The following is a 70215-nucleotide window of genomic DNA, read 5'->3' as shown; positions in this document are numbered from 1 at the left end:
TTCACAGTCCCCAAACAAGGGATAATAGAAAGAATATTGCATAGAAAGCAGAAGACTTTGGTTTGAATCTATGATCTATTATTGACAACAATTAAAAATAACATAAATAGGAAATAGATTCATGGGAGATGAATTCCAATAAGTTCATTGGTAAATTGTCGTGTGAAATTTGTTAATGAGTATCTTTTCTTTTAAGTGAGTATGTATGCACAATTAAATTGTTAGGCATCTCAGAATATAAGAGGAAATGGCGAAGCATTTTTGGAGAAACAGGGGAAGAAAGGAACAAAAGATACAGACTTCAATGAAAGAGATACCTTAGCTATTGAAAAAAATGTAGTGACTGATTAAAAGCAACTATATAGACATGGAGAAATAATGAAAGCAAATAAAGATACTAGGGATAGGGTTAAATGCTAGAGCAAAATATTGTGGAACAGGTGATGAGGATGAGCAGCAGGAGGATGAAAGACCTAAGAAAGAAGAGAGGGAGGGAAGGAGAGACAGACAGACACACACCCAGAAAGAGAGACAGAGATAGATAGACAGAGAGAGAGACAGAAACAGAGAGACAGACAGAGAGACAGAGAGAGAGAGAGAAAAAGAGTCAGAGAGTCAGGAGGAGAGAGAGACAGAGAGACAGACAGAGACAGACAGAGACATAGAGACAGAGAGAGACACACACACAGATGGGGTAAGGAGGCAGAAGGAATGGACTTTGGATAGAAGCCCTCTGTAGGCAGAGGCATTGGGGAGGAGTCAGAACTTCACCATGTTCCTTGAATTCCTGAGCCTACAACTTGAGGAACTGCTAAGAGTAAACTACTTGGATGACACTGTCACTTGTGTCCCAGAAAGCTTTTTTCCTCTGGTTTATCACTTAATGTAACCTGTATAGATTTTGCAATTATTATTTTACTATCTACTCTGATAAATATGTTTGCTTGCTGTTTGTGGTTCTTTTGTGTATTAAATGTTTGGTGGGAGGGGAACAAAATGGGCTAAGAATAAGTTAAATATTTCTCTTCAGGTCTGGATGTCATTCACCCCTCCACCCCTGATAAACCAGGGAATTTGGAACTGCCCCAGATAAATGGGCTCTTAGTCTGCAAACATCTGTTATGTGATAAATATAAGTCCCAGGCCTGTAATCCCTTGAAGCCATATAAGAGAGTGAGGGAGTGATCATCTAGCAATCTTTCTATTCCCTACAAGTTGGAACTCCAGTGTCCCTAAGATTTGGTGTGGGAATATCCTAGATGTATTTATAAATCTGGGTTGCTGATGGGCAGCCTATGTACTATGTTAGATACAACGTCTTTCTTCCAATCACTGGTTAGGCTTATTTTTTTCCAGACTCACTTATGCTTTTTCTCAAATAAATAAATAAATAAAATTGGGTCTGACTAAGGCTGGTCTGGTGCTTTAGGTAGGGAATTGGAAAAAAAGGAGACATTTGGAAATTAATGATTACCAAAAGGTTCATTTAGTCATAGTACAGAAAGAATACTCAGCAAGGACACAGTATTGATTCAGTTGGGCACTGCTTCTCTGCCTTAAGTTTGCCAGCATGGACTGGCATTCCAGGCTGGCTTGAGGGAAGAGGGCAACTTCTACCTTTGTGTAGTCTGGATTTTATGCTTCAGCCACCAGGGATGCTAAATCAAGGATTAATTAAGTCTTGAGGATGGTTTAAGAATGCCTATTAAGGAAAAAAAATAAGCCTAGCCTACATGGCAGGGGTTGCTTGTCTCCCTGGAAAAGTAGATTATGTTTTATAAGAGCTTTTCAGGGAAATCACAGTTCATCACTGGATGACCTTGCGGGTGCCATCAAGATGGACAGGCTGCCCATTCTCACAGGCCACAGTGACTTTGACTGGTTCTTCCTTGTGACATTTGTAGTGACAGTCAGGGGGTACAGAGTTTCCCATCTCCTCACGGGTTTGGACCTTCAAAGCAATTGTTTTGGCCATTCTTGCAAGGAACATTGATGCTTTGGGGGTTGGTGCAGATATCCTGGATCTTGTCAGGTGGGCCATTGTATAAGAGGGAAAGACCACAAGGAATGGAAAGATTGAATTTGAAAGACTGTCCCAGGAGAAGATGAGATGGAACCCAGCTGCCATCAGCGGATGGTATGGAACTTTCCAGCCAAGCTAAAAAGGGCAGCAGTTGGGAAGCTAAAGGTTCTTTTCTCCATGATCTGAAGGGAGAGGGAACTAACCCTTTGCTGTGAAAATTATCCACATCCCTTAATCTGTTTGCCTGAGAAATAGAAGATCCTGCTTGTCATTGGTGATACCTTTTAGAATAAAGACTATTCCCTTAGGGGAAATCCAGAGTTTGTTCTAAGGAAGACTCGGGGAAATCCAGAGTTTGTTCTAAGGAAGACTCCCCAACTCAAACCCCTAAGATCATCTGTATAAGGAAATAGCTAGGGATTTCCTCTTTCCCTCTGACCTCATTACAATTCAACCTTTTTACCCAAATAAATAGACATCTTAAATTTTACTAGAGACTCAATCATATTAAATGTGTTAGGAGGGGAATTTCAAAAGTACATCATCTAAAGAAGAAGGGGACGAGGGGAATTTTATTTATCCTTTCAGCTCCATTCAGACATGACTCCATTGTTAATAGCACTGCTTGAGGGAAGGGGAGGAAGAAGTGGTGCTACCTTATATTTATTCCCCCAAGTATCTGACAATTTTGGTTCCTTCTCAATTTCCCCACTAATGCAATTTTGGCACCCCAGTGTAAAGACAGAATCCATCCTAGGCAACTGAAAGGGGAGTTGACAGTTGGAATCCCTGAACAAGGATAGCTATTTTGTGGGGTTCAAGGATAGAGGAGTTTATATAAGGGAGACAAGATGTGGCAGATAATTCTGTGGGCTTCTGTGCTAATGGTGCTAGGGATTTACTGGACATATTGTATTATTTACAACATCGTGACATCAGTGATGATGAACATGGTGGAATTGATTACAAATACTAGTAGTAGTAGTAGTCTCTGGGTAACCAAGGATGACGATTGTCTTTGAGCATTTTCATCTATGGTGTATAGATGAGTGTGCACAAAGACACTTGTGCGTGAAGGAGATTTAAGTGGAAAAGTCGTTGCATAGAGACAGTCCCACTCTCTCGGCTTTGGAAGCCTGGATCCAATGGCACGAAAAATCGTTACACCTGGAGACTTCCTCAGCTGCATTGGATGGCCGTGTTGTCCTTTGTGCTCCAACACGCCCTAAGCACTCCACAGAGCTTTGCTGCGTTGCCATCTCAGCCGTTGAACCTTCTTATTGGTTTCTTCCATCTGTTCAGCCAAAGCAGTCTTCACATGCTGGGTGAGCAAAGCCTTGGTTCACCAGGGGTCTATGACCCGATGGCTACCCTCACAAGGTTTAGCCGGCTTGTCAAAGCCGTTGCCCGGCTACATTTTTCCTAACTATTGATACCACTTACTAATTCAGTAGTATGGCAGGCAGCGACCCAAATCTATGTGATCCTTGTGGCTACCATCCAAACCCTGTCATACATGAAATCTGTTCTGAGGATGCTTTTTATCAAGAAAGTCAGCACAAATCCTAATTCTAGACAACAAACTTGAGGACTTTGTGAAAAAGATTTGCGATGACTATTTGGCAAACAAGGATAAGGACAATGTTAGTGAGATGGGGACTGCTGACACAAATAAGGGAAAAGTTGAGGATAAAGTAAAATCAGGCAATGACAACGACACACTGATGACACAATGGTTGTAGACAATGTTTCTGGCAGTACTAAAGAAGGTAGCAAACAAGACAAAACAACAGAAGTCACGGGGGCTCACAAAATCATGCTGCTCCGTGATACGGTGATATGGCATGGGTAACCGACAGGTCTGGTGTTTTGCACATGAAGGTTCACAAGTCTTTTACCACCCAAGACTTGAAGTCTTTGAAGAAACGGTTTCCAAAATTTGTCTCCGAACCATACAAATACAAATGATGGTATTGATAAGTTTGCATCTATCTTTGTCCATGTTACTCTCCCTAGTTTGTCTTTGGTTCTCTGGGCTACTGCTCCATTCATTGTGGTGTTCCTACCAAAACTTCTGTTCCCTCCCTGAGAATGTCGGTTGTGTCATTGGTGGCTATGAGGAAGAATAACATGTTGGTAATTGAGGATTCATTTCAGTGAGTTACTAGTACACAATAGTACATAGCTGTTGCACAACCTTTATGGGGACACACACATACACAAACACATTTTTGCACATGTCTATTTGAAAGGTAGTTAGTCTACTCAATAAGTAGAAGAACCAGGCCCATGGATGATCAGATTGACTAACTCTATGGAGAAGAAAAAGGCTGACAAAGGTGGTTGATCTCAGTCAGAGATGAGATGAAGAATGATGGGGGTTATGTGAAGCAGTAGAGAGGAAGAGAAAAGCCATCCAATAAAATTGGTTTCTTTTGCAATTCTATGTCTTTTATCTTATTCATTTCAAAACATTGTTCCCAGAGTATGTTCATAGGTTTTACCATGTAAAAGAAAAAAGGTTGAGACTTTCTCCTAATCTATAGGGAGCCCAGTAGTTTTAGTTGCTGATGGGAAGTAGGACGAAGTCTACTAGTTCTACATTTCAGTTTTGCTTCTGAATTTTTTGCATGTAAGCAAGACACCTTTTTGGGGAGTGAATTGGAAGAGATCTCCTTACATTAATCTCACTTCCTTCCCTCACACTTTTGCTGAATGGAATCTCCAAGATGAATTAAGGGAACCCAAGCTAGTTTCTCAGGTATATAAAATAATTTAAAATGAATTTCAGACAATAACAGCCAAGAATTTAGCCTGAGACATCAGTTCCAGTCAGAGAAAAGCAGGTCAAAGGGCTAACTAAGTTTTGAGAACTTCTCATGTCTTTTGCTGCCTGTCTAAAATATCTCTGATTCAGTCACTTTAAGAGTGTGAGGATTTAGTTTTCATATGCTGTATTAATTTTTATATGAGTCATGGATTAGAGAGTTCTTGTGTATTGCTGTGTCTAGGTTCTGGGTCAAAGACTCCAATCATTCTGCTGCTTTTTACATTTTCTTTGTCCTTAGGGATTCCAAGGAATGTTTTCCTTTGAATCAAATTTGGTTAATCGATGAAGAGGACAATGATTCTCTTCCTGCCTATGTGATCTCCATCATCTGGTTTGGGGAAGGGTGAGAGTTTGAAGAGCCACCTCTTAATTAGCTATTTACCAGGTAGAGATGTCTTGGGATGGTCAAGGTAGGGACTGAATAATGAGCTCCTAAAACTCTATTTATAGATCTCTTAACATTCTCTATATAGATCTGCTTGGAGAAACTTCTAGGGCTTTAGTCAATGGAGGGGGCCACTGACCTACCTATCTCTCTATTAATTATATACTAGCCTAATCAATGAATTAATCTTCTTACTCAAAACCAGTCTGTTGAATACTTTTAATCACAACAAGAGTTAACTCATTTGTCTGCAGAGAATGGATTTTGTAGTATGCAACATTTGCAGTCTAATCAATAGCAGGGAAATATCTGGAATTTTCATGATAACTAAGATCAGCAGATGATAGTAGAGAGCAGCACTGGCGATATTTGCTAGAAAACAGGCAGAAGTTCAGCAGAGAGAAGAGAGCACCAGAGGACCCATCTCACTTGATGCCATCACCAAAGGTCACCCACATCTCCATGAGTTCCATTGGCCACAGGTTTCCTGGGTGAGTCTCCTCGTCTGTGTGCCCTGGTGATATATTCTCTAGAGTCAGAGTGGTTCAGAGAAAAGGGCACTGGGCCTGGATTGAGAAGACCTGGGTCCAAATCCTGCCCCTGTCACTTTCTGCCTGAGTGACTGTGGGGAAATCATTTAAGCTCTTTAGGGTGTAATTTCCTCATCTGTCACAGGATAGGGTAGGACTAAGTAGCTTTCTCATGCACTTTTCAGCTCTAAAAACATAAACTTATAGTCTTATACATGTGAATATTGAATGAATGAATATAAAATTGTTTTTGTACCTTCATTTATTATTGTGCCTCCTATGTGGCAGGCATTGTGCTAGGTTCTAGCAATATATAGTCAAAAATGAAATAGTCCTTGACCTCAGGGATCTTTATTGCAATACAGAAAGGCAACATACATAGGAAAATGGTGGCCAGAAAAGGGAGTTTGGGGCTGGGGACTCATAGGGATTTTGAGTAGAGTCATAGAGCAAATATTATTGCACTCTTTCCAGTAACAACTATTGTTGTTGATTTGATACCTGTGCCCAGAGATAAAAATGGAATTTCTGGTGGAGATAGTCATGAAGAAAGCAGAGAAGATGTTCCTTTGGTCATGTGGATTCCAGGAATGTATTTCTTCTCCCTTTTTCCAATGTATGTGTAGGGAAATTTTGTCATTTATTTTTATTCTTTTAAAACCTAACATGCCCTCTTGTTGGTCTAGTAAACAAAATACACTGATTGGGGAGGAGGTTGGGAGTTATGCTTTCAAGTGAATACTGAATAAAAAAGTACATAGAACCTGTTTTAGTTTCTGATGGTTGATGTGTATGTATTGGGAAGGATCAGGAGGGTGGAGTTAACACATCTATCAACTAAGCCTTCAGACATCTATTCCTATCTGTGTACTGTCTGTTTCAATTAATTAAGCAAACATTTATTGAGCACAGGTAAAGGTGCATCCTATTAATTTTTTTTAGGAAACTTGAAGGTAGAAAGAGGAAAGAGACCTTGAAAAGAAATGGAAAAGCTCTTCCTGGTAGGAAAAAAGCATCATACCCTTTTGGAAAACTGCTTCCTGTTGAGCTCAACTGTGTAGGAAAAGTCTGGCAAAGACAATGAAATTTTGGCTCAGTCACTCCTTTTCCTCAGTCTCCAAGAGAAATTTAGCATTTGTAACTAACTGATCATTATTGGGGGGTGTCCCTCATGGAGAGAACCACTCTCTGAATCAGAAGAAATTGTCAGACAGGACTAGCTAGACTTCTCCTTCCTCCTGCCCACTGATGAAAGCTTCAGAGGCTGAAGCTGTCCCTCAAAGAGTAGCTCTGGCTGTCCCATGCATTGATGTATCCAGTCAGAAGATTGTGACCCCTGAGGAGCCAGTGCAGCAAGCAGTGAATGGTGGGATCAAAAGACAGATTCTCTTTGTCTGCTCTGCTCTCAAGGAGCTTATGATCCAAAGAGGAGAAAGACAACATGCAAGTGAAAGAATTAGAAATTGAGGAGGCAGAGATCACTTTCATGGTAAGCAGAGAGGAGGTGACTAGCTAAGTGGACACCTTTCCTGAGCCTTCCTCAAAGGGAAGAACATCTATGAGACTTGGACCACTTGTTCTCTTCTCTGTGAAGCCTTCCTAGCCTATTATAGTCCTTATCTGAACACTGAACACTTTTTATGGTGATTGTAGCACAAACTGAAAGGTGATGGGGCTCTACCAGCCTTTGGAGCCTGACCTTTAATTTTATAGATGAGGAAACTAAGGGCTAAAAAAGTTTAGATGACTAGGGTCAGAAAGAGAAGTTAGTTGACTCGCCCAAGGTCACCTAGTAATTGGCAATGCTGGCATTTAAACTTAAGTCCTTGTCATCTAAATTTAGTGCCATTTCCACTATGCTGCCTTTCCTGTGGGTTCTTCGTTAGGGTTCTACACTTTACCTCTACACTACAAGTCTTGTGTCACTTGCCATGGTTATAATAAGTGCTTCTTTGATCTTTCCTATTATATAACAAACACTTCGGTAGGAATCTTTTTTTTAATCTTTATCTCCCTCAGCTTGTGGACTTGAGGAAGACCTAAGGCCAAGGTCTAGAATTTTGTTTCCTGTGGAGGCAATAGTCAATAAACATTTCTTAACCTTTTACCATGTGCCAGGCACTGTACTAATAACTGGGGATATAAAAAAAGAGAGAAAGAAACAAAGAAAGAAAGAAGAAGGGAAGAGAGGTAGAAGGGCAGAAGGAAAAAGGAAGAAAGACAGAAGAAAGAAGGAAGAAATGAAGGAAAGAAGGAAGAAAGAGAGAAAGAAAGAAAAATAAAGGAAGGAGGGAAGGGGGCTAGAAAGGAAGAAGGAGAGAAGGGAAGTAAAAAAAAGAAAGAAAGCCCTTGCCCTTAAGAATTTTATAGTCTAATTGGGGAATACAACAAACAATATGAAGCTGAAAAGTGTAGAGGGTTTGAGAAAGAGGCAGAAGGGAAATGTCAATAAGAGAAGTCCCAAAGAAGTGCAACCAAGTGAGAAATGAGATATCCGAGCTTACTTCTCTACTTAAACAATGGTCTGGATTTCATGGTCCTACACTCCAAACATCTTCTGTCTTTTTCTTCTTTCTTTCTTCCTTTTTCCTTCTGCCTTTTTACCTCCCTTCCCTTCTTCCTTTTTCTTTCTTTCTTCCTTCTTTCTTTGTTTCTTTCTCTCTCTCTTTCTTTTTTATATCCCCAGCAGATGATGGAAAGCAAGTGAACCAAGGCAGCTTTGACAGATGGGAAAGAATACTGGAATTTGAGGACCTGGGTTTGAATGGTGGCTCTGCTAATGGCTATCAGTGTGAATTTGTATAAATCTCCTCACCTCTTTGGGGTTTTATTTCCTTATCTAAAAAATGACTGATTTGGACTAGGTGATCACTAAGAAACCCTTTGCTTCTAAGATTGGGTTGATGGAATTCCAAGGTCAATTCTTAACAGCACTTTGGAGCTTCTTAAGATACCATATTGCCTATAGGTGTTCTTCTGAATGGACAGTCTCTGCATCTCTTCCCAATCCTCTTTGACCCACCTGGGAGATCCAACAGTTACAAGGAGAAGACAGGCAGAACTCTAACTGTAGTATGTAATCAAATGGGAAGAAAGATTTCTAGAAAAGTGTTTCACACTCAGTGAGGGAAAAAATGGAAGTGAAGGCAGAAGTCAGTTTTGTAGAAATGAAACAGACTCTTGTCCAAATCACCAAGCTTTTGTTAGAGCAAATTTAAGACCAGTTTCCAAAAGAATTCATCATAAGATGCAGCACTCTTTGACCCCTCTTCTTAGTCAATGGCTGACTGTGAACTGGCTCTCTGGGAAGGAGAAAAGGAAATGGAAGGAGATATGCTGGGAACTGCCTCCCTCTCCTCCATCCTGTCCTCCCAAGCATCAGCAACTGTAACCTTGGGCATGACCAGATTCATTCCTATCAATGCCTTAACTTGGACATATCCTTTTAGCAAATTAGCAAGACCTCAGATCTTACTCAGGGAGAAGGCCCTGGGATTGGTAAATTTTGTAGGGGATGTGGAGTGGCAGCAAAGTGGAGAAGGGGAAAAATATCTGACAAAGAAGTAATTAGAAAAATCAAATAAAGTCTGGGGTAATGAATGCTGAGATAATGGGGTAAAGGGGAAGAAGGAGGCTGTGGCAGGTCAGTAGCTTGAAGGAATTAGAGGGACAGTTGTCTACAGCTTTGCCTAGCTAGTTTTGCCCAGGTACCAATACACTATCCCTTCAATGTTCTCTTTGTCCCTGTTATTCTGTTTTTTTTTTCTTATTCCCCTCAGCCCTAAATTTTTCTTTTCATTAAAAAAATGTTTACCTTCTATCTCAGTATCAGTTCTAAGATAGAAGAGTAGCAAGAGCTAGGCAATAGGGGTTAAGTGTTTTCTTCACTCCTCTCACTTCTTCCCTCTATTCACCCCAGTGCTGCCCTATCCCCAGAAGCATCTCCCCTTACCTAGTTCTGGACTTTTGGCTCTAGCAGAGAACAGATCCAACTGGTCTTGAGGCTAGGATGTCCTAGGATCTTAATTTCTGGTTGTAGGGTAGGACTAGCCAGAAGCAGAAAGTGGTAACGGAAAGAGTGTAGTGATTTGGTATCATTTTCACAGAAAGCACATGATTTCTTCTGAGTTGCTCCATTACCAGTCCCCCACCCCTTGTCCAGCCCATAGCAGGCTAAGAGAAGAATTTTTTAGCCAAGGAGAGACCTGAGAATTTTTGTATATAGAGAAAAAAGAACTATGAAGAGAGAGCAAAGACACAAGGGAGGAGATGACTGATGAAACTATTCACTGGAGGATATAGGAAAAGATAGAGTCTAGGCGAGGGTATAAGTGGAAAGATTTATTTTGGTTAGGAGACCCAATTCTTTCTTTTTGAGGAATAAAGAAGAAAATGAGCAAATGACCACATAAAGAAAACAAGGTAAAATAGGAGTTTTGAACCAGAGTGAGCAAATGTCCAAAGAGGAAATTTTCCCTGGGAGGGAGATTTAAAGGCCTGGTAAGAAGCGATCCTCTTCTTTTAAGGAAAAAAAGAAGGCAGAGAAAGAATCTGTGAGTGGGTCATGAGCAGAGCCTGGTACATGGAACTAAGGCTCAAGATGGTGAGAGCTTAGGGGGCAGGAATCCCCTGGCAGAACAGACTGAGTTCATGGAGCATGGCTTCTGTGGTGGACCCCAAGCACTGGCAGGCAGAGAGGAGGCTTGATTTTAACCCAGAGAATCTTGGTTCCTCAGGGCTGTCTCATAATGCTTCTTTCTACCTGGGGACAAGAGTTTTTCCTCCCTTTGCTCACAATCAGTCTTCGGAGAAGAAAGCCCTTGGGTGAGTAGGTGGGTCAGAAGGATGGTGATGGGAGATATCACCTGTGTCCCTAATGGAGGAACGTGTGGGTAAATCTTACACATATCTGGACACCTTGCCTTTCTCACAGATTTTTGCTCACACCTGAGGCCTAAATCCTGGGTATCTGGTAGGAGACTCAATTGAAAATATTGTGAGTAAAGAAGAGGTTTCTCCTTGTGGCTATGACTGATTGCCCAGCCTGGCCACTGGTCATTCTGAGCTCCAATATATCCAAAGCAACCTCACCCACCCTTTTGCCCTCATAATCCAGATTGAATTGCTTGCTAGCTTTGGGGAGGGTGAGGGAAGATGGGATGGAGATAATTTGGATCATATGACTTTAGAAAACTTATGTAGAAATTTGTTATTCAATTTTTTAAAATAATAAAATTAAATTAAAAAAAGAAAGAAATTAAGGTGGGGCATCTATGAAAATGCATAGAGCAGAGGATTGAGCAACAGGCCTGAAGTCAGGAAGACCCAAATTCACCCTGTTCACCTCAGTGTCTTCATCTGTAAAATGAACTGGAGAAGGAAAAGGCAAAACACCCCAGTATATTACCAAGAAAATCCTCAATAGGGTCATGAAGAGTTTGTCACCACTGAACAACATCAACAAAAACTTTTGAGAAACAGGACCTGCCAGGGCTAGATTCCCCTGGAAAGAGGGAACTATGTCCCCAGGCTTAAAAGCTTTTTACTACCTCTCAGTCCAGTTTCCTCAGTTCTTCAAACAAGCATTGGCCAAACTGGGGAAGGAGAAATCCTGTGAGCCTTTGTTAGAGGTCTATTCCTTCTTGGAAATGCTTCTACCTCTTCCATTCCTAGTACTGCTTTCCTGTCAAATATTTTTTTCCTACTGAGTAACTTTAAATTTCCAGAGGAGCAATGGGAATGTGGAGTGCCATTGACCTTGGAGGACAAGGTGCACCTGCCAAAACCAAGGGGGCCCCCTCTTTTCTTAGCTACATATGGGTCATAAAATGAGGAACTACTTCTTTGGAACCATTGGTGTCCCCAGCTCCCTAATCTTCTAATGAGAATTCAGATTTCAACAACCTGCCTGAAAGAAGAGCTGAGAGTCACCATGCTCATTGCCTACTCATCCATCTCCCTTCCATTCCCTAGAGCCAATGGAAGGCAAGAAGTTCTGTGGAAAGGAAAATGCCTGCATCTTATATGTCTATTCTCTTTTCCCTTATAAATAAGTCCTAGAAAACCCATTCCTATGATATAAAGCAGGAGGGAATTGGGAAATATAAGGATAAAAGGTGGATCCCAGTTTGGGAATCCCTTGGTTACCTGGAAGCAGCAAAAGAAGAGGAATAAAGATAATTAGGGATAATTTTGGGCAGATCTCAGAGGTCAGAGAACCAAGTTAGCTTGACCTCTCATGAAATCAAGAGGCTGAATAACTCAAGCTGGGGATTAGAAATTAATGAAGGGGAAGTGCGGTGGCTCAGTGGATTGAGAGCCAGACCTAGAGTTGGAAGGTCTGACCTCAGACCCTTCCTAGCTGGGTGACCCTCATTGCCTAGCCCTTACTGCTCTTCTGCCTTAGAACCAATACACAGTATTGATTCTAAGACAGAAAGTAAGGGTTAAAAATAAAAAAAATTCATTAGAAATTAATGAAGGTTTAAAGAATGGTGATAAGTAAAAATCCTTGAGGCAAAAATAGTGGCATTTTGGTTCCAAGGAAGGATGTAGGAAGTTAATGTAATCAAGTTCTGAGATTCCGGGCTGAATCGTACATAATTTACACGGTATTTTGCTTTCCCTTCTTTTATATTCTTGGCATGTTTTATTTTGTTTGTATGTATGTCCTGGCCTCCTACTAGACTGTAAGCTTCATAAAGATAGAATCAGTGACTTGTTTTTCTTGGAGTCTTTCCTTGTAACTGGCACAGTGTGATCTGAGCTTCATCAGTATTTGATGAATTGAACTTAGACATTAAGGTTGATGAGGAGATTTAGAATGGCTGTCCCCCATGCCTGGAATGCTCACTCTCCTTCCTCATGTCTGCCTCCTGGCCTCCCTGGATTCCTTCAACTCCCACCTTTGACAGTTAATCTTTCCCAACCCTTCTTAATTCTAATGTCTTACCTTTGTTGATTATTTTCCATTTATCTTGTATATAGCTGGTTTGTACATAGTTGTTAACCTGTTGTCTCCTCCATTAGAATGAATTCCTTGAAGGCAGAGTCTGCCTTTTGCCTTTCTTTGTAACCCCAGCACTTAGCACAGTACCTGGCGCACAGTAGGTACTTAATAAACCCTTTTCCTTGATAATGGGGGTAAGGTGGGGATAGGGTTAGGGAGGAAGAAATCTTCTTTATAGGAGACAGGTCTGGGGATGATATAAGGCTGAAAAGGATGAGGACTGTAGAACTGGAAGGGACCTTAGAGTTATCTATTCCTACCCTTTCATTTTCATAGATAAAGAAGTTGAGGCCCAGAGAGGTGGAGTGACTTTGTGGAAGATCACAAGGTTGCAAGAGGCAGAACTAGGATTTGATCAAGGTTCTCTGACTTCAAAGCAAGTTCTTGCTGGGACACCAGGGAGTTGCAACTTTTTTTTGGTCCCTCTGCCCTATGGCTCTCAGTTAATTTTATTGTATTCCTTATTCAATATGAAAAGAAATGGTAAAGTTTACATGCATATGTTCACAAGAAATAAGAGATTAATATTTATTCATCTTAATGAATGATTTTGATTATTTGAGAGTTGGCCATTGATAATTAAATGGAATTTTTTGGAGAATTGTGGAAAATCACAGACCCTGCATAGATGTACAAATAAATTTTTAAAAAGTTAGTAAATCACAAATGCTATATGTTAGTAATCTATTTTTATCATTTATTACCATATATACATAAACTGATTATAAACAGTTTTGTTACATTCCAGTGCAATAAAGAACTATGGGCTACCTAGCTAGTCTCTTTGGGAACACCTCCTCTTTGTCTTTTTATCATCTAGACTCAAGAAAGGAAATATTATTTAGTTTATAGCAGCATTATTTTGCTCATTTGTTTCAAAAAGTTGTTCAATGCTTATCAGACATCATAGTCAAATAAATTAGTGAGTAACTGGGTTTTTTTTTTCCATTTCAAAGCAAAGGTTTATTCTCCATACAGTTTAAAAAAAAAAGATACTTACCTGTTGTGCTCAGTCTCCCATTTATTTCTTCCTTTGGATTTGATTGAGAATGGGACAGAGAATCCTAATTCACAGAGATTAATTGTAATACATTAAATTAGATTCTTGTGAGCACATTTTGGAATGGTTATATGTTTCCCCAAGAGTGCCCTAAACATTTTTTTTTACTTTGTTGATTGGAAGTCAATTTGGAGCTTCTGTTTATTGGGAAAATCAATGAGCTCATCTTTTCCTGGGCCTTTGCTGCTGATGTTTTTTTCTTCTTCTCCTAGCTCAATATGTGGAATGCCTCATAAACAAACTTCATTCATTTTATTTTGGTCAGTTGGATTTATTCCAACTTTGGATTTATCCCCTTTGACATTTTTCAGATGCACTGATGACTCTTTCCCTTTCTCATCCTAAGCTCACCTCCTCACTATTTGCTCTCTAATTCATTTTTCCCCATCAACATTTCTATTTTTGGAATATTTCAATAGGATAATGGGGTTAAAAAAAACCAAACAGCTATTTCCTTCACTTCTTTGACAAGCTTCTTAATACTATTTGAGGGTATTATGTCAGAGGATGCAAACTTCCTTACTACACCTAGAGATGGGATATTCCAGGCTTGGGACAATAGAGTCAAACCAAGAATAAGAGCTCAGTCTCTCCAGCTATTTATCCCAGAAACAGAGCAATTGCAGCTAACAGGCCTGAGTGGGAAGGAGGTTGTATTTCTTCATCCTAATCTTAGGCCTGGGAAGGCTGCCAGAGAAAAGAGAGAGGGAAATGCCTTGGAAGGGGAGATGACTATCTGGAAAAAAGGAAATTCTGACTGTTTGGAACAAGTCAGCCCTTGGCTACAGAGGCGTCTTGAGGTCAAAGGGAATCATAAGCCAGGGCTTGGGAGCTGAGCTAGGAAAAGCCCCTCAACCTTCCATCAATCAACAAGAATTTAAGTGTTTACTATGTTCCAAGCACGGGGCTATATATTGCAAATACAAAGAAAAAGCAAAACCAATTCCTCTCTTTAAAGAATTTATGAATCAATCACTACAGTCATCTGTCAACATTCAAGAGTTTCACATTCATGGTTTTGATTATATGACAGTTGGCCACTGATAACGAAATGGAATTCTTGGAGATTTGTGGTATGCTGTGGAAAATCACAGACAATGCATAGGTATGTAAAGAAAATTTTAAAAAATTAGATGTCACACTGTATATTACTCATCTTGTTCATCATTTATTGCCATATATACAGAAATTGATTTTAAAGTTAAGTTTTGTTTAGTTTCAGTGCAACAAAGAACTATGGGCTACCAATTCTCTTTGAGAAATCTCTTCTTTGTCACTACCAGCCAGCCTCAGTCACGTGATCTCTTGACAACATTAGCCCTATTTTGTAGGAGAAGGAAATCCTTGAAGAAATTGTAAACAAGATCAACAAGATTCTGGTGGCTTTGAAGACTGTATAATGCACCAGATACTAATCCTTCTCATGTAGAAACTGCAAGTATTTTATGGGTACAGTGTGTAGTTTTATTTATGTGTGTGTATGTGCGTGTTAAATAGATATGATCAGAATGATTAAAAACAAAACTTTGGGGGAGGCCTAGAGTTATTAATGTAATTAATGTAATGTAAGAGTAATTAATTTCCACATTTGTAGGGGTCCTTTGCCCCTAACCTTAGAGAAGGTTGAGGGATAATGTACTTATAGGATAAATACCCTGGAAAACCAGAGGAGGCAACACTTCAGCTGAGCCTTACACAAAGCCACAGATTTTGTGAGGCAAAGGTTAGGGTAGAAGGAAATTCTAGAATGGGGAACAGCTACTGTAAAGATATGGAGAGAGGAGAGAAAATATTACATGTGAAGAACAACAAGTAAGCCAGGATGTCAGTGTTGAAAGACTATAAAGATGGGAAATGGTCAGGTTTTAAAGAATTATAAATGCCCAACAGAAGAATTTATATTTGATCCTAGAAGCCATGATCACTGGAGTTTATTGAGGAGGCCTGAATTTTGAGGAAAATCACTGACAGCTGAGTGGTGTATGAATTGGAGTAGGAAGAACAACTGGGAGACTGATTAGAAGACTGCTGGAATAGTCTAGGTGAGAGGTGAGGAGGATGCCTGTGCACGAGGAGAGAAGAGGGTGTTTTTGAGAGATTTGAGAAAGAAAAGACAAGATTTGGTAACATGGGGAGGGGGTGGGGAGGCAGAGAGACGGAGAGAAAGAGAGAGAATGAAGTTGAGAATTTGAGAATGATACTGGAGTTGTAAACCTGGGTGACTAGAAGAATGCTAGAATCTTGGAGAATAATAGGGAAGTGGGGAAGAGAGGTGAGTTTGGGGACAAAGATAATGATTTTCATAGCCTTTTAGACCAAATCTGGAGAGAGCACTAGATTTAGGTTTTGAAGAACAGGGGTAAGAGATTTGAGGTTAGAAGCAGACTGCTACATAAACAAATCTAAACCTAGCAGGGAAAAATGAGACTTTATGCCTTGGTGGCAGGAGAGGGTAGATTAGGGCAGAAAGTCTTGGCTAGAGCTGCAGCTGCATAGAAAATGAATTATGGGAAAAGACCTGGTGGGCCCAAAGATGCAGAGGGGCTTGCCTCTCCCCTCTAAAGTTGTTCCTATCTCTGTACCCACATCCACAGTTCTTGTTCAGTCTTGGAGGAGATTGGCCTTGAAAAAGAGGGCTGAGACTCTTTTCTGGCTCTTTACCACCCCAATCCCAGAGACTTGGGGAGAATTGCTCCATATTTAGGTTTGGCTCATGTCTATGTGCTCCCTACAAGGGAGTAAAAGGGGATTTAATGTGTACATCAGATATAGGAAAGCTTTTTATTTCCTCTATACAAAAAGGAATGTTTACTATATATTTCCAACACATCTCGGCAGCAAGAATTAGAAAGAGAAATTCCATTTAAAATCACCCTAAATAATATAAAATACTTAGGAATCTATCTGCCACAACAAACACAGGAACTATAAGAACACAACTATAAAACACTTTCCACACAATTAAAACTAGATATAAATAATTGGAAAAACATTAATTGCTCATGGGTAGGATGACCTAACATAATAAAAATGACAATCCTACCCAAATTTATTTATTTATTTAGTGCCATACCCATAGAACTACCAAAAAACTTTTTTACTGAATTAAAAAAAAAACCATAACAAAGTTCATTTGGAAGAACAAAAGAACAAGGATATCCAGGGAAATAATGAAAAAAAACGTGGAGGATGGTAGCCTTGCAAACTATACTATAAAGCAGTGGTCATCAAAACAATGTGGTACTGGCTAAGAGACAAAAAGGAGGATCAGTGGAATAGACTTGGGGTGAGTGACCTCAGCAAGACATGATCAACCCAAAGATCCCAGCTTTTGGGACCAAAATCCACTATTTGACAAAAACTGCTGGGAAAATTGAAAGACATTATGGGAGAGATTAGGTTTGGATCAATATTTCACACCCTACACCAAGATAAACTCAGAATAGGTGAATGACTTGACTATAAAAAAGGAAATTATAAGTAAATGAGGTGAACAAAGAATAGTATACTTGTTAGATCTTTGGGAAAGGAAAGATTTTAAGACCAAGCAAAAGTTAGAAAAAATTACAAAATGTAAAATAAATAACTTTGAATACATTAAAAAGGTTTTGTACAAACAAAACCAATGCAACCAAAATTAGAGGGAAAGCAACCAATTGGGAAACAATCTTCATAACAAAAACCTCTGACAAAGGTCTAATTACTCAAATGTATAAAGAGCTAAATCAACTGTACAAAAAATCAAGCCATTCTCCAATTGAAAAATGGGCAAGGGACATGAATAGGCAATTTTCAGATAAAGAAATTAAAAACTCTTAATAAGCACACGAAAAAGAGTTCTAAATATTGTAAAAATGGAGATTTGAACCCCGGACTCCAATCCCCAGAAGTCCTTGACCACTTCCCAGAATGATTTGTAATCTCACTGAGATCCTCACCTGGGTGAGATAAAACATTTCTATTTAAACTGGTTGTAAAGCCTACTGGTGCTCTTCCTGTTTCCGCTTCCAAGCAGACACATCTCTCATGATGTAAGTGAAATTGAATGGGCCTCTCGGCCCACCTACATATGTGCCTTTCTTACTTGGATCTTCTTAAATTCTTAATCTTAAATAAACCTCATAAAAATATAATACTTCTAGCAAGAAACTAATTTTTGCCTGCCACAGTTTGGCCTAAATTTTAATCTTAACAATCTCTTATAATCAGAGAAATGGAAATCAAAACAGCCTCATACCTAGCAGATTGACTAACATGACAGCAAAGAAAAGTAATAAATGTTGTAGGGGATGAGGCAAAATTGGGACATAAATGCATTGCTGGTGAAGTTGTGAATTGGTCCAACCATTCTAGATAGCAATTTGGAACTATGCCCAAAGGGTGCTAAAAGAGTGTCTGCCCTTTGACCCATCCATAGCACTGCTGGGTTTATACCCCAAAGAGATAATAAGGAGAAAGACTTGTACAAGAATATTTATAACTGTGCTCTTTGTGGTGACAAAAAATTGGCAAATGGGGGGATACCCTTTGATTGGGAAATGGCTGAACAAATGGTGGTATATGTTGGTGATGGAATACTATTGTGCTCAAAGGAATAATAAAGTGGAGGAGTTCCATGGAGACTGGAACAACCTCCAGGAAGTGATGCAGAGTGAAAGGAGCAGAATCAAGAGAGCATTGTATACAGAGAATGATACACTGTGGTACAATTGAATGTAATGGACTTCTCTATGAGTAGCAATGCAGTGATCTAGGACAATTCTGAGGGATTTACACATTCAGAAGAACTGTGGAAGCAGAAACACAGAAGAAAAACAACTGCTTGATCACATGGGTTGAGGGTGATATGATTGAGTATGTAGACTCTAAATGATCACCCTAGTGCCAACATCAACAATGTGGAAATAAGTTTTGATCAAGGACACATGTAAAACCCAGTGGAATTGCATGTTGGCTATGGGAGGTGGTGGGGGGAGAGAATGGAAGGAACATGATTCTTGTAACCAGGGGAAAATGTTCTAAATTAACTAATTAAATAAAAAATTTTAAAAAGGAGTGTTTAAAACAATAAACACCCATATGCACATATTGGCAAAGACTTAAACTCTAAGCAAAACCATAGATATTCTTATTCTTAATACTTAAAAACATCAGATGAAACCTTTTTCAGGACTGTTGAAAAGAGGTTCTACCTTCCCTGGGCTCTGCAGAATCTGAACTCCTTCATGGTGTCTGTCTGAAAAGCTGGTCCAAGGTTTCTCCTTTTCCTGGTTATCTTTCTCTTGGTGGACAGCTTAGGGGGCTGTCACCTTTAGCTGGGGTGATACCAACTGAATGACCCAGTGGCCACTCTGAAAAGTGTTTCACAACTGATTGCTGTCCAGGCACACACACAGACACACACACACACACACACACACAATTAGGGCACTACTCCTCTCTTAAGTCACTTCACAGGAAGTCCCAGGGAGAGATAATATCATGTGTCAAGTCCTTGAGTAAAAAGACAGAGTGTCAGCATATGGACACTAATTAAAAAAAATTTATTCATGTATTTTTTTCAGTTCCACATAAAAACCACTTTTGACAATTATTTTCTAACATTTTAGTATTCAGATTTTCTCCCTCTCTTCCTTCTTCCATTCCCCACAGCAGTAAATAGTCTGATAGAGTCTGATATAGGTTATACCTGCGCATTTATGCAATATAGATTTTCTGGACATTTATTTTAAGGTCTACTGAGATGGGACGAACTCTTCTGGATTTTAGTGGCCAACCCTCTGTAATGAAGCTTTAAAAAACCTAACTCCTTACTTTCCATCTTTAAACCACTATTAGATATAAGTTCCGAGGCAGAAGAGTGGTAAGGGTTAGGCAACTGGGGTTAAGTGACTTGCCCAGGGTCACATAACAAGTAAGTGTCTGAGGCCAGATCTGAATCCAGTAACCCCCCTGCCCCCCAAGTCTCTCGGTCTAACTCTCAAACCATCGAGCAGCCTAGCTGCTCCTCTAATGAAGCTTTGATGTGGCCCCCTACCCTACCTCCCCCATCAAGTAATTGCTGCATCATCTCAAAGTACCAGGTCTTTCAATACTGAACCAGTACTTCTGGCCACCTGGAAAGGGTTGGGGTCAATGTGTTATTGGAGCAAGCTCTGTGGGTATGCTCTGGTCAGAACTGTTGGAGGCAGGTGGAAGGGGTGGTTCTGCTTATATACATGATGCTGTCCTTGACTCTGAACAGTATTCAACTTTTTTCTCAGTTGTGTTGTACAGAACACAGATGTTGACATCGGGACAGCCAGATTCTATTACTGGTTTGACCACTAGTAAGCTAGGAACCTTTGGAAAGTCACATAACTCTTCTCTGGGCCTGCTTGCCTCATTTTAAGCCTTTCTCCAAATGAAGCATGGTGGGTACTGTTTGACTTGGAGCCTGGATAGAATGCTGGGTTTGAAGTAGAACGACCTGGGTTCAAATCATATTTTGGACATCTTGAGCCCATATGGCTATGTGCAAATTGCTTAATCTCTTTAAGCCTCCCTTTTCTCATTATAAAATAGAGATAATAATAAGAAGTTGCCTCATAGCTATATTCTTGGTCTTTCTACTGTGCCATGACATCTCATCATTAGCTCCTTCCCCATACAGGGTTATCAGGACTTTGAGCTGGAGGAAATATGGAATTCTTCTCCATTCCTCTCCCAGGTCTAATATAGTTTACTCTAGGGTGGGGCAGGAGTAGTTCCTGCTCCCATCTCCATGGACTTCTCAACTTAATAAATATTTGTGTATCTGCCCCTCTGATTGAAGATCAAAAGATGGAACCAATGACTTCAAAACTTCCGTTTAAGAAGAGAGTTTAACTCATTTCTTACCTGACTATACTACACTGGGACATTCCTGACTTTCCCACCATACCCCAGGAAGCTCATTATTTTTTTCCCCTTGATATTCTTTTTTTAAAAAGTTTAGCAGTTTAGCAATTTAGAATATTTTCCCATGGTTACATGAATCATGTTCTTTCCCTCCCCTCCACCTCCCGTAGCCAATGAGCAACCAGGAAGCTCATTATTGAGAAAACATCATTCTGCAAGTTCTCATCAGCCTCAGTATTCTACCTCAGCACTACCCTCTGCCCCTCTGATTGAAGAGTGGACCCATTAACTCCAAAACCTTTAGGAGGGAGCTCAGCTCAGAACATCTGATTTTTCACCAGGCTGTACTACTTTGGGAAATCTCTGACTTTTCCACCATATCTGTGACAGATACACCTTGTCCCCATTCTTTCCAGCTTCCTTTTGCATGTTGTCATCTCCCATTAAATTATAAGATCCTTGGGGACAGGAGCTAGCTTAAAATTTTTTTTTAAATTTGTATCTTCAGCACTAAGCACAGTGCCCAACACATAAGAAAACTTATTGTTCATTGATAATTATTGCCAATTTCTTTCCATTGGGGTCCCTGGGCTGTGGGAGTAGGGGGTAGGATAGAAAAATGGTAGTGATAGAGAGGGATAATGGAATGAAAATCCATGGTTTAGTCTTATTGAGCATGGGTGCGGAGAAGCAGCAAAGAAAGGATTAATAGCAGTCTTCTTCTTGGCTTTACTTCCAGTAGTTATTTTTCTTCAGTCTGTCAACATTATTTATCCCCTGGAAAGTCTAAACTAGAAGAGAGGGTCTCTAGGGGCCAGTGCAGAAGGCAACAAGAAAACCAATGGGTCAGCTTTCCAAATGTAGTCTTGGACAGAGGATTCAGGTGCTAAATGGTTCGCTCCAGGTGCACAGGAACCAGCTGATACCCAGGGGGATCCCCAGCTTCGGGGGGATCACAGGCCACAATGAAGGCTCTGTCAAGGGCAGTGTTGCTGTACTTGCAGTTGGGGTATTTCCCAGAGGTGAGGTCACATTGGGTCATAGAAATCGTGCCAGGGCTCTGATGACAGTTCTCCTGTCCATTCTTACAGGCCATACTGGGGGATTCACAGACAGTGGCCACATTTGGGAAAGAGTCATGTAGGAAGGTGTTAAGGCGCTTACAGTGCTGTTTGTAATAGTTAATCCTTCCCATGGCCCTGTTGCACTTGAGAGGGCTAGGCTGTACATGTTGAAGTTGGAACCACTGGGCATGGGTCAGGTTCTCGGGCTTTGTGCTGACCGGGACCTCCCACAGTCCCAGAAAGAGAAGCAATAAAGGGCACGGACTTGCCAGAACTGATGCCATCTCTCCTGGAGAATGAAACATTTAAGGGGCAAAGGGCAAGAAGCTAAACATTCAAGAAATCAGTGGCCCCCACCTCTGGTTGTAGTCATTGTCTCTTTTGCCAGCTGTGTACCCATTCCACTTATCACAATGTGTTCCTCTTCCCACTCATGACTGTGCCTCGTCCCCACTCATTCCACAATATCCCCATCCTCTCTTACCTCTTTTGGTCTAGTCTCCTCACATTCCTACCATGATCCTCCTCTTCTTGCCTCCCCAAAACCCTCTATTTCCCAATTGTCTTCCCTATTTCCTTTTTCTCACTATTCTCCACTATTCTTCACTGTGGGCTCATTGAGAGAGGGAATTGCCTTTTCCCCTTTGATTCCCCAGTACTTCTTATAGTGCCTGGCATAGATTAGGTGCTTGATAAAACTTGATCATTTCTCTCCTTTTTACTCTGTGCTTTCATTCCTATACAACCCAGTATTTCCTTCCTTATTCACATCACTGTGCTCCCATCTGTCCTACCCTCTACATACACATCTTTATCTTCATTCCCCTGCTAACTCCAGGCCTTCTTCCCCCATTATGGTCCCAAGTCCTCTTGCCCTTTATGCCCCTTTCTCTGTTCAGATCACTGTATTCTTCTCTCTTTGCCCCAAATTGTGCCTTCATCCTTATTTCTCTACTGCCCACACTGCTCCTGTCTCTCTTTTCCTCATTGTGCCCCTCTCTTACTTGCATCATCATGCTCCCATCCCCACTGAGTTCTATCATCACCCTATAAAAAGCCCTCCTTTCTCTTTATCCACCATTTCCTCCCCTCTCCCCCTCATCTCTACAGTCTTTCCTCCTTCAACCCTGCCCTACCCGACCCCAGAGAACCACCACCTTTCCTCACCCAGTCTGATCGAGAATAACTTCTGCTTTGAGTTGAATCCAAACAACTGAAGAGAAAACCTTGGAGTAGCTTCTTTTTTGATTGGGCTTCTTACAGAGCTGTGTGGTTGGCCAGGAGCCTCAGGCTTGGTGGAAGTTTGGGGCTGGCATGGGCACCTCACATGCAGGAACAGATTGGAGCCAGTTACTCCCTGGTTTTGGGATAAAAGCCTGTCCCAGTCCCCCTTCCTTCCATGTGACCTGAGCCAGTGGATGCCATTCATGCCAGCCAGTGGATGCCAAAGGAGTTAATATACCTGTGTAAACAAGCCTCATATGACAACACCCTAAAAATATACTCATCAGGTCACATTAAAAAAAGTTTAATGGTATACTCCCTTTCCTGATGTATCAACCAAGTATGAAGACCTGGAAAGGGGCCATGCATGGTTTATTTCTCCCTGCTGGCATTTCTCACCACCAATAAGGATCCTTATGGTGGCACCAAAAGCTCCTTTCTCTCCGCCCTTAGAGAGCTATACAATGCTTACCTCTATAAATTACTGTGTATATAATTTCCTAATTAGGTTGGCCCTGTTTACACCTGAGGATATGAAGGAAAATAGTTGAATCATCCAAGTTTTATTAGGATCCTGTACTATTTGGCCCCTTCAGCTCCAACTCCAATAGCTATTCTAGTGATGATGCAATGCTTCCCATGGACATTATCTGGCTTTCTTCTACTTTTTTCCTGTCCATGTACTGACCACTGCATTCATTCAACAAAAATTAATTATGAACCTACTACCTACCCAGGCACCATACTATCTATGTACTGAAGATACAAAATGAAACAGTCCTTGTTCTTTGAAAGGCTTACATTCAGTTGGGTGACACAGAGATAAATAGCAAGTTATTTTTGCAGAGGCAGAGAAGGCACTAGTGACTGAGGGGTGAGAGATCAGAGTAGGGCTTCTGGAAAAAACAAAACAAAAAACAAAAAACACGGCCCCTGTGTTAAGCCTCAAAGGAAATTAGGAATTCTAACCAGAGAAAGTGAGGAAAGGAGTATATATCTAGGCATGAATGGAAGTGGAAAAGGGGGAATGGCAAGTAGGCTGCTTGGACTAGAGTGTGGACTGCATGAAAAGAGTTATATGCAATGAGTCTAGAAAGACAAGCGGGAGCCAGATAGTGAAAGGTTTTTAATTCCAAGCAGTGAAACTTGTTTTTTATTCTAGTGCAATGGGAGTCACTGTGGTATCTTGAGCAGAGGAATGACATGATCAGACTTTTGCTTTAAGTATAGTGATTTGGAAGATATGTGGGGAATAAATTGGAAATAGGAGTGACTGGAAACAGAAAAACTGATTAGGAAGTTTTTGTAATATTTTGGGCAGGAGGTGATAAAGACATGAAAATCTGGAAAGATTTTTGAGGGAAAAGAGAGTGATTTTTATTTTGAGATATCTGTAAGACAGGAAGTTGAGAATGTCCAGCAGGAAGCTGGGGATGTAGGAAGGGAGCCTCAGGAGAGAAGTTGGGGCTACCTAGAGAAATGCAGAAGTCACATGCTTAGAGAAGATAATTAGACTTATGGGGAATGGATGAGGTCATAAAAAAAGAAAGTTGGTAGAGAGAAAAAAGCTCAGAAAAGAGCCCTGGAGTGTAGCCACAAAAAGTGGCTGCTACAGAACTGATGTTCCACCAAAGAAGGCTGAGGAGAGGCCAGACAGGTAGGAGAATAACCAAGAGAAGTTGGTATAATAGGTATAATATTTTTATATAACCAGTATGCTTTATGACTTTCACATAAGTCGAAGATATTGCATAATAGAAAACCCCATTATTTAATATTTCTTAAACCAACATACCTAGGTACTTTGTGACTTTTCTTAGGCTTCTCAGAGTTACCAGCATCACTATTTTTGTTCTTTAGGACCATTATTAATAACTAAATACCATTAATGAAACAAAGGAAAACACTGCTCTGATGGGTACACAACTTGTTGCAAGTGAGAACTCTGGCCAAAGAATGTTGCAAGAGCAAATATCTGGTACAAAACAATGTAATGACTCACACTAACAGTTCTCAGAGTGAGAATGATCGTGACTGGGCAAACTGCTGCAAGGCTTTATGCTGCTTTGGGAAATGGCATAGATTTGGTGTGTAATTAAACATTTTTATTTTATGTTTTTCTGCCTTTATTTTTTTCAATTGCCAATTGCATATGCCCAATTTGGGTATGTTGAGTTCACCTAAACATAAGGCATGCCCTTCTGTGTTACCTAAATTGAGAGAGAAGAGAGTATACAGGATGAGAGCAGAGCCAAAGGTCTCAGAAGCTGTAGAGAGGCCAAGAAGGATGAGGATTTAGGAAAGGCCAGAGGATTTGGAAATTAAGAGGTCATTGCTAATCTTGGAAAAAACAGATTCAATTGCATTATGATGTTAGAAACTAGACTGAAATGGGTTGAGAAATGAAAGAGGAGGCAATGAATGGGGGGGGGTGTTTTGCTTTTTTTCTTTTCCATTTGTGCAAGGGAGGATATATATATATATATATATATATATATATATATATATATATATATATATATAGGATGACAGCAAAGTGACTTTGCCGATGGTCACATAATTAACTTAGATCTGGAAACTGAACAGCTGATCGATGATCCTATGAACCCAGCTCTACCCCCTCTGGCCAGAACTCCATGCTGCCTCTGTATCAAAGCAGCAAAGTATCATGGGAAATACCAAAGGGCAGTCTGAGGTTAAGGTAGTGTCCACTGTCACCCTAGTATCTCAGAACAGAAGCATTAGTAAGGATTTAGGCTCAGATCTACTACCTGGGTGGCCTTGGGTAAGTCCTTTATTTTCTCCTGACCTCAGTTTCTTCATATAGAAAATCAAGGGCTAATAATAGTGTATAATGATCAACTGTGAATGGCTTAACTATAATCAACAAGGCAAGGAGGACAACTCCAAGGGATTCGTGACAAAAAAGGCCACAGAAGGGCCCAGCAGTCTGAATCCAGATCGAAGCATACTATTCTTCACTTTATTTTTTTTCTCTAGTAAATGATATGTCTTATTTCACAACATGATGAATATGGAAATATGTATTGTATGATAACACACATACCACCTATAATCTCTGCCTCCATGATCACAAAATGTCAGAAAACAACTATTAAACATTCTTTCTACATTTAATCTGAAAAAAAAATAATAAAAATCAAGGAGTCCCTTTTAGTTATAATCAAAGTGTGGGGTCCAATCTCTGATTCTCAGACTGAAGCCTGGGAATCTTCTTCTCAGTATTCAAGTTCCTGGTAGGCTTAATCCTAGTATCAGTCACTGGCTGGGCCAGCATAGGTATAACGCTGATGGCTAGAGAGCCTGGTGCTGAGTGAGAACTCAGCCAGTTCCCGGAGATAGGGACAGAAGGAAGCAGATGGAAGAAATTCCTTCTATTACATGTATTTGGGTGTCTCCCTCTCATTTCTAGGACTTCATGTGTCTACGGTAACTGCCCAGTTTTTGGTGGGATGGAAAGTTAGCTTAGAATCCATTTGCAAAGGTTACAGGGTTTGGGAATATGGGATTAGAGTCAGAATTCTGATCAGTAAGAGAGAGCAAAGATGAGGGTTTTTGCTGGGGGCCCCAAAGAAGCAGGGGGCCACGGCTGTGGATCAGGACAACCATGTTGAAAGACAGAACGAGAACGAGCTGGGGGAGAGACTCGCCACTAGATGGCAGAAGAAGGTTATGGGCCACCGGGCCATGATACTTCCTTCACGTTATTTGCCTTTTCTGGGGCCCTGGCTCTCGGCCACACCTTCCTTTGCTTTCTTAAGAAACCTGAACTCGGAGCAAAAGTGAACCTATGTATAGAGAACCGTGCACGTGACGAGAAGATTCCAAGGCACTGTGCGCCGAAGGATCCTAGATTCAGAGCACACTCTTCCTCAGTAGACTCGCGAGATTGACTCGCGCTATTGACTCGTGATATTGACTAGCCATCACAAAGAAGCGGAGACTGGTGGTAGGATGGAGAGGGAGGAGAGGGAGGGAGCTAAATTGGATTGCCACCGAAAACTGTTTATTTATTCTTGTAATGCAATGCTTCCACATCCTGATTTCCTCCAACCTCCGCCACAGTGTTTACCCGTCAATGGTATTTGAGAGGCCACAAGGAATAGTGAATGGAGGCCTCGAAAGGGAGTGAGGAACACTTATTTGGGCTCAGATCCCACTGCAGACGCTCACTAGCTGTGTGACCATCTGCAAATCGCTGAACCTGTCTGAGCCCCAGTTTCCCTTTCTGCAAAAGGAAGAGAATATCTATAGCGCAAACCTTACAGGGCTTTTTAGGAGGCTAAGAGGAGATGATATAGGCTATGTACTTTCCAAGCTTTAAAGTCTTGTGTGAATGTTGGTTATTATCCCTCCCTTCCCCTTTCCATTCCTCCTGCCTTGGTGAGAAACGAAATTAACTAGATACATTCCTCTGCTGCCTGGAAGGGGAAAAGAAAAGCAAAAACATCACATATGAATATATTCCCGGTCTCTGTCTACACAGGGATAAAGACAAAGACTGGGTCTCTTATTTTTTTGATATGGGGAACTCCTAAATGAGGAAACTCCTTTACCAATACAGTATAGCACCTTCTTTGCAATTAAGCCTTTATTTTTTAAAGAAAAAATATTTTAATTTTCTTTGTTATTTCCCAATTACATGTAACATTTTTAAACAATATATATTTTTTAAATTTCAAGTTTCAAGGGCAACTAGGTAGCTCAGTGGATTGAGAGCCAGGCTCAGAGATAGTAGCTCCTGGGATCAACTATGGCCTCAGATACTTCTTAGCTGTGTGACCTTGGGCAAGTCACATTGCCTAGCCCTCACCACTCTTCTACCTTGGAGTCAATACACAATATTCATTCCAAGACAGAAGGTAAGGGCTTAAATTAAAAAAAAAAAAAATTTTTTTTGAGTTCCAAATTCTCTCCCTCTCTTCATTCTTTCCCCCTCCTTGATAAGGGAGGCAATTTGATTTTGATTATATATGCGGGGTCATCAAAACATTTCTGTATTAGCTATGTCTCTGCAACTTAGTTGTAAAGAATTGCCTGCAAGGCTGAGGAATTAAATAACTTGGTCAGTACAGAGCCAGTATTTGTCTGAGGCAGGACTTGAACCCAAGTGTGAAGTTGACTCTCTATCCATTATAATATACTCTCTCTCTCTGTATGCCTGCCTACACATTAAAATCCAAATGGGAAATTGAATCCATTACCTAGACATATGTAAACCAGATATTCACTCCTGCCTTCCTCACCATCTGGGTTGTACTAGCAAAGGGAGATTTTCCCTGCTTGGCTTATCCGGATCCCAGGCTGAGGTCGTTGTTGTCAGCTCATTTTGCACAAACATTTAGCTCTGAAGAAGTGTGTTCAGTGTGATCTATTTTTTCCCCTTCATTTGTCCCCGGTCGTATTTTTTAAAGGGTATTTTCTGTGAGGAGGGAAAATGTCAAGGATGGGGGACCAAGAGGAGGTAAGGCAGTGGGCCAAGGTGGAAAGGTCCTGGAGGGCTGAAGGAGGCCAGCACCAGTGGGAGAGGAAAAGAGAAAAATGGGCCAGAAAAGAAGCTGCCTCTGGGCATGGGAACTGAGAGAGCTGGCCTGCTCCTGCTCCCATCCCACTGGCAGTGTCGCTGATGGTGGCCCAGGCTCTCCCCAGGAGGCCCGCAGCTGGCAGTTAAAGGAGCTGGGGTGAGTGTTGTGCAAATCCTAACCCATGCCAGGTGGAGCTCTGCCTCTTTTTATGGTAGGCCAAGAGCAGCTGTTTCTTATTGCTTTCATCTGTGGGGGGTAAAGAGGTGGTGTCAGAGACACGGGGAATGGACTGCCATCTCCTCCTCTGAGACGAATCTGAATTAAAAAATTCTTTTTTTTTTCTCCATATCTTGAAATCACCTCGATTCCTGAATGTATCCCTTTACTCTCCTCTATCCAGCCAGCTATATACCTTATTGCAATGAAAAGAAAAAGTAGAGCGGGAGAAGCACTGTGGTACTGTGAAGGCAGGTTTGTAGGAAAACCCTAAGGACATGGATGGTCTATCAGGGAAGGATTAGATTCAATCTTATATATACTGGGTTTTTTTGTTTTTTTTTTGAAAGGTTAACTGACTATGGAGATGGTAAGTGACCTACTTTTATTGCATAGCAAGGTGGTATCAGGAGGGTGGCATGATGAGATTTGCTCTCTTGGGAAAATCACTTTGGTAGCAGAATGAAAAATGGACTGGAATGAGGAGGGACTTGGGATAATTTGAATGTTACAAGGGTAATGGGAGGATAATGTTGTCTTAAACAGGAACAGGGAAATTTGGAAAGGGGGAGGCTTGAAGGGAAAGACAATGAATTCAGTTTGGTACATGGTAAGTTTAAGATGTCTACTGGGCATCTAGTATGAGATGTCTAATAGGCAGCTGGGGATGGGATTGTAGGAGGTCATCTTCTACTTATCCAGCATAGAGATGGAGCTGCTGAGATTGTCAAGTAGAGTAGCATTGAAAAAGAAAAGAAGGGGGCACAGAAGAGAACACTGTGGCGCACCGAAAGTTAAAAGGTGTGCCCTGGATGAGGATCTAGCAAGTGAGACTGAGAAGGAGCAGTCTATAGGTAGGAGAACTGCCTCATTATTTTATTACTCTAAGAGCTCCATCACTGCTATGCATTACTAGAGAAAAGTCAGGAAATAATTAGAAGCAAGAGAACATTATAGACAGCAGCAGAAACAATGTTTGAAGAATAACTTGTACGTGTCCATCTCCAGAGAAAGAATAGATAAATAACAATGCGCAAGAAATATATATATTAATATGTATATAAATATATATATATATATATATACATATTATCTTTGTCAAATGATGCCTTCTCTAGTTCAGGGAGAGGAGGGAGAAAGGCAGGGAGAGAGGCAGGCTTGGGAACTTTAATGTAACAAAGAAACACATTTTAAAGAAAAGGAAAAAGAAATTGAATCAATTTCATACCTCTGGGCACAGCAATCATAAGGGTTTCAAATGTTTAGGATGGGGTCCAGAGACTGTTTCTTGATTGTTCTGTAGTACTTTGAACTGATTTGGCCATTTTGCTTAGTGGGATAGGGCATAGGTCTGGGGAGAAAGTGTGACCTTCATTGGAGGTCTTCAAGCACAGGCTGGGTGACCACATCTCAGGCTTTCTGTAGAGAGTATACCTTTTCAGGCATGGTTGCTGAGGTCCTTTTAAACTCTCAGACAATGATTTCTGCAATGCCCTGAAGTTTATGCTTATGATCTCTCAACAGGCTATGACTCTTCATGAGAAGTCAAACTTGGGAGTTGCCCAATGACAGCTTGAATCACAAGTGTCTGGGAAGCCATTTGACAGATGTTTGCCACTGGCACCAAGGATGTTTGGATGTCTATAATCTGCTTCTGGGAAGATTGTGCAAAGTAAAAGGGCTCTACTAAATGTAGGCCAATAACATCACCTTTAATGGGCAACAGAATCCTTAACAAAATAAGATTTCCAAGTTTCAACTCATAGCCTAGTACTTTATTTTTATTTTTTTTTAAATCCTTATCTTCTGCCTTATTGGTTCCAAGGCAGGAGAGTGGCAAGGGCTAGGCAATGGGTTAAGTGACTTGCTCAGGGTCACGTAGCTAGGAAGTGTCTGAGGCCAAATTTGTACCTAGGACTTCCCATCTCTAGGCCTGGCTCTCAATCCACTGAGCCACCCAGCTGCCCTCATGTTTATTTTTTTTAAGATATTTTATTTTCCAAATTATATGTAATAACATTTTTCTAACTATATTTTCTAAAGTTATAAGATCCAAATTGTCTCCCTTTCTTTTTTTCCCTACTTAGGGAGAGAGTAAGCAATTTGATCTTGGTTATACATGTATTATCATGCAAAAGATATTTCCATATTTTTCATTGTTATTAGAGAATAATCATATAAAACCAAACCCCCAAAATAAAAACACAAACTAATGTGAAAGATAGTATGCTTTGATCTGCATTCTGACTCCAACAGTTCCTTGTCAGAAGTCTTTCAGAATTGTCTTGGATCATTGTATTGCTGAGTAGCTAAGTCTTTGGAAGAAGGGAATTGATTATAGTACCATATTGCTGATACTGAGTACAATGTCATCTTGGTTCTGTTTATTTCACTCTGTTTCAATTCATGTAGGTCTTTCTAAGCCTTTTTCCCCTTGAAATCATCCTGTTCATTGTTATTTTTTTAAATAGCACAATAGTATTCATCACCATCATATACAAACTTTGTTCAGCCATTCCCCTATTGATGGATAGCCCTCCAAGTTCCAATTCTTTGTCACAACAAAAAGAGCTGCTAAATTTTGTGCAAGTAGGTCCTTTCTTCTTTTTATTGGATCTCTTTGGGACATAGCCCTAGTGTGGTATTATAGTGTGGTATGTAATTTTATATCCCTTTGAGCATAGTTCCAAATAGCCCTCCAGACTAGTTGAATCAGTTTACAACTCTACCAACTATGCATGAGTGTCTTAATTTCACCACATCCCCTCCAACATTTATCACTTCTCTTTACTGTCATATTGATCAGTCTGATAGGTATGAGGTGGTACCACAGAGTTATTTTAATTTTTGCATTTCCCTAATCAAGAGTGATTTTTTGGATATGATTATTGATAACTTTGATTTCTTTATCTGAAAACTGATTATTCATATACTTTGACCATTAATCAATTGGGGAATGGCATGTATTCTTACAAATTTGACTTAGTTCTCTACAAATCTGAGAAATGAGACCTTTATCAGAGAAATTTGTTGTAAAATGTTTTCCCAGTTTATTGTTTCCCATCTAATTTTGGTTACATTGGTTTTGTTTGTACAAAACCTTTTAAATTTAATATAGTCAAAATTATTTTACACCTTATAATGTACTCTACTTCTTATCTGGTTATGAATTCTTCCCTTCTCCATAGATCTGAATATATTCTATATTCTAACTATTTACTGATGGTGTTGCTCTTTTTGTCTAAATCATATACCCATATTGATCTTGTCTTGGTATAGGGTGTGAGCTATTGGTCTATACCTAGTTTCTGCATTACTGTTTTCCAGTTTTCCCAGTAGTTTTTGTTAATAAGTCAGTTCTTATCTATCCCTAAAACTGGGTTCTTTAAGTTTATCAAACACTAGATTGCTAAGGTCATTTACTCTTTAGATTGTATATCTAATCTATTCCATTGATTTGCTACTCTATTTCTTAGCCAGTACCAGATTGTTTTGATGATTACTGCTTTATAGTACAGTTTGAGATCTGGTAGTGCTAGGCATGGCTTACTTCTTAAAGGAAAATAATAGCACAGGTAAAGAATAGGGTTTGACACGTAGTGCAAAAAGATCCTGTAATATGCCAAAAGATGTGGAAAAAGTGAAAAGAGTGAGATGGAGTTAAGGAAGGGTTCAAGGAGAAGGTGATCTTTGGGCCAGGTTTAGAGGGAGAGGGAGGGATAAGGATGGATAGATTGGAAGAAGGGAGTCATTTTAAGTAGAATTGTTAGTGAAGTGGAATCTATATTGGGAGATTATTTAAATTCAAGTAAAATTTGGAAATAATGTAAGTGACTTTCAGTGCATATTGGGCAATGTATTGTGGCAAATGCTGGGAGAAATATGAAAATAGGTGATACAATGCACACAAAATACAATGCATACATAGATAATTCTAGTATAGATTCAGACAAGATCAGCATGGAATGGAATATAATAACATTCTTAAGTACTTACTATGGGACAAGGCAGAGAGGTACCAAAAAAAGTTTCTTCAGAAGGTCAGAAAAAGGAAAGACCATTTTTAAAACTTGGGACATCAAGGAGAAAGTGGCATTTGAGGATGAAGAATGGCTACAATCCAATAGGCAGAGTTGGCAGTGGGGAGCTCCAGGTTAAGGGAATGAGTGTGTACTCAGGCTTCTTTGGAGTAGAACTCATAACACCCAAGGCTGAAAAGCAGGGTTGGACTCTGGCTTTGGAGAGCTTTGAAAACCAGGTTAAAGAATTTGAATTTTAGAATCACTGATTAAGAAATTGAAGAGGCCTCAAAAACTGTCTAATCCAAACCCTTCATTTATAGTTCAAGAAATGGAGGTCCAAGAAGTAAAGTGACCTCCTTAAGGTAATGCAGGCAAGAATCAGAGGAAGTATTTGAACCCGAGATCTCTGCTCTGAGTTGAATCTTTACTTTATCTGAGTCAGTGCTTGTTCCTCCTTTTTATATGGCAATCAACAGGGAACCTCTAAAGGGCTTAAGTAGATGTATAATTTGATCAAATCTAGTCATAGGATAAGGATTGGGACTAGACCTATGGTTTCATTGGCACAGGAAACCACAGGTAAAGATATCTCTACACCAGTGCAGATTGGCACCTTTTCTGTACCTATTTTTAGTCTTAGAGGACTGCCTGGAATACAGAGACGTTAAAGGACCTGCAGAGTCAAACAGCTAATATATCAGAAGTGAAACTTGAACTCGAGATTTCCTAGCTAGAATGAGGAAGATTAAACTGAGAGAAGTGTGAAGGACAGCTTAGAAAGGAAGAAAGTAGAATTAGGGGGACCATTGAGGAAGCTATTGGAGTGGAGGTAAGAATAATAGTAATAACTAGCATTTATAGAGTGCTGAAGATTTGCAAAGTGCTTTACACACAAGTTTGAGCATGGCATTCCCCCATTCAATAAACTCCAGGTGCAAAATTACCAAATGCTCAGTTTGGCATTCAAAGCCCCTTTTAACCAAACTCCCACCTACCTTAATCTTCTCACATATATACTTCCCAATAAGGACTTTTCCATCCAGTGACACTGGCCTCCTGGCTGTTCTTTGAATGAGGCACTCCATTTTTCAGTTTTTTTTTTTTATCTTACTCTCTCCCATGCCCAGAATGCTTTGCCTCCTCTACTCTTAAGTAATGACCTTACAAGCTTTAAGTCTCAACTAAGTCCCGATTTCTCTTAATTCCAGCACATTCCTGTTTAGATTGCTCTTTACTTGCATGTTGTCTTCCTCATTTGATTGTAAGCTCCTTGAGAGCAGGCACTACCTTTTCCCTCTTTCTGTATTCCCAGCCCATACCTTAATGTTGTGGTGCTTGCCCTTTGTTTCCGAAGAGAAGCAATGTGCTGACTTGGGAATGAATTAGATTTAAGGGAGGCAGAGAGGCACAAAGGCTTCATTCAGATTCTCTCTTCCAGTTGCCTGGACGTCCAGTAGCAAGACAAAAGTCAGGACAGCTGGAGAGGGCCCGAGATGTAGTGGATGACTCTGGCCTTTTCAATGACTGACCAAGCTCAAGGCATTCCATAGCTCTTGCTTCAGCTACCTTCATCGCCACTGGAATAAAAGGCACTTAGTAAATGTTTATATGAATTTACAAAAACATCTCATTTTATTCTCACAACAACCCTTGGGAGGTGAGTGCTATTATTATCCTCACTTTGTCAGTCATATCTGACTTTCTGTGACTCTTTTTTTGGCAAAAATACTGGGATGGTTTGCCATTTTCTCCTCCAGATCAGTTTTATAGTTGAAGAAACGGAGACAAACAGGATTAAATGACTTACCCAGGGTCACACAGCTAGTAAGAACCCAAAGCTGTTTGCATGCATAATTGTCTTGCTGTTTGGATCTCCAGTGATACTTTACTTATTATTTTTAGGAAGCCTTTTATTGAAGTTTTCCTTAGAGGGGATTGTGGGAGATTCCACTGTCCCACTAAATAATTTGTTATTCTTCTTGAAAGCATTCTGTTACTTAATACCAAATAAAGAGAAAGATTTAATTGAAAAGGAAATAAAGTATTATATGCTAAATCGTATATACTGGAAAGGACAATCTTAGGCCATTATTAAATCATCATACCTAATTGGGAATACTTTCTACATTTTACATATTTGGAACATCTTCTTCCTGAAGAATGGGAACTATGGCAGAATTTGGATATTGTTTGATTCCCTTCCTATTTTGGACCCTACTGCTAGCTGTACACTAACTGATTAACATATGTTTCTATGTTCATTGGCATTGCACCAGCATCCAAGAAAATCTTTCCACTTTAAATTGAATCAGAAACATAGAATGAAGCCAAATTTGAACTCAGGAAGATGAGCCTTCCTGACTCCAGGCCTTGAACGCTATCTGCTGTACCACCTAGTTAGTTGGCTCCACTTTACAAATGAGAAGACCAAGGCAGAAATGATGAAATGATTTGCCTGAGGCCACACATCTAGTAAGTATCTGAGGCTAGATTTGAACTCTTTCTCCTTGATTTCAAGGCCAGAATTCTAGTTAGCCACTGCACCAACTAGTGACTTGAAAGGAGAGCCTGAACTGAGATACTGTCAATGAGAGAAGGAGATGGTTACAAGAGATATTTCAGAGCCAAAATCAAAAGGATTTGGGCAACTGATTGCATATGGCAAGTGAGGAAGAGGGAGGCGTCAGAGAGAATATAGGTTTAGAGCATGGATGACAAGGGAGGTAGCAGGGGCATTGAAAGAAATTAAGGAGTCAGGAAGAAGAGCAGGGGTTTGGGGAAAAAGAGAATGAATTTGATTTTGGACACACTGAGCTTAAGGTTTGGGTGGGACATTCAAATGTCCATTAAGAAGTGGGAAATGTGGCTCTAGGGTTCTAGGAAGGGACATATATTTGGGAAGTCATAGCTAAAAAATAAGTGGATAATGTATAGAAGAGGAGAGTTGGGGGTGGAAATAATGTACTGAAGATAGAACCTTTTGGAACTGTGAAATTCCAGTTAGAGGGACAGAAAAAAGAAAGAGGAAGAGGGCAGTTGGGTGACTTAGTGGATTGAGAGCCAAATCCAGAGATGGGAGGTCCTGAGTTCAAATCTGACCTCAGATACTTCCTAGCTGTGTGACCCTGAGCAACTCACTTAATCCCCACTGCCTGGTCCTTAACACTCTTCTGCCTTGGAACTACTACACACTATTAATTCTAAGAAATTCTGTTCTAAGAAATTAATTCTAAGAAGGTAAGGTTTTTAAAAAAAGAAAAAGGAGGGGGAGCTGTAGATGGGCACAGACAACTAATAAGGCTTGTTTGGGGAGGAGGGGGGTTTGAGTGATGGTCTTTTATTTATTTTTGGAGGAGGGAGAGAAATGGAGAAAGGATATCTCAACCACCAACTATCATGGAGGATTAGGAGACTAGGAAGCTGTAGCCTAGAGAGGATGTAAAAGTATTTAGTCAGGGAATAAGCATCTATGAAATACCTACTATGTGCTAGGCATTGTGCTAAGTGCTGGGGAGGGGAATAAAGGCAAAATAAGGTCCCTGCCCTCGAGGACCTCACAATCTAACTGAGGAGGCAACATGCAAACAACTATATAGACACAAATTATATACAGGATAAGTAAGAGAGGGAAGCTAGGTGGCATAGTGGATAGAGTGCCAGGCCTGCAGTCAGGAAGACCTGAGTTCAAATCTTGCCCCAGATACATTAGTTGGGTGACCCTGAGCAAGTCACTTTAACCCCATTTACTTCAGATCCCTCATCTATAAAACGGGGAAACAGCAAACAACTCCTGTATCTTTGCCAAGAAAACTTCAAATGGGGTCATGAATTTGGACACAACTGAAAATGACTGAACAACAAAAAAATAGGGTCCTGGAAGAGTTGTTTACTCTTGATGTGTATGATGACTGAATGAATGAATAACCACAAATAAGAGAAAATGGGAAAGGCTTTCTGTAAAAGGTGAGATTTTAGATGGGACTTGAAGGAAGCCACAGAAACCAATGGCGGAGATAAGGGGAGTATTCCAGGCATGAGGGAAAGTCAGAGAAAATGCCCACTGCCAAGAGATGGAATACTTTTCCTGAGAAAAAGCCAGGAGACTGGTGGCACTTGATCAAAGAGTGCATGGGAAGAGTGTAAGGTGTAAGAAGACTGGAAAAGCAGGGAGTGGAGAGCAAGATGATGAAGGGCTTTGAATAACACCAGAGGATTTTGTATTGGTGACAGGAGGGCTCCTGGAATTTATTGAGTAAGAGAGTGATGTGTTCAGACCTACCCTTTAGGAGCTGTCAAGAACACCTCACTTAAAGAGAGCTGTTGAGAGCACTTTCAATAAGCCTTGGCAATAGACAGGATGTTAGAGGTGAGAGATAGTGAAAAGTTAAGGATGACAATTAGATTGTGAGGGGCTACTGGAAGGATGGTGTTGCCTTTGACAGTGACAAGTTTGAAAGGGGGGAGGTTTGGGGAGGAAAAACTGTAAATTCAGATTTGTTAACTCATGTTGAGTTTTAAATGTCTAATAGGTAGTTAGAGATGTGAGACTGGAGGTCAGCTGAGAGAGTAAGGCTGGATAAAGTAGATTGAATAATCAGCAGAATAGAGTTCATTGAACCCATGGTAGTTTATGAGATGAAGTAGTATAAGCAAATGACTGTGTGAGACATCAAGAAACAATAAAACAAAGTTAAATGAATGAAAAAAAAAATAGAAGAAAATGTGAAATATCTCATTTGGAAAACAATTGACATGGAGATGAAGTAATATGAAAGAAGGCTCCAGAGAGAACCCTGTAAAAGGTACATGGATAGTGAGTGAGGCCTGGATGAAGATCTAGCAAAGGAGATCCAGAAGGAGCAGTCTGAAATAGGCAGTAAGAAAACCAGGAGAAAACAGAGTCTTGAAAGCCTAGAGAGAAGAAATCATTAAGGGGAAAGAGGGCGATTGTGATCAGTAGTGTCAAAGGCTACATCAAGAAGGATGAGGGCTGAGAAAAAGGCCACTGGATTTGACCTTTAAGAGATTTTGCCTGAAGAGACAGAACAGTTAGGTGGAAGCCTTGTTCTATGACTGGCTTTAATCCAATCATGGTCCCTAATGTGAATTTAAAAATCTCCATCTTGCTTGGTCTAGCACCCAGGATTGTGCACACTCACACTACATGGGCATGTGCTAGTCAATGGCAAATCAGAAATAACTAACTGCCCACCTGGGCTGTCCTAAGCCAAGCTTGAGCCACCACTGGCACTTGTGAGGCACAGGAAGTGACGTAGAAAGCAGCCTCTGGAATTTGCTCACTTCCTGTTGACAGAGCTAGAGGGGAGTTGGTGCTAGTAGCTTGAGCAGGGAGGAGGCCTGCAGACAGCTTCCCTTCAGGTCGGTCATGTGAGCCAAGGACTGATTTCTTCTCTACCTTGGCCCTTTGGGCCTGATCTCCCTCTGGCTTGGCCAGAGGTTGAGTAACCCCTTTCTCTTTTCTCCTCTCTCCTTCTCTCCCTCTCCTTTTTCTTACTCCCAATTGTGATTAAACCACCATAAATTCCATTCTGACTTGAGTGTTTCATTTTAGGAATTTCATAAGTAAATTCCTTGGTGGCCATAGTTTTAATATTATAACAATCTTCAAAGGTGATATTTTCACTACAACAATTGGCGACCACGAAGGGATGCATGGCTACTGACTGTGTAAATGCATCATTACTTAGATTATTTTGATTGGGCCCTGATTCAAGGACCTGTTATAGATTTATTTTTCTTTTTACTTGGAATTTTACACATAAGACTTTGATAGTCTATATTTTCATCCAGTATTTTCTTTTTTTATTTGGATTTTTTCTGATGTCTTTTTAATTTCTCTTACCAATTGGTTCATATATCTCATACCTCAGCCATGCAGCAGTTACTGGTTTTGTTCTTTTTTTTATCTTATCCTCAAATTATTGTAATCTTTAAATAGATCATGTTTTTATGATCCTTTGGGGAAGTCCTTCTTCCCAGAGGATCAAATGGGGGAAATGTAAAATTGAGATTTGAACTCTGGACTCCATTCCCCAGGAGTCCTTGCTAGCTCCCAGAGTGCTTTGTAATCTCACTGAATTCTCAAATGGGCCAAGAGCAAAATGATTATTTAGAGGGTCTCCACCCACGGAGGTCGGTTTCTCTTCCTGGCTCTGCTGGCAAACAGACGCGTCTCATGATGTGAGTGAAATTTGGGTGGGCCTCATGGCCCACCCAGCATGTGCTTCTCTTGTTTGTATTTTCTTTAATCCTCAACCTTTAATAAACCTCAAAAAAAGATAATACTCCTTGCAGAGAGAAACTAATTTCTTCCTGCCTCAGTTTCCCTAAATTTTAACTGTTACACTAAGAGGGGAAAATAATAAGTGAGCTCTAGCTCAAACAAGCACCTGGCTATCGATGTCTGCATTTATCTCAGGTGTTCATATTGGGGCTTAAAGGCAATGGCAAGTTAGCTCCCTCTCCAGAGTTTTGTCCCTACTTGGCTGGGTGAACAAGCCTCTAAGCTGAAGTTCCCTAAGATTGTGGCTGCTGGAGAGGCAGAAGAAGATTGAATAAGAACAATGACTTGGTGACCAGAAGCTTCAGGTTCAGAGTACAGGATCAGGGTACAGGTTCAGAGAACTACTAAAAAGATAGGAAGCCTTCCAAATAGTATTTTCTCCAAAGCATGCTGGTATAAAGGGGGCAAAATAACACCCAGTGGTGCCTATGATAAATCAAAATTGTAGAACCTTAGCAGTTGGCCTCCTCATCTATCTCCTGTCTAGCCACTCTCCTCAGCATGGGGGTGACCTCTGATAGCTAAAAGCTCTGGCCCCAAGACTATATAGAAGAAGTGAAACTGCCAGATTATTTCCTGAGGAAGGTGCAGAGAGGGTAGAGAGAGAGATTTCAGGTGCCCAAGGATTAATGCTGATTTATATACCCCATGGTTCTCCTACCCATATGCATTTTGAAGTAGCAAAAGGGGAGGGTGGGAAGGTAGATCAGGAGCCCATTAACAGATTTCTTAGAAGTTCTGATCCAGACTCTGATATCAGGCAAATGGTTTTAATTTGGTAGGAAGAGATTGAGTGCCATGATCTCAGGGGCCATATGGAAGAGAGTCTTTAAAGACATGTTTCTGATCCTAGAGTTCTAAATAGGAAATTCACATAACACTGTTCCAGGCAAGCCCCAGAGAGTAGGAGAGAAGGGGTTTCTGAGTCATTTTTTGTGCCTACCAAATTAGATCCACAAAGCATTCTGTTCTCTAGAAACCAAACACCCTTTTCTGATCCACCTTTCTTGGGGAACAGGGCCCACAGGGTGGCTCAGAGGAAAGATGAAAGATGGTGCAGAGAATGAATCACTAAGTGTTGACTGCTGGCCCCACATTTGATCAGGATGCATGAGTTCAGGATACTCTATTTGACCTTCTTCCTCAATCATCCAACCCCCTTTTGAATCCTTTCCTTAACCAGATTTCCAATTATTAACCTTCCAAGTCAATGGTCCACCTCCAGACTCCGAGTGGTTTCATTCCTTCATTCTACCTCCCTACTGTTCCCAACTGACCTGAGCTGAAGCTGTCCTTAGCCACCTCTTCCCTGGAGGAAGATAGGATCTGGCTGCTCTTCTTCTGTCTTCTCTTTTCATATTACTTTACCTGTTTTGATCAGAAGTTTGGGCCAGAGGACCAAAAAAAAAAAAAAAAACCCAAAAAACCCAAAGAAGATTCCTAGTCCAAAAAACCAGTGGATTCTTTTCTATCCAAACCCACCACTTAAGGACTGGGTAAGGAGAGGGGTCCTGGGCTGATCTAGTCTGAGTAAGGAGAATGGCCTGAATAAAGAGAGGAAAGCAGGAAAGAGAAGACTTTGGTGCTGAGACTTTGGGGAGGAGAATGTAGGTATTTCAGGGGAAGGGGATACGATTTCTTTCTTTTCCCTCCAAATCCCCCTTTCTTTTTTCCCCCCTACAGGAAAGACACTTCTGGTCAGGATTCTGGTCCTTCCAGCCACTCCTGGTACCAGCTGTGACCTTCCTCTCCTTCACATCCTCTTCAGTCAAAAGTTTCCATGCTTTGCACACGGACTATCCTGAGGCTACATTCTCTACAGGTTTTCATGGCTACTTCAGTGTGTCTTGACTGTCCTATGTTAAAGGAAGGAGAAAGGTGAGGCACCGCCTGAGGGTCCACTATGTGCTTCACACCACTGGACAAGAGTTTCCACCACCCGAAAGGATTCTGACAGCTTTTGTGAAGACTTCTGTGAGTATTGCACCATCAGCCAAGATGCCTTTCCTCTTACCACCTGTAAAAGCATAAAAAACGGGGATCTACCCACCACCTGCCAATACAATGAAACCACTTCCATGCAAAGACTCTACCCACTTTGTTCCAGAAAATACAATGCTGACCTCATATATATCATTGGCCTCCTCTAAAGGTAGAACTGGGAGGGACCCAAGTGTTAGGGGAAACCTAGGCTCAGATCCCTGGCAAAACAATGGTCAGGCTGTTGTTCCCTGCTTGTGGAGTATAAGTCTTCCCCCTGCCCTCTGCACCCCTCCTATGACAACAAAGCAGGCCAAGCCAGTTTCCAGGAAACCAGATCATTCCTCAGAGTTTCCAAGGGCCCCAGACCACTCCCCACTGTCTGTATATAAAGATTATAACAGTTACCCCATAGACCATCAGGAAATTGACCATTACTCTTTGGGCAAGTCCAAGCCTGTGCCCCCAGCCGATCTTCTAACCCAGAGATATAGCCCCTCACCCTCTTTAAGAGTACAGAATCTTCCCTTCCCTTCCCCCCTTTTCTTATGAAGCTAACTCCATCCAGTTGGCAGAGGCTGGCTGTTCACTTGGCCGGATCCTGAAAACTGGCAAGAGGCCCAGAGCCATGGCCAGCACCATGACAACAGCTGGCCGGCCTCTCTTCCCCCCCAGCCCCCACCTTCTATCCCCACTACTTCTTTCTCTGCTCAGCTTCCTCCAAAGAGTATCTTTGTTTGCTAGACACTGGCAATCCAGTCTCTGAAGCACCCAGCCCCCTCAAACTCATCCTGGGGTCACAGATCCCCTTCCCATTCCATCTTTCTTACCTCTTTAACCACACAAACCACAATTCCCAGGCTCTTCCTTTCTTTCTAGTTATTAGGCTTCCTTTTATATATAATCTGCTCTTTTCTTTCTCTGGATCCCTTAACCGACTCTCTATTTGTGAGTTTGGGTAGGATAGAGTAAGAGGAAGTCTTTTAAACCATGGACCAGCCTGCTTTATTTATCTGGATATATATTGAAATCTTGGGAAGGGGTACGAGAGAATTGAGAGGGATGGGAGTGTTGGGGTAGCTACAGATCTGGGAGCCTTCAGAACTTCAAATTCAACAAACTCCTTTCCTTCCTCTCTAGGTCCTTCATTTCCCCCTCTGCTCGGTCTCCTCTTCTTTCCTCTCCCTTGGGATTCTTTCTTTTCCCCTCAGAAGGTCCCTCAAACAACCTCTCTTCTACATTGACTCCAGTAGATCTGTGGTTAATGGGACAGGGAGCAGAAGAGTAAGGAAGGCAATGTTAGCTGTATGATCATGAGTAAATGGCTTAATTTCTATGAGCCTCAATTCTCTCATCTGAAAAATGACCGTAATTCCTCTAGCATCCACCAAAAAAATGGTTTTCAATGAGAGAGAATATATGTAAAGCACTTTGTAGATATTGAAGTGCTATGTAGGTGCCAGTTACTTGATTTGTATATAAAATTAGTCTGGTAGTGGTGTAGTAGTAGAGAGTTGGGATAAACTATTAAAAGGCTATTATAAAGTACAGGCAGAGACTATTAAGGGCCTATCCTAAGATAATAAATGGAAGACAGCCAGGTAGCTCAGGGGATAGAGAGCCAAGCCTGGAATAGGGAGGATGTAGGTTTAAATGTGGCCTCAGATACTTCCTAGCTGTGTGACCCTGGGCAAGTCACTTAACCTCAGTTGCCTGGCCCTTAATATTCTGCCTTAGAACCAATACTTAGTATTGATTTTAAGTTAAAAGGTAAGAGTTTTTTTAAAGAAGATGTTTGTGGGAATGATAAAGGGAATTTGGGAGAGATGTCAGTAATAGAAATGGCAGGAGTTAATTTATGGATGTGAAGGAAGAGGGCAAAAATAATTGTTGGAGGCTAGATGAATGCCAGGGCCTGATAATTTGATTATCTCTTATCCCCTCTAGAGCTGTCTCTCCAAATTACAATTAGTAGAGGCATGTGAAATCTAATCCAATCAATCAATGAATATTAATATTTGAATATATGCTAGGCACACTGATAAAAACAACTCGCATTCATATAGTGTTTTATTTTACATAGTTTCATTTGATGTTCATAGCCATCCTGTGAATTATTGGAGATACAGAGGATTGGACCTGTGATTTTGTTGGAATAGGGAGCCTCCAGATGAGGAATCTTCTTCTGCTGATTTAGGTTGTCACATTCTCTGACTCTTAAAAGAGTCCTAGAGTTTTTTAGAGCACTGAAAAGTTGTGACTGGAGTCACAGCCAATATATGTTGGAGGAAGAACTTGTTATCAGATCTCTGTGTGACTCCTCCTTTGCCAGCTTTCCATCCACTACTCCATGGCTATAGTTAAGATTTAGACTTTATTATGTTATTAGTACCATTTTATTAAGAGAAAAATGAGGCCCTTGGAGATTGCTACCTGTCCAAAGTCATAACAGAACTTGAGGGTGGGACTAGAACCCAAGACTTTTTGTTCTAAGTGTAATGAGGGCCATCCTCTTGGGAATGCAGGAAGTTTCCTCTCTTTAATCTTGCTGATCTCATATACTGACTCAACCCTTGGGTGTGTTGGAGATGGCTCACCCTTGTATAGGATTCAAAGATGAAGTGTGTAGGCACTGAAATAACAAAGCAATCCCCTCACTGACTGATTAGTCAGGAGTCTATGAAAAGCTTTGACTCTCTCATATGGCAGGTACTGTTCTCTTTTAACACGTTAGGTGGTCTAGAGGTCCAGAAGTCCTGAGATGAGGGGGTTGAAGAAAGCTTCTAGATAGAAGACAGTTTCTTGCAAAATCTTTGTGAAGAAAGTACTTGTCTCATACCTGGTTTATGTTGTACATCAAGTACCTTTCTGCTCCCCCCTTTTAGAAGACCACAGACAAGAAGCTAAGCTCTAAATCATTTGTCCCCAGTGGATGTCCATCAATTGAGGAATGGCTAAACAAGTTGTTCTATATGGTTGTAATAGAATACTATGTACCATAATAAATGACAAACCTGATGAGTTCAGAAAAACTTGGAAAGACTTAGATGAACTTATGCAAAGTGAAGTGAACAGAACCAGGAGAACACAGCATACAACAGAAATATTGTACAATGATCAACTGTGAAGGACTAAACTATTATCAGCCAAACAAGGTTTCAAAATAACCCCAAGGGACTCAATGAAAAACGCTGTCTGCAACCAAAGAAGGCACTGTTGGAGTCTGATTGTAGAGCAAAGCATGCCATGTTTCACTTTATTTCCTTCATGAGTTTTTTCTTGTATGTACAGTATGTATCTTCTTTCACAGCATGAAAAATATGGAAATAAATATTACATGACATCCTGAGTATAACCTGTATCAGACTATTTATTTACTGGCTAGGGGAGGCTGAAGGGGAGGGAGGAAGTCTGAATCACAAAATGTCAGATGACATATGTTTTTTTTTTCTACATGTATTTGAAAAAAATTTTTTTAAAAGTTAAAATTTTTTTTTGTCTTTATCAGGATGGGCATTTATTGAGCTAAAGAGAATGGGAAAAGGAAGCATAGCTCCCTCTCATTAGAAGCCAGGCTCTCTTCACTGTTTCTTTCAGTAACGGTGGGATCTTCTGTTTCAAATGCAGAGTACTCCCTAATTGGGGGTAAGGCATCACAATGTAATCTCTGTGAAAAAAATTTGGCTTCTGAGTGAATTTGGGGGTAAAGAATTGGTGTTTCATTGCATTAATATTTTAATGCATGGAACAACAGTGCATGGAACAACAGTGTAAAAAAGGGTTTAAATCTCAGCTCCATTAAATCTCAGCTCTATCGATTATCAGCTGTGTGGCTTATATTTAATCTTACTATGATGTACTTATGAAGGTGATGGTGCCCCATCTCCCATCACCACCACAAGCAAAGAACCCAGGAGTCAATGAATGATCATTGGGGATGTGTGGGTGAAGTACCAAAGTTCACTACAGATTAAAGTCTCTTTGGTTATCTTAGAGTAAGTATAGCATATATTTTATTGGGGTTTGGGAATGGGTAAGAAACAGTTACTTTGGTCTGAGAAATAGAAACAGCTATTCTGGCTGGGGAAGGACAAATTGAAGATGGAGTTCTGATTAAATCATGGCAAACAACCATGAGGCCTGAGACAGACTTAACCCCTTCCCCTTCCCTGTGAAGTTTTGGGAGGACTATTTAAATTAGAATTATTCATAAACAGGTATAGAACATTTCACATCCCATCCAACTGTTTACTCAGGGCAACTTGACATCTGTTTGTTCCTCCAGTTTTCCCCATTTGAACCAGTAGCTCAACCTTAGATCTCTCATCCCTAATCTCCCCCCTTCCTATACTTCCAGGAATTTAACCTTGTTAAACTTGAGTAAAAAGTAGAAATTGGAGATGGAGGAAGTGCGGTAGATGGCAGATGGCCAGATGGCCTGGATGGATGGCTTTATAGTTGACTGCACTAGGATTCAGTCATCGTGATTAGTGACCAAGGGTACACTGCCCAATCGACCTACTGTTGGGTCCTAGTGGTCAGAACATGTCATGCTTCACCTTCATAGTCAACCTTCCAGCCAGCCATCCAGGATCTCTTACCATCTGCCTGCTACCTCACTCTCTCCCATCTCCAATTTTTACTTTTTGTTTAAATCAATAGCATTATTGCTTCTGGAAAGGCCACATCACTGTTCTATATATCATCTCATCATCCTTTTGGCTCCCCAAAACCAAATATGTGTTATCTTTACTTATTAGACTATAGGCTAATTGAGACATCTCTTAGAGGAGATGAGGGGGTAGGTGTATCATGAGAAAAATGGAAGCAATGATTGCACTCAAAGCTGGCTTTTCTTCCATACCCTTTTACCTGAGTTCCAAAGACTTTATAAATAAGAGATTTCAGCCAGAGACAGACTGGGTTGAGTAGGAATAGGGGATAAATATAATGGAAGCTGCTCCCTATCTTATTCTCCTGTGAGGGGGAATTGGAAGGGAAGTCTAGATTCTATCTTTATAGGGAACCTTCCCTCATTCCACCCCTCCTCCCCACCCCCAGGATGGATGAAGCAGCCTGCCTCCTGGCACTGCCAGCAGAAGGCAGTTGAGTTTGTTTTGGCTGCTGCACACACAGATGTTTATTGTCTCCCTGGTTGTGATGGAGTAAGAGCTAAGGTGAAGAAGATAATGATGGAGAGGGGGAAGTAGGAAGGCTTACTCTCTCCTTATTCCCCATTTCCTGTACAAGGCAAGTTAGGCCTCTATTTTTTCTTCTGGTCATAGGTGCCAGCACCTTTGTAACCACCCACGTAGCCAGTGTTTTCATGTGTGTCCTCCCGCCCTGTTTTGCCCTTCCCTTTGCCACTTTCATCAAAGCGTTCCTTGTGGGAACCTGTATATTTGCTGGTGTCTGTCAAACGATCCACACCGCCCACGGCCACTGTTTTCTGTAAAATCATAGATACCCAAAGGCAGAATTAGACCTCTTTCTACTCAATTCTATCTCCTCCCCTCCCCCCAACATACACAAACACATACACACATGTTGTCCCAGATCCATCATCCTCTTTTTTACTTCTCTCCTCTCTCTCTCCTTCCCTCCCTCTCTCTCACCCTCTCTCTCACTCCCTTCCTCCCTCTTCTTTCTTCTCCCTCTCCCTTCCTCTCTCTCCCTCTCCCTCCCTCTCTCTCCCTCTCTCCTCCTCCCTCCCTCCCTATCTCTCAACATCATCATCATCATCATCATTTTCTGTATCACTGTGTAAGGGGATGACCACTAGGCTATAATCCCTTAGCTGAAGTTAGAGAAGGGTAGATAAGAAGACCTCTACCCAGGCATAAGTTGAAGGAGTTCTGGGAGTTCTCTAGTACAAAGAATCTTCTGTATAGGCTACTTATCCAAGGAGCTATTAACATGCCCCCCCCCCTCCTTTCAAGGTCCCTTTGGAAATGTACATGATGCTCTTACAGGGGAGGGACCCACTGAAGCATAGGGTGAGAAGAGTTAAGGCTAGACAGCATGGAAAGACGAGGTAGGGAAACCAAGATAAGACAGGGAAGTTAGCGTATGGGTTAGAATGTGCCATTTGTTTTGGGATGGTGAGGGGACTGGAGATGACATAACACGATCAGTTAAAGAAACTGGAGGTGTTAAGCCTGAAGAAAAGATTGTGGGGATAGGTGTGAGATGAGATAAATAAAGACAGCTGTCTTCAAGTAGCTGAGGGATGATCCTGCAGAAGATAATTTTTTTTTTAATTTTAGGAGAAATTAGTGGAGAGAGAAAGTCAAGAGGTAGAATTTGGCTTCACTTGATTCTGTGGGAGTGTGTCATAGGCATGAGTATATAGTATGTGCCAGGTGTGACAAGACACACCCGAAGGCCTCAGAAAAAACCTGGCATTTTGGGTTTCATTTGTAAAGCTTATGTATGTCAGTAAACTTTAGTTAATTAAAAAAAAGTTTAGTTAGGTTTTCGTTTCTATAGTTTGATGAATTAAATCAATGTTCTTCGAATAAATGAGGGTTTAATAATTGTTGGCTTTAAAAAGATGCACGATTCCCTGGGTGCGTATTATTAAAAAACGAGCTGCACAGGCCAAGGAAGCAATTCCCTCTCATTGGGGATATAGAAGCAGAGATGTGAATGATGACTGGTGGAGGTTTTTGTAGAGGAATGTTCTGGAATGGCTTCCACACTAGTGATCTCTGATGGCCCATCCCATTCTCAGATTCAAATTGAAGTGATGAGTCCTGCGTTCAGGACAAGCCCTTGTCTGGGAAGAGAGGTGACGTGCAGAGGGCTGAAGGGAATGCCCTCACCTGGAAGTTCCCTCTAGCAAAGATGTCACAAGTCCCCCCAGGCCCTATCCCGATTTGCAAGAAGAGACGGTGTTAGTTACTGACAATGGCCAACATCAGAATGTCTGCCTTTGAGGAGCTTACCTTCTATGGGACTAGCTTCAGTGCCCTAATAAGTTAATCAAGAGGCTTTAATCTGATAAACCGAGGACTTTTCTGTTTTAACAGTCGGTTTGTCACGCGTTCAGGCTTGTGCCTGGACGATGAACACCTTGCTTCATGGGTGTTTTAGCGCTACTCTTGCTCCAGGTTTTGTAGAGGGCTGATCGAAGGAGCAGGAGCCAAGGGTAGTAGAGGCAGGTCTGACAGATGGTAGGGATCAGAGGTCTGAAGGAGGCTATGGGTCATGCTTGGGAAGTGAAATGAGTTAGAAGAGAAAGCTTACTCGTAAGCCTTTATTAGTAGGTCCTTCACTTGGGTGCAAAAACTCAATTGCATGAATAAGGATAGAATGGAGGGCGTCTGGCTATAAAGAATTTCACATGAACAAGTCATAGACGTGGCTGAACAAATTATGGGATATGAGTGTGATGGAATATGATTGTGCCAAAAGAAGAGAGGAAGAGGATGGCTTAGGAAAAGCCTGAGAAGACTTGTATGCACTGACAGAGAGTCAAGCGAACAGAACAATTTATACAAGGATAGTGATGTTGCGAAGACGAATGGGAAGCTTTGAAAGACTTGGGAACTCTGATCAACACAGAGGCTCGTCACAATTCCAGAGGACTCAATGAAAAATGCTGTCCACATCCAGATAGGGAGGTAATTGGCTCCAGGGTGAGGACTGAAGTATGTGGATACACAAACACACACATACACATATCTGTTACATATGCACAGACACATATGTGTATATGTGACATGGCTACTGTTGGAATGTGTTTTGCTTAACTATACATATTTGCAATAGGTTTTATTTCTGCTTTAAAAAAACCTCTCAATGGAAGGTAGGAAGAAAAGATGGGAGAAAATTTGGAGCTGAAACTAAAAGTGAATTTTAAAAGGACGTAGGGATGCTAGAAGAATACAGACTCAAGTGGACTATAGGGTGGTAACAAAGCAGCCAAAGAGGGGTGTGCCCTGAAGTACATGATCTGGAGAACAGTGTCCAGATTGAGGGAGAGTGACAGCCTCTGTCCTTTGCCTTGGAACATTCCAACAAAATTGGAACATTCCACACAGTTATGGACACCAGAAAGTAAAGGTCTAGAGACTGTGCCCCGCCAGGGACGAATGAAGGAACTGAAGAGGTTTAGCCTGGAGAAGAAGAGGAGGAGGATTATTGTGTAGAAGCAGGATAAGATTTATTCTATTTGGCCTGGGAAGGCAGGGCTAGGAAGTATGGGTAGGAGCCACAAAGAAAGAAGCAGATCTGAGTCAAGTGAAACTTCTTAAAAACAACTAGAGCTATCTGAGCTGGAATGAGTTCTTCAGGAAGGGCTGGGGCTGAGAGGGGGAGGGCATGAGGGGTGGCTGGGTTTCTGTGGTCTCTTCTGCTCTGAGATTCTAGGATTCTAGGCTAGGGGTTGAGAGGATTGAGGTCCAGATCAAAGTCACTTACAGTCACTCCTGAAGCCACTGGAACTTTGTTTACCATGAGGGCAAACATACTCTGCAATGCCTCTTCTGGGCTTTTATCCTTGAATTTCTTTTGGCCCATTTCCTTCAGAGCCATCTGGCATTCAGTCCAATTGATGGATCGGGCATTCTTTTTCCTGGGACAGATAAGGGCTCAGTTGTGTTGGTACATAAACACTCCTATTATTCCCCCCTCCCTTGAAGCTCCGTCCCCCCTGCCTCAGAATCAGTTTTCCTAGATCTATCAGCCTAAACTAAAACTTCTCTCCTTGCTCTAACATCCCAGAGTCTCTGGTCTAATTGTGTAACATCTGCAAGTGAATATGGAGCTCAGGCTTCATGGGGATCATTTAAGAGTCCTGGATTAGAAGGGGGTGGGAGTGGGATCTGAATTCAAAGCCTCGATGCTTTATTATTCATTCATTCAATAAGTATTTAAGTATTTATTAAGTACATGCCAGTTACTGTACTAGACCTTAGGCACACAAAAAGTGATTATACTGTAGCTCAGGCTTTATGGGGATAATCGAATCATCCAGGTTTAAGGAAGGAGGAAATCTGAATTCAAAGCCTCATTGCCTCATTCATTCATTCATTCAACAAACATTTAAATATTAAGCACATGCCAGACACTGTGCTAGGCCTTAGGGACACAAAAACTTAAAAAAAAGTTTCTTCTCTATCTCCCCATTCCAGTATACCCCAGTGTCTGTCCTATCTTATTGCTCCTTTGACTAGATGTAGCTATTTCCTTCCCCTTCTCTCCTTTCCTCTGCCCCTCCCGCTTCTTTCATAGTCTAGATTTCATTGGGCTCCTCACTTCACTTTGCTGAATACAATATCCACATCAGTGGAGGTGATTATCTTGCCATCCATGATGCCACAATCCTTACACATCTTGGAAAAGTTCTTGTTGTGGATTTCATTGCCACTGGAGGAAGATTCTCCATAGGCAGCAAAATGGTGAAAAGTTTTCTCTGCTTCTGATGCCATCGGGGAGGGGACAGATAGGGAAAATGGAGGGGAAGGACAAAGGGAAGGGGAAGGGGAAGGGGAGGGGAAGGAGGGGGAGGGGGAAGCCTAGAGAGAGACATTAATGGGATGAGTATCAAAGCAGAGGTAGTAGAGAGTCCAAAAGCCTCTCTTCACTGTTCCTCTTCCCTTTTTCTTTATCCCAACCCCAACTTAACCACTTCCCAGAATCAGACACTTAACCAACCCTCCTCCCTCTTTTGACTTCCCACCTAAGAGGGACCAAATGATGCCTGGTCCTGCCTTGGTGTTTAGCTCTTTGATGTATGCATGCTGGGGAGGGAGAAAAATATGTGCTTTTGTGAAGACGGTATGGACTATGGGCACCTGGGGAGAGGAGATGGTTTTCTGTGATCTCATCACTGTTTCTATGACATCACTGTGGTGACACCCCAGAATTCAGTCTTTGGGATGGCTGGGTGGCTACTGGTCACTTTCTTGCTACCCAGGATCACCCCTGATCCCCACACCTTGTCCCTCCGCCTCGCCACTGACCTTCCCAGTAACCAAACTGACCACATTCTGCCAAGCTGGGCTGCTTACTCCTCTGGACCCTGACCTGAGCGTCCACATGCCCTTCCCTATGGCCAGTTATTGAGACTAGGGAAAGGAGAGATAAGGACGGGTCTACTTCAGGGCAATGTTGCCCTTCTTGTAAATTGTACAGCCAAGCAAAGAGAACCTCAGAGTCTGGAGAGGGCAACTTTGATTAGGGAAGGAGGTGTCAGAGTTGGATTGACTGGCTCATCAAGTTGAATCAGAACTGGAATTGGGGATAGAGTAAAATTCTCTGGGCTTAATTCTCACGAGCTCTTCCTTAAGTCAGTGGACTTCCTTAACGATTTCCCTCTGGCCTTGTTTCTGAACAGAAATCTTATAAATGGCAGGATTGGGATAATATATTCTGCCCAGCTTCCTTTGTTAGTGTCTTTTAAATTCTACCCTTCCTCCCCATTCCTCCTGCCACTGATCTGGTTTGAACCTTATAACTCAACCATACTTAGATTATTGCTATAGCTTCCTTCCTAGTTTTCCAACTCCAGTCTCACTTCTAATTGAGCCTATATTCTTACCAAATTCATCTGCCTAAAACACAGATGACAAAGCTGAAACGTTAGCTCTAGGCCAGTAAGACCCAGAGTTCATATCCTGCTTTTGACATATTCTGGCTGGGCCACTCTAGGTAAATAAATCACTTGTCCCTCAGCCCTCTATGCCAGAGGTTTCTAATACCAGCCAGGAACCAGATTAAAATGTAACTGGGAAATATTGGACAAAATAAATAAAAATAGAATATTAGAATTATAGAATATTATATGGAAATATAGAATATTAGAATAGAACAATAGAATATAGGTAATATTTATAGGTGGTTTCCTGAAAAAGTCAATATGCAGCCTGCAGGGATCCTTATATACACTTTAGTTGCCCCTGTTTATGTTTGAATTTGACACCATTGATTTAGGCAGATGTCTATGATTATAAATTGCAGAAATGGACCCATCCGCAGGGTTTTTCATCTAAAGAAATTCCTTGTATTAATGAAGTCATGTCCAGTCCCTATTCCCAAGGTTTTGTCAATTCCCTCTTTAAAATCCTTCAATGGTTCTCCCCACACTTATGAGATAAATTCCAGTTTCCTTATCCTGGCATTCAAGGACCTTAAATTGAAGACTCAAATATTTTAAGAAGATCAATAGATAAAAGATTGTCTTTGGAGCCAATATTGGCTATGTGATTGGAGCAAGTCACAACATTCTAGGTATCTCAACGTTCTAGGCAACCCTAAAACTGGAAGTTAGAATCTTTCAAAGCTGAACTTTCATCATTGGAAGAGGTTTCCACATTAGGAATTCCCTAAATGGGTGAAATTGGAGCATTTTGATGGTATAGTGTCTGAAAACACCGGACTTGGAGTCAGAAAGATCTGAGTTCAAGTCCAGTTTCAGACACTTACTCTCTTGTGTAACTCTGGACAAGTCACTTAACCCCTCTTTGTTTCAGTTCCTCATCTATAAAATGGGGACACATTGGAGAAGGAAATGGGCAAATCATTCCAGTATCTGTCAAGAAAACCCCATGGACAAGTCCATAAGTGTAATTAGAATTTGCTCCCCAGGACTCTCCCAGCATCCATACATAAATGGGATGCTGGGAAAGAGAGTCCTGGGAAGCAAATTCTAATTACACAATCACAAAAAATTGGACATGACTGAATAACAACAAATGGATGAAATTACTGATCTGAATAAAAAATAAGACCCCAAACAAACCTCCCATTACTCCTCAACATGAACCCTCTCAGTTCCAAGAATGTTAGTTTATTTACTCTCTCCACAAAATGCCTTATGTCCATTAAGTTCTAGACTTTGGCTTCTGCTATTTCCCAATCTGTTTAAACTTGTTTTTTCCTTTAAGGTTCAGTTTCTGATCTCTCCACAACGTAGCGTTATTCATTTCTTCCTTAGAATCCCCTTCAGCACTAATAGTCCACATCACAATTGCGACTCTTATTTCTGACTGCCTGGTATTGATTCTTATTCAGGTATCTGATCTAAAAGCATATTAAATATTTGTTGATTGAACCTCTACAAGGTGGAGTCTATTCCTACTACCAACCTTCTTGTTTTGTTGAAAAAGAGACACTGGAGTTTGCCATTTCCTTGTCCAGTTCATATTACAGATGAGGAAAATAAGGCAAATAGGGTTAAGTGATCTGCTCAGGGTCACACAGCTAGTAAGTATGTGAGGCTGGATTTGAATTCTATCTATTGGAACAGGCAAATCACTAAGAGTTTTTTATAATTATCTTTTGGGGAAGCACAATAGCTAAAAAGTGCCAAGTCTGGAGTCAGGAAGACCTAAGTTCAAATCAGGCTGGAGATTCTAGCTGGGTGTCCCTAGGAAAACTTGTTTGCCTCAGTTTCCTCATCTGTAAAATAAGTTGTGAGGATCAAATGAAATAATTATAAAGTGCTCAGAATAAAGCAAGCACAATATAAATGCTAGCTATTATAGGGACAATTATTATCTCCATTTTATAGATGAGAAAACTGACGCAAACAGATTGAGTGACTTGCTCAGGACAATGCACAACAGTGCATTGGAGACTAAATTGGAACTCAGGTCTTCCTGACTCCTGGTCCTGTGCTCAATCTACTGTGCCAACTAAATACTTCAAAGGGTTCAAGTCTATTTGCATAAAAGGAAGAGAGTTTTGGTGCAGCTTGATTACTTAGCAGTCTATGACTACACATAGAGGTGGGGGGCAGTAAGATATCCTAACCAGGAAGGACAAGATCTCTTCCAAACTCTTAGGGTGTATTGAGTAAAAAATTCACTAATGAGGGCAATCTGATGCAAATGTTCTCAAGCCCTGGGTTTCATATATATATATTTGCTTAGTGCTAATTAGTTACTTGCACAAAATTGGCTCTTATTTAATGTTTATTTATTTATTTGAATTATATATTCCTTGAATACATTTAGTTCAGTTCCCCATGTAGTGGGATCTTAGTGAATGCGTTTATTCAATCAAGATAAGTTTAGATTGCTGAATTTATGGGGACACAGGAGGAATTAAAGGAGGGGCAGCCTCAATTGGGCTGTTCCTCCCCTGGTAACGGCTCACCTCAGACGAGGGATCCCATCTCAGGAGAACAGTTGTCTTTTCCTAGGAGGTGAGGACCTTCATTTCTGGGAGCCATCTCAAATCTCTGGTGGAAATTTCCTGCTCATCCCTCCCCTCTCTTGCCTAGGCCCCTTATCAGGTTCTCCCTGAGTCATTCTGACCCAGAGACGGATTTAGATGCTGGAACTCCCAAGTCACCTCTCCCTCCCTGGTCCCTTCTCTCCCCCCGCCAGGACGATGGGATGGTCGGACAGTGAGTTACTTTCCAACCTAATTCAAGATTCAGGACTCTCAACATGCTAGAAGTGGGATTACTAAATAGACTGATAAAATACATAATAATAATAAAAAAACTAGGATACTTTAAAATGAATTTGTATTTTATGCTTTGCAATAGACTCTTCAGTCTCACAAGGAATGTTTGCTTATTTATGGATGCAGGAACTCTTTGCTTTTAGAACTAGAAACTTAGCCAACTGATAGATACACTCTTTTCCTGGTCCTAAGGAAAGGTTTAGATCCCCTTCCTCCCATAGTAGAAGTCCTGATAGGAGACCCCATCCTTAGGTTCTAGCTCAGCAGGGAGCAGGGGCTAGAACATAATTCTTCATCACCCACCTTCATGTCCACATCTATAGTTCTAGGCCCAGCTGTCTTCTCTCTCTGACCAAAATCTGGTGAAAGCCTGGGTTTGAGGGGAGAGGGGACTGGGCTGGGGGCCAGAGTGCCTGGGTTCTGTGCCCAGCTCCAGAGGGATAATGAACAGAGTGGGGGGAAAGTGTAGAAAAGAGGGTTCAGGGAGCTAGGAGAATTGGGTGTGAGAGTGTCTGCTGCCTCTGGGGATGGGGGTGGGGGGAAATGGGGGCTTTGAAGTGATCCTGACCTGATCCCTCCCTCAGAGCCTTCTCCCGCTCAGCCCCTCCTTCCGCCCTCAAGCCCCTGCCAAGCGGGGATGAAAGGGGCATTGATGTTCCCTGGGGGAGTTGGAAGGGGGGGAGGCGGTAGTTCCCAGGCTTGGGGGGGTTGAGTTGGGGGTCTGGGGAGGGGAAGGGGGTTGGTTGGTCTGTGCAGGCGTTACAGTTGGCAGCTTTAGTTCCATTGGCCATTGTTTCCAACTGGCCCAGAGCCGGGGGCCCCTAAATGGTGTCTCGGAAACCAGGCTTCATGGAGGTGGGGGTGGGCTAGGCTGGGTTGCAGAGTCCTAGGGAGAGCTTGTGGGTTGGCTGGAGATGGGTAGGCGCAGTCCAGCCCAGCCTGCCTCATGCCCGGGGCAACCTTCCACCCTGCCCCAACCACAAGGGACCCACAGAGAGGGAGGGGTGGGCGTGAGGTAACGCAGGTCCTCCAGAGATGCCCAGGAGGAGAGGACAGGCAATGCAAGAGATACATACTCGGGGTCTCGAAAGGTTTGTCCTTTCTGGGACTGTGGGGCCGTGCTGGGCTCTCCTATTCTCTTTCCCAGTCTTAGGTCTGGGCAGGGAAGGGTTAGCTCAGTCCACAGCGGGGTCTCTTGGGCCCCAAGCCCGGGACACTGTGTACTCCCCCCACCCCCCACCCACGGGGTAAACCCCGCCCCCAAGCCTGTTTACCCAGGAGTCAGAGCTCCTGGGGGTCCCCAGCTCCGCCTTTCCCCCCGCCCCGCCCGGGGCTATGACCCCGGAGTCCCCGTTGGCCAGTCCCGTCCCCTCTCAGTTCTACCCCCTCCAAGCCCCCCTCCCCCACCTCCCACTCTATTTATAGCGGCCCTCTGCACTCCCCGCCCCCCTCACCCCCCGGGCTTGTTTTCCAACTACTCGCTGGGGAGCCGAGTGGGCAATCGCCGGACGCAGAGAACTGAGGTACCAGGACCCCCAGGCACCCCGGAGCCGGACTCCCGAGGCTACTAGAGGCCCCCTAGACACCCCCTCCTCTCTGTTGAGTCCAGTCTCCTTCTCAGTCCCGGATCTCCCTCCCCTTCCTCTCCTACTTTCCTCCCGTAGGACCCCGGCGGCTTTGGGGAAGAACCTGGGACGCTGGGGCTGGGGGCAGAGGGCCTGCGGAGCCCTCTCCCCAAGGGACTTGGGATGACCGTGGGAGGGGGCGGTTGGGGCAGAAGGGGTCTGGGGTTGGAATAGGTAGAATAGGAACTTGGTGGACTGGGGTCGAAGAGCAGGTGTTCAGAGAGGTTGGAGGCATCTTTGTGCCTAGGCTACAATTTGGTGGGAGGTGTCACCTCTTAGGACTTAGTGAAGAATGTTCCCTTCCCCCATTTTTTCCCTAATTTTTGATAGGGTGGCTGGGTGGGAAGTTAAAGGGGAGCGCCCGCCGACCTGACAGTCCTGTCCCCTTCCTGCAGCTCCTTACCCCCCGCTTTGGCCCCATCCCGATTGGGGCACAGGGCCTGGAGCAGGGTCAAGCGAGAAGAGCGTGTTTATTGGGGACCTGGGACGGGTTTTAGAAGGCGGGCGGGTCCGGGAGAGGCTGGGGGAGCAGTCCAGCAGCTAGCGTTTGTTGGGCGGGGTTGTGGGGGCGGAGAGTTGGGGCGGGTCCGGGAGTCAAAGACGAGTGAAGGTGGTGGCGGCGGCGGCGGCGGCGGTGGCAGCGGCGACCGAACAGCAGGTAGGGGGAGGGGCGGGCAGCGCAGCCCGGGTAGTTGGAGGGGTTTGGGCAGCCGGAGCCGGAGAGCGAGTGTGCTTCGGGCCAGCAAGTAACGGGCGAAGGTGACAGTTCTAGGAAGCGGGGCCTGAGAGCAACTAGGGAGTGGGTGCTGATCCGGGGTGCAGCTGGTGTAGAGCACAAAGCCGACCCTCTGTGTGCAGTGGGGCGTGTGTGTCCCTGGCTGCTCGGTACCGAGCCCTTGGCTCTTCGAGCCCACCACGAGTAGGTGGCTTCGCCCACACGAATGGGCAGCGTGTCCAGGCACGAGGGAAGGAATCTCAGGTTCTAAGCTGAGACTGGTTCCGGGGGTGATGAGAAGCAGGGGATACACCTCCCAGACCCCAGGGTTGGGGGCTGAGCGCCGAGGGCCTGCGTGGGAGGGATCCCTGGGACCTCCACTCTGATCAAAGCCTTTCCCCATGCTTCCCTGTTGGGGATGAGATCAGTTGAAGGCTGTGAGTTTAGACTTTGGGAGGAGGGACGAGAAAGCTATATTGTCCCTCCATCCCATCCTCACCAGGACTTTAAGAGTAGGTGTTTAATAATTGTTCTTCTGCCAGATGCCCTTGGGCCCTCTACCCTCAAGATTTTGGACCAATACCTTCTGCTCATACCCCCATTCCCTTACCTAGTCCTTAAGAAATAAAAAGCATCCAGAAAAGCCAAACCAAACCAAAAAGCCATCCTAGTCAGAAGTCTGGAGAAGGAAGACTGCTTTTGAGTTTGGGATTTCAGCCTTTAGGTGGACCGCTCTTAAGAAGAAAAGGGGTAGCTCTAGGTTTAGGCAGGCTTGCCCCTCATTCTCCTCTTCTCTGTGTCTCTTCAGACCCCTGGACTGAGAAGAGAGGACCTTTACCCTAACCCCACTGCATCCACCCAATAAGAAGCCAGTAAGTAACCCCACCCACTGACCTAGCTGTGGCTGTTCCTTGCTCTGGAGCTCTCTTGTGGTACTAATTTATTATTCATCGGCTATTGGTAGAGGGGCGTAAGGGAAGGTGGTAAGCAGAGGTCTAGGTATGTCTTCAAAGTTGGGCTTCCACGGGTTTCTGTCTGCTCCAGTCACTTCGGTCCCTCTTCCCCTTGAGCCACTGACCTTGGGGGGCTGGGAGCTGAAGGGCATGGTCAGTTATAGACTTTCCTTCTTCAGCCCTTGGGTCTAGACCTTTGGACTACTTGGTTCCTAGAGCCCACCAATCCCACTCCCCTGCAGCTGGGGGCAGCCTCTGATCCAGGGTGGAAGAGGGAGGGAGTAGGCCCTAAATATAGGCCCAGGAAATACGAGCCGTCCCACTGCCCCTCCCTGGGTATTTCTGTCCTGGACAGAGGGGAGGAAAAAGAGAGCTCTGTGATGGTGGTGGTGGTGTGGCATATCTGGAGTCCTCACCTATCTGCCCAAATTTCCTGCCTTGGGGCCAGGATGGTGTGTGGGCCTCATAATGGATTTTATCCCCACATGTCGCCTTACGTTATCTCATTTTCTGAGAGGATGACTTCAAAGGGGATGTTGTAGACAGATCTTTGGGGACAGATGAGGGTGTGGGGAAAAAGCAATGTCTAAGGGGAAGTTGGGTAAAGTCCTCTACTCACTGTCTCCCCCTTATGTCTTTTTCATCTCTCCCATACCTTCTCAGGCCACCATGTCGGAGTTACAGGAGGTGTCTATCACTGAGGAGAAGCCACTGTTACCAGGAAAGACTCTGGAAGATGTCAAGGTTGCTGGATACCCTCTGGTCCCCAAATTCCAGACATTGCATCCTCCCTTGATTTATACCCCAATTTCCAAGACTCCCTCACTCCTACCCCAACTTTATTCTGCTCTCCAGTTAATTTCTCTCCTCCCATACATCACACCTTGGAGTCTAGCCCCCTTACCTGGGTTGATAGCCTTCTGTCCATGCCTATAGTACTATTTCTCACATTAACCTTCATTTTTTTTTGTGTCTGTCAATTCTTTCTTTTTGTATCTCTCTTTGTTTTTTGGGTTGGTCTTCTATGTCTATCTTCTTGTATGTGCTTCTTGTCATGTTATATCTATGTGTGTATGCATGTGTGTGTGTGTGTGTGTGTGTGTGTGTGTGTGTGTGTGTCTGTATATTTCTCCAGGAGGCTGAATTAGCTGCCCAAACTCTCTTGGACGCAGGACAGGTAACATCCTGAGGCAGACCCAGGGTGGGAGAGGCAGGGATCCTCTCTTTCCCTTTTCCAATTATAGAGAAGCTTCCATTGGCTGGCCAGACTTGATTTCTTCCCTTCCTTTCCCTCCTTGTTTCTAGTTTTCCTTCTACCACACTAGGTCCATTATCTCTAAATGATTTCTCCTCATATATTAGAGGCCACTTGCTCTCTTTGTTTTCTCCTTAATCTGATTTACCCTCATATCATCTTTCACCATACCAAATCCTCACCCGTAACTTTCTGTAGTCTTGTTATCTTCCTGTGCTCTGCTCCAGATTCTTCTTACCCTCCTGCTTTCCTTCTTGTACTCCCACTCTGATCTGATCTTTCCCTTTCCCTTCTGCCCTTTTAGTCTAACCCTGTCTTGACTCTGATCTCTGTCCCGCACAGACTCATTCTGTGGAGACCCCCTTTGGCTCCATCACTTTCACTGTCTTTGGCATCCCCAAACCCAAGCGTCCAGCGATCCTCACCTACCATGATGTAGGACTCAATTGTAAGCGATTCCTCTAGAATTCTTCATCTATCCCCACCCTCAACCCTACTTCCTCCTGCTTCCTAGGGCTGTGTCTGATGCCAGCATCTCCAACCTCAGTCTCTCTCCACTCCAGACACACTCCCTGTGGGGTAGAGGTCAGGGGAACAGGTAGCCCAGGATGAAGGGGTAGGGGTGAGCAAATGGGGAGACATTGGGGCTATCAAGGGGACGATACCCTCCAGTTTGACTCTTTCTAGGGAAAGGGGATGGGGTCTGGCTCAGGGGATTTTATTTCCCAGGTTAATCCCTCTATCTGGGTGGTTTTTTGGGGAATCTCCTCAGATAAGACTTGCTTCAAGCCACTCTTTGATACTGAAGACATGCAAGAAATTATCAAGAACTTTGTTCGGGTTCATGTGGAGGCCCCTGGTATGGAGGAGGGGGCACCTGTGTTTCCTTTGGGGTAAGAACCCTTTCCATTTATGACAACCAGATTCAGATGCTCCATGAAAGAATGGAGAAAGACAGGAGGAGCCAACAGTTGGGTGAAGAGAAAGGGGAGGAAGAGATGGGCACAAGGGGGACAGAGGTGGTGGGATACTAGAGGATTAGGGGTCTTAACATTTCCATCTCCCTCAGGTACCAGTATCCATCTTTGGACCAGCTTGCAGACATGATCCCGTTTATCCTGCAGTTCTTAAAGTGAGAGGCTTAGAGTACTCTTGTGCTCCCCCACTAAAACAAGTATTTTCTACCTTCTATCCCAAGTTTATGATTTCTGGTTTTCCTTCCCACCCATATTCTTACCTAAGAGGTGGTCGTTGTTGAGGGTGGGTGAAAATGATTAGGCATTTAGGCTGGGTCAGGGAGGGGGGCACAGACAGAGAGATCTGGTTGGGATATCTTACCTCCTTTGGTGAGGAGGAGGGAGAAAAGGAGAGGGAGGATTTCATGTTTATACTGAATCACTGAGAGTTTTCTTAGTACTGCTGACCTGCAAGCTAGAGAGGGGCCCTTCTGAATCAGGAAGCTGGAAAGGGGAAGGGGTGACATAAACCCAGGGGAACCAGATCAACCTGTCTTTTCCCCTTCTCTCTCCCTTCCTCCTCCCTCAGGAACTGGGAGACTTGCCCTTGATCTGCAGAGTTGAGTGTTCTGGGTCCTATTCTTGGCCTTCTTTGTGTTGTCACAATTGGCTACCTCTCATGTTCTAGTTTCCCCTTTTTCCTTGACCACTTGAGTATTAGTATCTCCTTTTCATTTCAAATCTGTGCTTCCTCCCATATTCCATTTGTATAGAATAGGATCAGAAACAAAACAGAATCAAGTTGGAAAAGCTCTTAGGAGAGTTTGGGGGTAGGATTGGCATACACTGGGGCACAGGGACTTGGGGGGGAGCTTCCTTTTGGTAACTTCTTTCCCTCACCTTTTTTTGGCAGGATCAGACCCTCTGGTTAGTCATAGCTAGGTCTTTCCCTACTAGGTACTTCTGTTTTATCTGCCCTCAGAGGGGAGGGCATCTCCTAGCATGACTATCCCTGGGAGGACGGAGGAAGGTCTAAGCATTTGAACTGTGTGTAGCAAGGGAAAAGGAGAAAGACCAGTCATTATTGTATACACTATGTCAGCTCACTCCCTGCCCAATGGGACCTAGATGCAACTTGGTCAGAATTTGAATGAGTGATAACCAAAGGATGCTTGGCACTATAAAGAAGGGATACTAGGGACCTGAGGTTGAAGGCAGTTATGGAGAAAGAACAAGTGGTGTGATAGAGGCAGTTAGGTGGCTCTGGGCCTGGATTCAGAAACTCCTGAGTTCAAATGCAACCTCAGATATTTAATAGCTGTGTGACCCTGGGTAAGTCACTTAACTTTGGTCTTCCTCAGTTTCCTTATCTGTAAAATAGGTATAATAATAGCACCTCCTTCCCAGGGTTGTTGTGAGGATCAAATGAGATCATATTTGTATAGCACATGTGCCTGGCATATAGTTATCACTTATATAAATGTTAGCCATTATTATATTTTATTGGAACACTGAGTTCTTTCAGCCTGAAAGGAATCCCATACTATTGGATTAGATTAAAATCCAGCTGAGACACCAATGATTTGTAATAATAATTGCATTTAAATACTCTTTCTTGCCCTCCCTGTTGATTGCTTTCCAATCTACCCCCAGTTTTCTTTTCTCCATTCTTTCCCCTGATTTGCCTATTTCTTCTCCAGTCACCGGGGCTTCCCAGACTCCTAGAAGTCTCAGTCTCCCAAGTAACAGAGGTGGGGAGAGGGCAGAGACAAAATTGTACTGAGAACAAAGCACTGAGCTTCCTAGTCCTTTGGTTTTCTCTGCCTCCCTTGACTTTAGTGGGGAGGTTTGGAACAGCACAATTCCTTCTCTTTCTCCTTTCCCACTGTAGGAGTAAAAATGAATAAATATTCCTAATATTTAAAAATATATAGGATTTTTAATACTAAATCCAAAGAGAGGGCAAAGAAAAAAGGTCCTTCAAGTGAGCAGAGCAAAGAGAGCTAGCGACTCACACCTGCAATGCTTTACCAAAAGCAAAGAGCCCCGCAGCAAATTTATTTCCTAAGCATACTTATGTAAAATGAGGACCTAACTTAAAAGGATGCTGGGAGTGTAGGTCAGGTGTTGGAAATTTTCCATCTGCACCCCACCACTTTCCCATTTTCTTTCCTCCCACAGCTTCTCCACCATTGTTGGCTTTGGAGTTGGAGCTGGAGCCTATGTTTTGTCCCGATATGCTGTAAGAAAAGGGGGGGGGGGATGCCAAGATGAGAGAAAGGTGGTTCAGGGGATTTAGGGAAGGGGCCTGAATTGGGGGGTTGGTAAGATTTTGACTCTTTTTCTTCTTACTATCCTTAAGCTTTCACATCCAGACCAAGTGGAAGGCCTTGTTCTCGTCAACCTTGATTCCAGTGCTAAGGGCTGGATGGACTGGGCTGCCCATAAGGTTTGGAGGAGCAAGTGGGATATGCAAAGAGGCAGAGTATATAGTTAGGACAGAGGAGAGGGAAGAGGAATGTAGGATGTCTGACATACAGATGAATGCTTCCCCAAACTAGGGAGCTCCCTTATTAGGCCCCTTCCCAGGCTCTATATTGGAAAGTATGTGCAATGTGAAAAAGGCAGGATGGAGCCAAGATGGCAGCTCAGTAGCAGCAAAAGCTGGATCCTCTCCAAGAATTCTCCCAAACCAAAGTGAAAAAGGAAGGGGTATTGGGGGTGGGGGAGAGAAATAGAAAGCATTGAGGATGGGACTGGGAGCTCTTGTGAGAAATCCCCCCATCTCCTGTTCCATCTCTTACCTAATTTTCTTTCTCCAGCTGACTGGCCTCACTTCCTCTGTCTCTGACATGATCCTTGAGCACCTCTTCAGTCAGGTACTGGGGAGCTGGTGGGGTCATGGCAGCTCAGGGGAGTGGAGGGGATAGCGAGGGCAAGACGAGGGAAGATGGGCCAAGGGCTCCTGAGGCATCTGGTGGATGCCAGCTTCCCTTTCTAGCCAGAATCTTTCCTTCCTTTTCTCTCAACCTCCCTCTTTTCCAGGAAGAGTTGTCAGGTAGCTCAGAGCTGGTGCAGCAGTATCGAAATATCATTGTGCATGCCCCCAACCTAGAGAACATTGAGCTCTTCTGGAACAGCTTCAACAAGTAACTAAGGGGAGAGGGAGAGGGAGAAGGGGAGAGAGAGAGGGATGGGGAGTATAGAGAGGGGGGAGAGGGAGAGAGACAGAAGAGAGGCAGAGAGAGAGGAGAGAGATAGAGAAGAGACAGAGAGGAGAGAGAGAGAAGAGACAGAGGAGAGAGAGAGAGAAGAGAGGGAGAGAGAAGAGAGACAGAGACAAACAGAGACAAGACAGACAGAGACAGAGAGACAGGAGAGAGAGAGACAGAGAGAGACAGAGGAAAGAGAAAGGAGAGAGGGAGGAGAGGGGGAGAGAGAGACAGAAATAGAGAGATAGGAGAGAGGGAGGGGAGGAAGGGAGAGAGAAGAGAGAGATAGAAAAGAGACAGAGAGGAGAGAGAGAGAAGAGACAGAGGAGAGAGAGAGAGAAGAGAGGGAGAGAGAGGAGAGACAGAGACAAACAGAGACAAGACAGACAGAGACAGAGAGACAGGAGAGAGAGACAGACAGAGAGAGATAGAGGAAAGAGAAAGGAGAGAGAGGAGAGAGGGAGGAGAGGGGGAGAAAGAGACAGAAATAGAGAGATAGGAGAGAGGGAGGGGAGAGAGAAAAGAGAGATAGAAAAGAGACAGAGAGAGGAGAGACAGAAAGAGACAGAGAGATAGAGAGAGAAGAAACAGAGGAGAGAGACAGACAGAGACAGACAGAGAGAGGCAGGAAAGAGAGAAAGACAGAGACAGAGAGAGGCAGAGGAGAGAGGAGAAGGGAGGGGAGTGGAGAGAGACAGACAGAAAGAGACAGATGGAGAGGGAGAGAGAGAAGGAGAGAGAGTGTGTTTGTGGGGAGAAGTAATAGAAGGAACAGAATGGGAAAATGGAGTAAAATATATTTTACTGTAGCAAATGAGAAGGGAACAAAGTTAAGACATAGAGGTTAATTGAAACAGGTATATAATGGGGAGATAGGCTACACGGGGACAATAACTACACCTGGGAAAGGCATGGGATAATAGCAGGAATCCTGGAGATGGTGCTAACCCTGCCTCCTATTGCTCTTCCTGGCTCTGGAGGTTTCTGGTTTCCTAACATTAGGATGATCTCACACACACTCACTCTGTCTCTGCCTCTGTCTCTCTCTCTCTCTCTCTCTCTCTCTCTCTCTCTCTCTCTCTCTCTCTCTCTCTCTCTCTCTCTCTCTCTGTCTCTGTCTCTCTCTGTCTCTCTCTGTCTCTCTGTCTCTGTCTCTCTGTCTCTCCCGTCTCTCCCTCCTCGTTTCACAACATCTCCCGCACACACATGCACACATAGGCACACAGAGTCTCTCTTGTTCCAAGGATCTGACACACCCCATTTCATTTAGTTCCTCCACCTCCTCCATTCCGCATCGTGTAGTCACAGAGATGACCTACATTTGGGGGACTTTGGGGGATGGTAGCCTTTTTTCTGAATGGGTGGGGGATCCTGCCTCTAGTCCCTGCCTCCTTCTTTGCCCTTTAGCCGTCGAGACCTACATTTTGATCGAAGGGGAGATACAAACTTGAGGTAAGACTCTAGGATGCGTGCTCTCTTAATATTCTCCTTGGTCTTTTCCGAAGTATCTGCCCCTCTTAGAAGATAGGAAGTCTTATGCCAACGACATTGGTGAGGGAATGGCTTGGATTTCCCCCTGGATTTTCACACATTCCCAACTTTGCTTCAAAAAACAAAAAATAAAAAACACTTGTTTAGGCCCTTCCTTCTCTGAAACTGGGAAGTGTAGGGGTGGAGATGAGGGTTATGTAGGGGATAATCTCTAGCTAAGATAATCTTCATGTTAGATAACTGTCAGCTGCTTTCTTGAAGGAGGCGGTTAAACCTCCTACTCTTTATCGTTGTACCTCTAGGTGCCCTGTGATGCTTGTGGTGGGAGACCAGGCACCCTATGAAGATGCAGTGGTCAGTGGGGTGTTCTAGGATTGGGTCTTAGGGTGGTGGACTTGAAGGGGATACCTAATCTCTGGTCTCAGAAGCTTGTCAGAGCTTTGTTGTGAGGGGGAAGGAGACGGGGAGAGTGAGGACCAAAATGGCAGAATACTAGAAGAGGAAAGAATGCTGGATTTGGAGTAGGATGATCAGGGCTCAAACGCCGGCTCTGTCATTTATTTGGGTGGCCCTGAGCAAATGGCTATACCATTTTGGGTCTGTAAAAGAGGGGGTTGGTGAGCTAACTTGTCCCTTCCTGTTCTTAACCCATGATCTTATGGAACTTGGAGATTTCAATCCTGGGAGAGAAGAGGTTGCTGACAACCAGTAGGAGGAGAAGGCTCTGGGCCCCTGGAGGGGGTCTCGTTGGGCCTCGCTTTGGGAGTTGTAGAGTGGGGGTTCTCGGGAGCTGGGGATCATTCTGCCTCCTTCTCCTCAGGTGGAATGTAACTCAAAGCTGGACCCGACCACAACCTCTTTCCTCAAGGTCAGGCACCGCCTCCTCCCACCCCTTTCCCACATCTGTGACTCACACCCATGTTTCTCGGCCCTCCGCTTCTCTTGCCTCCCTTTTTCTGGTCTGGGGCCTTGCCTGGGGTCGAGAGGTAGGGCGAGGTAAAGGAGAAAGACTGATGAAAAACAATCGGGGCTGCATTGAAGAGTGAGGGATTAGGAACAGGTTCTTGCTCCAATCCCACGATTTACTTTGAATCATTTTGCTCTTGTGAATTTTCCTCCTAAACAGATGGCAGATTCTGGAGGTCAGCCCCAGCTGACCCAGGTGAGTTTATCTGCCGTCTGTGAGACAGCAGGAAAAGTGAATCCCAAGAACCCCCGCATGGCGCCTAGAGCCCTAGTTTATCCTTCCCGTCGCCAAAGCCTGAACTCCCCAACTGTCCCTGACTACTCCTCTGTGTCCTATCGTTACAGCCAGTGAAGCTGACTGAAGCCTTAAAGTATTTCCTTCAAGGCATGGGCTACAGTGAGTATGGTGGGCTTGTAAGGACAGGAGAGGGAGAGTTGAGGGGCCCCTTGAGAAGGGAAGTCTGGGGGGTGGGGAGGCTCCTTGCCCTGTGTCTGCTGTCACTGGCCCTTCATCCTTCTCTTCTCCGTCCCCCTGTTCTTGCCCCCGCCTTCCTTATCCATGCCCGCTTCTTTCTCCTGTTGATCCTACTTGCAACTTGTATTTTCTCTTTTCATTTAACCACTCGTTTATACCATCTGCCTCCCATCTCCACAGTGGCGTCTTCCTGCATGACCCGTTTATCTCGATCCCGAACTTCCTCCCTGACCAGTAATAGGTTATCCAGGGATGATGGGCGTCCTCGAGCTTCGTCTCGGACCAGCGATTCTGGGTCTATTCCTGCAGAGTCTCCGGGACAGTCTATGGAGGTCTCTTGTTGAGCATCCCTCCCTCCCCTTTTGAAGGACCTGGCCCTCACCTCCCCCCAAGCCCCCAGCTCTAACCCGGGGGGTCTATAAGGGTGATAGGCCGGAGAGAGAGCCAGAGCGAGAGGCAGGACAGATGTGCGGGGAGATGGCATTGACCTTTTGATTTCCACCCTAACTTTGACCTCTAACCTGTGACCCCCACCCCAACCAAACCCTGGGAGAGAGATTGCAATGTCTCTTAGGGACCCAGACCCCCGACTTCTCATTCCTGGATGGTCTCCCTATTTTGGAGGAAGACTTGGAGGAACGTGCTGTTCTCTGATCCAGGAACCTTCAGATGAGGGAAGAGGGGTTGCTGCATCCCAGCTCAGATTTTTTTTTCTCTATCCCAGGATGCACTGCAATAAGGGCATCTGGGAGACCCTCTGGGGATGGAATTGCTGAGGCTGATTCTGAATAATCCTTAATCTCCTAATGGGGATGGAGATGTGTGTGTGTGTGTGTGAGAGAGAGACAGTGTGAATGTTTAGGAAGCTTATTGGATATTCGGGGTTTGAGAAGACCCCAAGATTGCATTGGGGATTTCTAGAGGATAGAGAAGAAATAGAAGTGGGAGAAGGTGTGAGTGATTATGTAGGGTAGTGGGTATGAGGCTGGAGCTAGGAGCAGGAGCAGGGAGTGAGTTGGGGCTGCTTGGCTGCACTAACTATAGTTGTCAGTTTTTATGGAGTGGGGCGAGGGGGCCAGATAAGAGCTGTGCTGCTTGAGACTAGGCATGAGGGATGGGCAGGATTGCCCAGGGAGCAGGGTAAGTGTCTTCGGGGCTCTTGACCATGTCAGAGGGGAGGTTACCCCTTTATGATGAGTCCCTTGTCTCCCCCAACTCCCCTTGTAACAATAAAACTGTGTAGACAAGACTGAAGACCAGTGTTAACTGTGTGTGTGTGCGCATGAGAAGGGGGAGAGAGACAGAGACAGAGAGAGAGAGAGACAGAAGAAAGCAAGAAGAAAGAGGGAGAGAGAGAGAAGAAAGAAAGATGGAGACAGAGAAGAAAGACAGAAGAGAGAAGAAAGGGAGAGAAAGAAGAAAGAGAGGGAGACAGGAGAGAAGAAAGCAAGAAGAAAGAGAGAAGAAAGAGCAAGACAGAAGAAAGAAGAAAGAAACAGAGAGGAGAGAGAAGAAAGGGAGAGGAAGAGAAGAAAGAGAGAGGGAGACAGAAGAGAAGAAAGCAAGAAGAAAGAGAAAGGGAGAGAGAAAGAGAAGAAAGAGGGAGACAGAAGAAAGAGGAGAGAGAGGAGAGAAGAAAGAGAGGGAGAGAGAGAAGAAAGAGGGAGACAGAGACAGAAGGAGAGACAGAAACACAGACAGAGAGGGGAGAGAGAGAGAGGGAGGGAGAGCAACAGAGAGAGAGAGAGAGAGATTGAAGACTCTTTACACACAAGCATGGGGCATGTAAAACATAACCTGCCAAAATATGGTATGGCCCTCACCCTCACCACTGGATAATTAACTTCACAAGCAGGCATCATGAATGATAAAGCCCCTTGTTCCACCATTCATCCAGATGTTTAGTTAGGGAAAGGGAGAAACCACTTGACAAAATGCTATAGAAATTCAGAAATGCCATTTCTAAGAAGAAATGTAGACAAGCTCACCATTCACTAATATCTACATTGTTAATCATCCGCCCATCAGGGATATCATTTCTGAGCAGGTTTGGAGACTGAGGACCCCAAGGCCTGCCTCATGGCAGTCACAGTGAGGCAAAGGGCATACAGCCTCCTGACACATGGAAGCTGGGCCCTTATTTGGAGTTGCATTTTTCTTCCTGGATGTAAGGATGAAAGGAGCCTAGAAGCAGGTGTCAGAATATTTCACATAGGTTCCCCCCCACCCCCCAAACCTCCTGTTTTGGTATCAGTTCTGAGACAAATGAATGGTAGGGGCTAGGCAACTGGGTTTAAGTCACTTGTCCAGTCACAGAGCTAGGAACTGTTGAACCCCATCCTGGTACACTGTCCACGGTGCTGCGTAACTGCCCTTGAGTAGGTTTTTGGAAATTTAGAATTGGAAGGCCCACTGGAGTTACCTAGTCTTCTGAGAAAATTGAAGCGTCTATGAACTTTAAATATTTCTAAAAGACTTCTAAGAATCATTCAGAATCTATTATATGGGAGACCACTGAGTTCTTGAAGATCAAGATAGGCAAGTAAATATCGCCCACTTTACTGTATAGATACTGGCGCAGTAATCCTGCCCAAAAAGGGGATAAACTAGGGACGGGCAGACATTTTCTCCAGCAATACACAACTCAAAAAGTAGGGACTGAATTTGGTTTTCTGGAAGGTGTGCTGTCAAATGAGATGGGGAAAGTGGAAGCCAACCAGGTCTGAACCATCATCTTGGCCAGGATTCTTGAGCAGCCTCTCCAAAGCTTTCTGAGCCTCGCGTAATAAGGGAAAGACAATAGTCACAGTGGGCCAGTGTCAACACTAAGTCAATGCTCTTCTCAGAGGGCATGTTTTCAGTGGGCCTCGTTTCCTAGGCTGCCACAAGTGGTATGCAACTTCCATAGGTAATCATATAAATAAAATTATTGTATAGATCTGAGAACTGTATGGAATTTAAGACTTCAGCGGCAGAGGGCGGTCTCCTGACTCCTTTAGTGTTGTCCACTTAGACTTTGAGCGTGGCACAGAGCGAAGGAAAATATACTGTGCTCTGAACAAAAGGAAATGAGAAGCGCTGCATCAAATCAACATTTGCTTCCTTCTAGAGCCACAACTAGCGATTTCAGACTTGGGATAAGCAGCAAGGAGGGTCTCCTCAAAATCAATTTTATGTTTCATGATGTGAACTTAATATAGGAAATAAGACAAATTTAGACAAGTAGAGAAAGAATTAGTTACTACAGAGGCTCACATGCATGTTAAATTTTTGTGCCTGCTACATTTTGGGGTCCTGGTTATAGCACTGCGTTTCACACTTAGCAGGTAGGGAGAAAGCGTCCCTGGACAGCAGGTCAGCTGATCTGGGATGATTGTAAATGGGGCTGGCAGAAGCCCTTTAAGGCATAGCAGGGCAACTTTCCACGAATGAGATTAAGAAACGGAGGTGGCTCTTTTCCTACACATTCTTTGGTGGGTTCCTGAGGCAAAGCAAAGAGCTTGAAGCACACATAGCTAGCTCTTCAGAGTAATTTGCTTCTCTGGAATTTGGAAGGGACATCTCTTAGTATTTCTAGTCTTCAGAAATGAAGGTGACAGTGTCTATCTGTGGGCCTTCCTCTACCTCTGAGACAGTGGCCACAGGAGACACGACGGAGGGGGCCTCCCCCCAAGATTTCAGCACAAAAGACCCACTTCTGTGTCTTCTGGCCTAGCGTCAAGGGTAGGACCTGGATGACCCCGTGCAGGCCAGTTAGGCCATTTGGTTGATGATGGTGTCCATAGCTGGCTTCACTTTGCGCTCCTAGATCCAGGCTATGGTATCACATTGCCCTCTTGTGGTCATGACTCTGGTTTTCAGTTGAAAACTGAACCTGATCTGTCCTGACGTTGCTATGATCTGAAAGCTGACTTTACTTTCAAGTTCAAAGCCTGAGAAGAGAGAGAAATGGATAGAGTGGCTCATGGTGGATGATGAGGGCGGCTGGAGAGCCAGAAACCACATCAGGCACCTCTGGGTAGATAACAGCTCTAGTTCCCTGGTCTGAGACCTATTACAGTCTGAGTCTAGGCTTG

The 70215-nt window shown here is 43.1% G+C and overlaps 3 protein-coding genes and 1 long non-coding RNA gene across 8 annotated transcripts; 2 read left to right on the top strand and 2 right to left on the bottom strand.

Moving 5' to 3' along the window:
• Positions 1 to 19280: 19280 nt before the first annotated feature.
• LOC100029744 (ribonuclease 8) lies at positions 19281 to 23892 on the bottom strand. Its single transcript, XM_007479767.2, has 2 exons — positions 22948 to 23892; positions 19281 to 22069 (listed from the first exon to the last, which is right to left on the bottom strand). Exons 1-2 carry the CDS (start codon positions 23207 to 23209, stop codon positions 21603 to 21605), a joined length of 729 nt encoding a protein of 242 aa, XP_007479829.2. The 5' UTR covers positions 23210 to 23892; the 3' UTR covers positions 19281 to 21602.
• A 3816-nt stretch (positions 23893 to 27708) lies between these two features.
• Positions 27709 to 44425, top strand: LOC103103877 (uncharacterized). Of its 3 annotated transcripts, none has more exons than XR_008914837.1 (3): positions 27709 to 29136; positions 30291 to 34445; positions 40776 to 44425. It is a non-coding gene; the product is annotated as an uncharacterized LOC103103877 (long non-coding RNA). The 3 variants fall into 3 exon arrangements; XR_008914838.1 differs by having other exon boundaries at positions 27709 to 30458; positions 34227 to 34445; XR_008914836.1 differs by having other exon boundaries at positions 27769 to 34445; positions 40776 to 41066; positions 43807 to 44425.
• A 1758-nt stretch (positions 44426 to 46183) lies between these two features.
• Positions 46184 to 50864, bottom strand: TPPP2 (tubulin polymerization promoting protein family member 2). The gene is made up of 4 exons (XM_001379380.4): positions 50758 to 50864; positions 50334 to 50593; positions 49497 to 49650; positions 46184 to 46521 (listed from the first exon to the last, which is right to left on the bottom strand). Exons 2-4 carry the CDS (start codon positions 50504 to 50506, stop codon positions 46336 to 46338), a joined length of 513 nt encoding a protein of 170 aa, XP_001379417.1. The 5' UTR covers positions 50507 to 50593; positions 50758 to 50864; the 3' UTR covers positions 46184 to 46335.
• Positions 50865 to 55862: 4998 nt separating this feature from the next.
• Positions 55863 to 67393, top strand: NDRG2 (NDRG family member 2). Of its 3 annotated transcripts, none has more exons than XM_056809974.1 (17): positions 55863 to 56014; positions 57640 to 57703; positions 58448 to 58528; positions 58920 to 58961; positions 59382 to 59487; positions 59812 to 59932; positions 60109 to 60171; positions 62177 to 62237; positions 62358 to 62444; positions 62818 to 62874; positions 63041 to 63144; positions 64615 to 64659; positions 65001 to 65052; positions 65519 to 65566; positions 65825 to 65860; positions 66010 to 66061; positions 66320 to 67393. In XM_056809974.1, exons 3-17 carry the CDS (start codon positions 58454 to 58456, stop codon positions 66481 to 66483), a joined length of 1113 nt encoding a protein of 370 aa, XP_056665952.1. In that variant the 5' UTR covers positions 55863 to 56014; positions 57640 to 57703; positions 58448 to 58453; the 3' UTR covers positions 66484 to 67393. The 3 variants fall into 3 exon arrangements, with proteins under 3 accessions (XP_056665952.1, XP_056665953.1, XP_007479828.1); XM_007479766.3 differs by lacking the exon at positions 55863 to 56014 and adding an exon at positions 56653 to 56774; XM_056809975.1 differs by lacking the exon at positions 58920 to 58961.
• Positions 67394 to 70215: the final 2822 nt, after the last annotated feature.

The sequence above is a fragment of the Monodelphis domestica genome, chromosome 1 (assembly GCF_027887165.1).
Source record: "Monodelphis domestica isolate mMonDom1 chromosome 1, mMonDom1.pri, whole genome shotgun sequence".
NCBI classification, from domain to species: domain Eukaryota; kingdom Metazoa; phylum Chordata; class Mammalia; order Didelphimorphia; family Didelphidae; genus Monodelphis; species Monodelphis domestica.
Note: the sequence above shows the minus strand (reverse complement) of the source record. Positions and strands in the feature narration are given on the sequence as shown.

Coding starts and splice junctions, on each gene's coding strand:
- LOC100029744 (XM_007479767.2), bottom strand. CDS start 23,209: ATGAATGGCATCCACTGGCTCAGGTCACATGGAAGGAAGGGGGACTGG. Junction 22,070..22,947: donor GTTATTCTCGATCAGACTGG/GTGAGGAAAGGT, acceptor TTCATTCTCCAG/GAGAGATGGCATCAGTTCTG.
- TPPP2 (XM_001379380.4), bottom strand. CDS start 50,506: ATGGCATCAGAAGCAGAGAAAACTTTTCACCATTTTGCTGCCTATGGA. Junction 49,651..50,333: donor ATTGTATTCAGCAAAGTGAA/GTGAGGAGCCCA, acceptor TATCTGTCCCAG/GAAAAAGAATGCCCGATCCA. Junction 46,522..49,496: donor CAGTGGCTTCAGGAGTGACT/GTAAGTGACTTT, acceptor ATGATTTTACAG/AAAACAGTGGCCGTGGGCGG.
- NDRG2 (XM_056809974.1), top strand. CDS start 58,454: ATGTCGGAGTTACAGGAGGTGTCTATCACTGAGGAGAAGCCACTGTTA. Junction 59,488..59,811: donor CCATGATGTAGGACTCAATT/GTAAGCGATTCC, acceptor GAATCTCCTCAG/ATAAGACTTGCTTCAAGCCA. Junction 65,567..65,824: donor CCACAACCTCTTTCCTCAAG/GTCAGGCACCGC, acceptor CCTCCTAAACAG/ATGGCAGATTCTGGAGGTCA.